General features: G+C 40.6%; 4 protein-coding genes across 7 annotated transcripts; 1 reads left to right on the top strand and 3 right to left on the bottom strand.

Annotated features, from left to right (window-relative positions):
* Positions 1-11732: 11732 nt before the first annotated feature.
* Positions 11733-20695, bottom strand: pane1 (proliferation associated nuclear element). Of its 4 annotated transcripts, none has more exons than XM_050045310.1 (6): positions 20523-20695; positions 18998-19074; positions 18335-18433; positions 17836-17915; positions 17494-17585; positions 11733-12595 (listed from the first exon to the last, which is right to left on the bottom strand). In XM_050045310.1, exons 1-6 carry the CDS (start codon positions 20577-20579, stop codon positions 12446-12448), a joined length of 555 nt encoding a protein of 184 aa, XP_049901267.1. In that variant the 5' UTR covers positions 20580-20695; the 3' UTR covers positions 11733-12445. The 4 variants fall into 4 exon arrangements, with proteins under 4 accessions (XP_049901267.1, XP_049901268.1, XP_049901269.1 ...); XM_050045311.1 differs by having other exon boundaries at positions 17494-17570; XM_050045312.1 differs by having other exon boundaries at positions 18335-18501; positions 20523-20586.
* A 1060-nt stretch (positions 20696-21755) lies between these two features.
* zgc:158803 (LUC7 domain-containing protein) lies at positions 21756-31410 on the bottom strand. Its single transcript, XM_050044960.1, has 10 exons — positions 30835-31410; positions 30250-30344; positions 29386-29484; positions 26453-26563; positions 26104-26247; positions 25571-25747; positions 25228-25406; positions 25104-25136; positions 23687-23842; positions 21756-22878 (listed from the first exon to the last, which is right to left on the bottom strand). The coding sequence occupies exons 1-10, from the start codon at positions 30893-30895 to the stop codon at positions 22653-22655; spliced, it is 1281 nt and encodes a 426-aa protein (XP_049900917.1). The 5' UTR covers positions 30896-31410; the 3' UTR covers positions 21756-22652.
* Positions 31411-34538: 3128 nt separating this feature from the next.
* On the top strand, positions 34539-37047 carry smdt1b (single-pass membrane protein with aspartate-rich tail 1b). Its single transcript, XM_050045337.1, has 3 exons — positions 34539-34726; positions 36443-36601; positions 36800-37047. The coding sequence occupies exons 1-2, from the start codon at positions 34565-34567 to the stop codon at positions 36578-36580; spliced, it is 300 nt and encodes a 99-aa protein (XP_049901294.1). The 5' UTR covers positions 34539-34564; the 3' UTR covers positions 36581-36601; positions 36800-37047.
* Positions 37048-37175: 128 nt separating this feature from the next.
* On the bottom strand, positions 37176-53608 carry LOC126390919 (myosin phosphatase Rho-interacting protein-like). The gene is made up of 18 exons (XM_050045431.1): positions 53447-53608; positions 50436-50587; positions 48665-48822; positions 47366-48507; positions 45771-45910; positions 45275-45428; positions 45107-45184; positions 44202-44234; positions 43973-44041; positions 43650-43739; positions 43344-43438; positions 40680-41316; positions 40286-40520; positions 39895-40006; positions 39580-39739; positions 38686-38799; positions 37548-37634; positions 37176-37394 (listed from the first exon to the last, which is right to left on the bottom strand). The coding sequence occupies exons 1-18, from the start codon at positions 53606-53608 to the stop codon at positions 37248-37250; spliced, it is 3765 nt and encodes a 1254-aa protein (XP_049901388.1). The 3' UTR covers positions 37176-37247.
* Positions 53609-57075: the final 3467 nt, after the last annotated feature.

Genomic DNA, 57075 nt, shown 5'->3' with positions numbered 1-57075 from the left:
CAACTTCAGCTTTCCTGGAAGTTCTGATTTATCTATTCTATCCAATCCTTCAGCCACATCTTTTCTAAATTTCACCACCTGTTCCTTATCATTCAACTCTACATTGTACCACCTACCTAAGCTCTTTACTGACTTTTCCCTAATTGTTGGGATTGTCCTCATCTCTATGACAAACTTCCTATCACTTAACTTCCCTCTACATATCGAGATGCTTCTAGATTTACTAGGCTTGATCTTCATGCTTGCCCACTTGAGGTTCTTATTTACCTTCTCTAGTAGCCTCTTTGTACATGGCATTGTTGTGGTCACCAGTGGCATGTCATCCATGTAAGCCCTAACTGGTGGAAGATGCAACCCGTTCTGCCATCTCTCTGCACCTACCACCCACTTAGAAGCCCTGATGATTACTTCCATCGCCATAGTAAATGCTAATGGAGAAATTGTACACCCTGCCATGATGCCTATTTCTAGCCTCTGCCAACCTGTTGTGAAGCCTGCCGTACTTAGACACAACCTAATATCCTGAAAGTATGCTTTCATTAAGTTGACAACTACCTGTGGCACTCTGAGATAGTCAAACGCACTCCAAATGAGGCTATGCGGTACTGAACCAAACGCATTTGCAAGATTTAAAAATATTACATGTAAGTCCCTTTTGTTAATCTTCGCTGCCTGAATCTGGTGCCAGATCATGCTAGTATGCTCTAAATACCCTGAAAAACCTGGTATTCCTGCCTTCTGCACCATGGTATCTATTAAGCTATTCCTTTCTAAGTAGCTAGCTAATCTCTGCGCAACTACACTAAAGAAAATCTTCCCCTCCACATTCAAGAGAGAAATCATCCGGAACTGGCTAAGGTCCACAGACTCCTCCTCCTTAGGAATGAGGACACCCCCTGCCCTACACCATGCTCTTGAACAATCCTGTTTGGCTTTCTCAGTCCAAACAGCACCGCCACCTTCAACCAAACCCAGGCTCCGTACATGCGAGCTCCAGGTAGAAGCAATGCTGATACTACCTTTCCTAGAACATTCACCATACTCTATTTCACACGCTACATAACATAACTCCAGTATAAGCTAAAGTTAAAGGAGATAAATAAACTTACAGGATCAGCAAACACACTCACCTTGCAGCATGGTCTCAAACAAAAGGGATTCAAATAGGCCACTCCCACACTTAAATAACCTTCCTCTTCCTGGATTTCCTCCTGAGAGGAAGTGGATCTCTCCACCTGATCTCAAGGAGTTATGTACCCTGCTTAGTAGTTCCCCCTGCTGGCCCCCAACTGACATTATTTCTTCTCTTATAGATAAACTGGCTGGCTCTGGCTGCTTCATCTGACATTTCCCTCACTGTCTTCCTCAAACTCTGTCCCCGCACTCCGAGTTCCCCCAGGAGCGAGACTGCATTTTTATTTATTAACATGTGCACATAAGAATGCAAAATGTGAAAAGTCTTTGGTGGTTAGACCCCGTAGATTTAAGGAGGGTGATGAAACCATAGTCGAATAGGGACCTCCCCGCCCAAGTCGACATGCTGGTGGTGGTAGTGCTGGTAAAGATACGATGAGAGGAAGATGGAGAAGTGCTGATCATCTGGATGAGTAGAAGAGTGAGCCTTTGTTGAGCTTGACCTGGACTCTGGATACGATGGCTGGAGGTGAACGGGGTGGAGGAGGGTGCAAAGATTCTGCCTAAAATGATGGCTGACAGCAGCAGAAGAGAGAACAGATTTAAACATTTGCAGTGGCATCCTGATTGGCTGAGAGAGATCGTGGCAAAGTTTGATTGGATAACTAGAAGAGTGAACACCCATAGTCAGCTGATTAGAGGAAGCAGTGGTAGTGGGATGGAGAGAGTTATGAATGAATGAGCACAAAGAAAGTCTTCCTGATTGAACTTACGCTGAGCTTCATTTGTATTACACTGGAGAGAAGGGAGACATCTGTACGGCTGATAGCTCCAACACTTTGCAACTGACACCAAAACAATGTAGATTGATAAATAACACAAGTAAAATGTTGGATGAGCTTTGTTGACAAAGAACATCTGAGACTGTGTGTGATCAATGTATGGTTTTGATACTAAATAAAATTAGTAGAAAAACACACACGTACACACACACACACACACACACACACACACACACACACACACACACACACTTTTTTGTCATTCACCTCCAGCCAATCCAGGATCTGACAGTCCAGATAGGAATCAGGCCAAGTCTAAAACTAACATCAAGTGTCTGCACACACACGTACATGCATGAACTTTCACAAACAGATATGCACACACTCATAAAAAACCCCACTTGAACACACCAACATCACTAATGACCCTCCCACAGAGAATTATCTGTCATTTCTCAGTCACCTGATCCAATGTGCTCGTGGCCCCTGCTGCTGCATGTGTCCTTTAGTCAAACCTCTCATCTTTTTGGTGATGCTAAAATCATTTCAATGTGAGGTTTATCTATACTTTTAACCCCTGAAAACAAAACAGCATCCTCTTACAGACCCTCATCACAAATGGCATGAGTCTATTACTGTAACTTTGTTTGGTTGAGTCTGTTAGTTTTGTGCAGGTCTGAGAGATCATTGTTCTGCAGAGCTGCTGTGCAGCATCATGTTCTTAATAGCCCTGATATGCAGCAAGCAGACCAATATTTGTTGATACCAGAGCACAGTATAGAGCAGAATTATTTGTCATACATTCAGGAGGCAGAGAAATTCTTGAACTTCTTGTAGAGATTTTTTTTGTACATTACGTTCAAAGAAATATAGCAGTTTTTAAGTGACAAGATCACCAAATGAAAACTGTCCTCAAAGAAATATAGAAGAATATTGAAGAAACATAAGTCTTGATTACACGCTCTATGACAGCTTTATGAGCATCAAAACCAAAAGTGTGTCTGATTTCACTGAACATGCTACACAGCGGTTACATGACAGGCTTCGTGAGAACAACTGAGTTCATGTATCCACTTATTTCTTGTTTTGACTTGCCCCTAAATTCAGTGGTGCATCACTGTTTGATCAAATCAAACAAAACAAAGTAGGTGTGAAAAATAGGTATGAACTTGTTGTGATCCAGTAATTACATTATTCTCTGATTGTTCTCTTATTTCCTGAGTAGAATCGTTTATTATGTCTCTTCATCTCCTCAGATCATAACTGATGATGACATGTTGCTTAACTACTGGGGTCAAGTGGAGGCGGACTACAATTCCCACACGAGCCTGTTTGTGACCCTGTGAGGGCCTCCAACAGGATATCATTCTTTCCTGTAGGTCGGGTGTTAAACTGTTGTAAACTGAAAGGTGTACAGATGTACTGGTGTACCCCATAAACATCCAAAAGACATGAGGCGTGTGAGTCAGTGTTATCAGTTGACAGCAGATTCATTTGTGAGTGAGTTATTAATTATGGGTATTGTGTTGTGCATGAATGAAGGAAGAGAGATGACTGCCAACAGCCAGGTTCCCACGGGAGACTGGCTAGGTGCTCCAAGTTTCACTAATTAACTCATCACACCAGGGATCCAGAAGTCAACACCGAGACAGACAGATAAAGAAAAAACATATGCATGACAGCTGTGACAGCTGGTGTCATCCGAGGGGATGTGGCTGGTGACTCAGCTGTTTCTGCCCTGGGTGCCACTGTGCTGAAGTGTGTGCTGAACTTCTTCTTGAACAAACACTCAGTTGGACTCAACGATGAACTGAGTGGATTTTGGTGGTCAAAGGTCAAGGTAAATGTGACCTTGCATCTGTCTCATTCTTGTGAATGCAATATCTCAAGGAGGCCTTGAGGGAATTTCCTTAAATTTGGCACAAACCTCCACTTGGGCTCAAGTATGATCTAATTAGAACTTGGTGGTCAAAGGTCAAAGGTCAAGGCCACTGTGACCTCACAAAACATATTTTTGACCACAACTCAAGAATTCATATGTTAATTATGACAACATTTCACACAAATGTCTAAAAAGGGTAAATGATGAGGTGATGACATTTTTTTTATCCATAAGGTCAAAGGTCAGCTTCACTGTGACATCATAATGTTCTGCATAAACTCTTTTCTGGCCATTACTCAACACCATATCTCAGAAAGAGAAGGAGACACATTTGGTTAGATACTGAATTGGTATCTTGGGTGCCCACCTTGAAACCGTGCTGATTGCTGAAGATGTGTAGGAACCATCTATGTTTTAGAATTTGTATTGTCTATTGTCATGGTTACATAATGAATCTAAACAGACATCGTTGCAAACTGTACCTGCAACTTGACTGATTTACGGAGGCATACAACCCCAAACCTGATTTCAAAGCACCTTGTGTGTATTTTTTCTGTGTTGTCTCTTCAGCTGACGACAGAGATCGTTGGTAAAGTCATGGAGGACGCAGGACTTGAAGCCACCAGGCAGCAAGCCCCGAGGAACATTATGGGCGCTGTCAAGGCTGATATTGAGGCCACTAACAATGAGCTGGGCTTCAGGGGATGAAGATTAGGTTAGGTCAAAGTGATGCCAGGGGCAGATGATAGAAAATGCTGCATGCAAGAGCTTTCTTAGAAAAATAAATGGTTTGATCATTGGTAAAAAACTAATCTGCAATGAAAGGAAATTCATTACAGCACCACTGTAAATTACAGCCTTAAATATTACTATGAAGATCATAAAGAACACAATGTATCTTTTATTGTAGCATTATTGTGTTGAATTCTGTATAATGGTGTAGGTTTTTCTGTCTTTAACTGCTCTTTACAGTAATACGTTTTTAGTACAGTTAAATGAGGTTGATCTTCTCTGGGATTCTTGACTAATAAACAAACTGAAAACCTTTGCAATATATTAACAATAAAATTCTGTCACTCTGCTCTGCTCGATATTTCTCAATTACATTTCCATGTTTTATTCCTTTCTTGAATATCAAAAACATACTATTGACAATTATTGGGATCGTCCAAAACGGCAGGAATATTGGGTGAATATTAAACATGAGATAGCAGTAATTTTAGATGTTGATTTGTGTTTGAATTCACTGTATTTATGTTGGGATATACAGTTTAGCAAGCTATACCCTATGGGAATAACCTGTATACATTCAGGGTATTATTGTTAATTGCAGGGAAAATAAGTATTATTGAGTTGCAACGAGACTGAGACAGGTGTAGGCCTACATAATGGAAGAAATGACTGCAGAATTTTAAATGAAAACGGGTATTTCTGAGCAGGGATGGACACTTGTAATTCTGTATCTGGCTGAGTAGAGGAATATTTAATATCTAAAAACATAGAAAATTCATATCCCCTTTTTCTTTTTTCTTAACTTGTCTAATTTCTGTCCATTTTCTTTATTTTCTTTAGATAATGTTTTCCTCTTAGAAACCTTGATTGGAAATTAAAAATGTTAGATGCACTTTGTTGTTAAGGAAGATCTGAGAACTAACCCCACTGTTGTAGTATTCACCACCATCGATGCTAAGGGTAATAGTTATAAATCAGTTCGGTTGAACTAATCAATACTATAAATAATAAAGTATTAGAGAAAAGATTCCTTGGTGAGAACTCACCCTGAAAGCCAGGCCAGCTTCTGACAGTCCAGATAGGAATCAGGCCAAGTTTAAAACTCTTATCATCAAGTGTCTGGCAGTATCACAAAAGACACTTACGCTAAGTATTATCTTTCAGTTCTTAGTCATGTGGTTCGGTGTGGATGTGACCCCTGCTGCTGCACGTGTCCTGGCTTTAAGAAGCAGATTAGGTGAAACTTCTCCCATGTGCCAAGTGTGAACTCCCAGTGAGACTTCCTTCAGTTTTCATTGTTCAGGAGGGTTTTTAACGGGACTAAAATTATCCCAAGAGGTCTCCTTCTGTCTATAACAAACAGACCAGGTGGTTTAAACCAGTAAAACACTGAATGAAGTAGTTTTATGTTACAAATCAGTGTTTTTACAATGCTGTTTGGCACGCCACAGATGGGCTGCTAGCCCAGCTCCTGCTGATGTGTGTTCACTTATTTTCTCTGACAACTTAAATGTAAACACATCCTAAATAAGAATTCCAACATGTTATTTCCATGGCCGAGGAAAGTTCAATCATTATTGTCAACATGAGTTACTCTCTGCCAAAGCCAGACAACAGAGAAGCAAGTCTCAAACTTGTGATGTCAAAGGGTATAAAGTCGGGATGCACGATAACATCGGCATGTCATCAGTATCGGGCAATATCGGCTTTAAAATGAGCAGAATCAGCCAACATGCTTTTTCTTATTCTGCACAATGAATGAATATTACATATATTGAAAAGTAATGTATTTCATGTCTCCATCTGAGGGTGGGCCATCACGATAAGAGTATGCATACATAAGATGTTAATTCCACAACAGAAGAAACATGACAATTGCTAAAATTAGTTGGGGAAAAAAGTGGATTCATTGGTGTTGGTATCTGTCCAATGAGTTAAATATCTGCATATCAGACATCGGTAAAAAATCCAACATCGTACATCCCTAGTATAAAGTCTGGAGCTGCTTCATAGACAGAGAGAGAGTCTGATTTTGTGAACCCACAGAATGTTTGTTTTCTTTTTAATACCAGAATGACATTTATTCTATTGTTATGTTCTCAGTTCTAAATCAGACAATGTACCCGTATACCCAGAACATTCCCCTGGGTGCTCTCAGTATCATCTAGAACATCTTTCCCAATTTATTGTCTATGGAGAGGCTCCAAACTTTATACTTGATGACATCGTAAATTTGAGTTCTAGCACTCTTGTTTTTGGACTTAACTGTGCGTTCACACCAAACGCGATGGACGCGATGTCATCGCCCGTACCGCGAGTATCGCGTTGCTTGATCACAAATGTCACCTTTTTGATCATCGCTTCATCGCTTCAATCACGATGACGCAACCCTCCTCCCGCAATTTTCTTCACCTCCCGCTATTTTCTCGTCAACCATGGCTGAGTTAACTACCGTAGCTGCTCTTTATCTGTTGTGGACATCTGATTTGGATTGGAGACCCAAACGCCGCCGTGTCTGGGTTCACAATATCCTCCAGAAACGCACACAGCTGGGTGAATATCATCACCTCCTGCAAGAGCTGTGTCTGGATGACGGTCGTTTCCAGCGGTACTTCAGGCTGACGCTGGCCCAGTTTGAGGACTTGTTGGCCCGTATCGGTGCGAGGATCTCCCGCCTGGACACCAACTACAGGCGCTCCATCCCAGTTGCGGAGCGCCTACAAACTCAATGTAACAGGTGCTAAGATATCAACGCTAATTGGATGTCGCGGCACAGCGTCACGCGATGTCGCTTGAAAAGTTCAAATTTTTCAACTTCAAGCGACACACGCGATGAAGCGATGAGGCGATGGACGCGTCATTGCTTCATCGCGTCGCTCTTATCGCCTGAAACGCGTCGCCCGAAGCGACATCGCGTGTCATCGCGTCATTTACATTGATTTTGAATGGAAACTTGTGGCGTTCATCGCGTCCATCGCGTTTGGTGTGAACGCACAGTAAGAGAGAGTTGTTCTCCCTAGACCATGAAATCAGTATGTATGCATTTTGAAACTGGGCTTAGTTCCCCTTTAATTTGTGCTCTCTTTTTTTTTTCTTTTGCCAAATTATCCACAGAGGTCTCCTTCTCTCCAAAACAAATAGACCAGGTGATCTTAACCAGTAAAAATACTGTATAAAGCAATTTAAAACACATTTAAAATATTTAACATTTAAAAAATGAGGACCCGCTCCCTATGTCAATATAAACAGCTCTGTTCTAAGGTGATGGAAACTTAACGATTCTGTTTTTCAGGTGATTATACACTAAAGAAAACATAATTATTTTATTCCATTTCTACCAATGTATCCCCCCCAAATCCTACACACTGGACCATTAATTAAACCTCTCATTATTTTGTTGATATTACAGTCCATTCACTGTGAGGTTAATCTATACTTGTAAACCCTGAAAACAAAGCAGTGCCTACTTGCAACCTCTTGTCACAGAATACTTGGGGGCACACATCTCCAATCCTGGGAGTGGTTCTCCCCCAGTGCTGGCTACAGCCTTGCATCTCATCACCACTCAGGTTTATGTGGAAACCCTTTGACTATTGAAGGCGAGATAATGAGCCTGAATTGGACAGAACCAGGCTACAAAGGCTAAAGTTACACATGATTTGGGCTACAACAACAAAAGATAATTTGACAATTAAACAATTGAATGTGGGGGCGAGAAGGCCAAGAAATGTTAGACAGTTATTAAGCAAATCATGTTTGCATAGTTTGAACAACCTTGGATGGGGCAATGTGATAAAGGCAAAGTTATCTATAGTAAACATTGTGTGATATTGGGCAGAGCGAGCTGTGGCAGAACGCCAAGTATTAAGGTAAAACAACGCAAGTGCTGGAAACGGCAGGAAATCACACACACCATACACACACACGGAAAGTTAGGTATTATGTTTGTCTGAGGAGTATAAAAATGTTTGGTGAACTGCTGCCTAATTGTTGTGGTGTGTGAAGTTGTAAGCTGTGTTTACAATAAATACCCGCTGAAGGCTGCGAACTGACCTCATGTCATCGAGTCATTTTTCAACATGAACGTTTGGTCTATAAAATGTCAGACAATGGCAAAAATTACCCATCACAATTTACAGATATATAGAGAGATATTCCATTATGATGACACTTAAGAGAGGAAAGCTAGCAGCATGGCCTGTATGGATGGAAATGTTGGACTGTCAGTCCACCACTTTGTACCAGACTGAAGTATCTGTTGGATGAATTGCCATGACAAACCCCAGAGGATGAATACTTTGGTGATGTCCAAACTTCTTCTTTAGCACCATGAGGTTGGCATTTTTGTTTTGTATTGAATTACCCTGACAACTCATCAATTAGTTTGGACATGCATGCCTTGTTCGGGCACCCTCATATTTGTGCAATTTTTTAGTTTATGAACAAATTCCTGCAGAATGACAACTTTTCTTTTGGTCGTCTGATCGAGTATTGCTACACTGAGCAAAACTTAAATGCAGCGCCTTTGTTTTTGCTCCCATTTTTTACAGGTGAAAGTTAAAGATTTAAGACTTTTCATGCACACAACAGATATATTCCTCTCAAATCCGGGAAGCAACTTTTTTATATTCAGAGTCAGTGAGCACCTCTCCTTTTCCAAGATAATCCATCCACCTCATAGGATAAAGATGCTGATTAAACAGGTGTTACTAAACAGGTGTGCCTTGTGCTGGTCACAATAAAAGGCCACTCTAATATGTGCAGGATCACACATCACAATGCCACAGATGTTGCAAGTTTTGAGGGAGTGTGCCATTGGCATGCTGACTGCAGGAATGTCCACCAGAGCTGTTTCCTGTGAACTGAATGTTAATTTCACTACCATAAAATGCCCCCATGTCATTTCTGGCAGTACATCAAACCATCCTCACAGCTGGAGACCATATGTAACCACCCCAGCTCAAGACGTCCATGTCCAGTGTCTTCACCTGCAAGATCATCTGAGGGCAGCCATCCAAACAGCTGATGCAATAATAGGTTTGCAGCAGTTTGTTGTCATAATGGACTTGAGTGCGCAACTGCTCACCTTTTAATGGCGTCTGGCACTTTGGATAAGTGTTCTCTTTACAGATGAATCCCAGTTTACACTGTACCGGGTAGATGGTGTGTATGGCCTTGTGTGTGTGAGTGGTTTACTATTACCAATGTTGCTAACAGGGTGCTGAATGGTGGTGGTGGGGTTATGGACTGGCAAACGCAGGTGCATTTCATTGATGGCACTTTGAATGCACAGAGAAACTGTGACGTGATCCTGAGACCTGCTGAGACCTGTGCCATTCATCTGCCGCCATCACCTCATGTTGCAGCACGATAAGCTACTCCATGTTGCAAGGATCTGTGCACAATTCTTGAAAGCTGAAAACATCCCACTTGTTGCGTGGTCTGCATTATCACCAGACATGTCACCCATTGAGCATGTTTGGATCAGCTTGTAAGACAGTGTGTTTCAGTACCTGCCAATATCCAGAAACTTCACACAGATAATCTTGGAAAAGGAGAGGTGCTCACTGACTTGGATTTTTAACAAATCTGAGACCAAAATTTGAGGGAAAAAAGTATTTTGAGTACATAGAAAGTCTTAAAAGTCAATAAATCTATCTCAAACCTGTGAAAAATGCGACAAAAACAAAAGTGTTGTGTTTAAACTTCTGTTCAGTGCATTTATGATGACTTACTGTGTATGTGTAGTGAAAGTGTTGGTATTTGAGTTATCATTGACCTTTACATCCCATGGACTCCTTCCAGTTTCTGACTTGATACCATAACAATGTTTGGCTGTATGATGCATAATTGCCTTGATAACCCAACTATTAATAGCATTTGTGTTTGTGTGCGAATGCATTGGTGCATGCATGCAGACGTGACACCAGGCACATTGCTTCTGATCACACTCCGAGATCAGACCAACTGTTGACAGAACAGAGGTCAAAACATTCGCGGATGTTCAACAGGACAGATGACCGAGGTCTAATCTGTGAAAAACAGGACATTATGTTTCTTTTAAATGGGTCGGTCTAAGGGATGGTATGGGATCATCATCATCATTACTATTTTAACAAGATATTCTTGTACATTACAATATGGTAAATGCATGAAAAATTCCACATAAACAACCCTCACTACCGTTGATGTGAAGTCTCATTACATGGGACCAAATTATTTATATTAAACAAAATTTAGTGTTTTCATTGGACACTAGTTATCCAGCACACAGCCCTTCCTCTTTATCTTCCCTCACGGAAGCATCTGCAGAGCATCAGAGCTCGGCCCTCCTGCCTCAGACATACTTCTACCCCCATGTGGTCAGACTACTGGATAGGAGCACCTAAAGACTGCGGATGCTGTGGATTATTTCTTAATTATGTTTATTATATGCTGCTATTATATGTTGCTATTGTTTCATTCTCAGAGTATGTATTTTATTTATTGTATTAGTTATAGGTTTTAAATGCTGAGAGAGAGCCAAGGCATAAAATATTTAATTACACTGAATGTACACAGTACTTTTTAATGTACATGACAATAAACTACAGCTGGATCAGAAGCAGCCTGTAGAATGTTTTCTCACATCCATGAATTCACCCAAGAGTACATTATATATTTAAAAATCCATAAATAAAATTTTCTTCAATTCAGGATTCCAGTATAACCAAGACAGATGATCAGTCTTGCTTTTATTAATTGTAGACATCTTGAATTGCCAGTACTGACACTCCCAGTTTTACTGTAAAAGCATCCAATAGATAATTCAAATGTCAGTGAACCATGAAAACATGTAAGTACACACATGCTACACAGTATAAAAACAGAAAGCATACTGTTCTGTATAATTACAAACACTGTACAATACAGAAATAATTTGCAGCTTTGAATGAAGCTGTGCAGCAGCATGTTTTTATTGGCCCTGATATACAGCCAGCAGACTGATACTTATGATGCCATAGCATGGTGTAGTTTCAGGGCCCTGCACACCCACACAGGTATTTTCAATCTGACCTGTTTTTGGTGAAGATAATTAGAGCCATACTGTAAATTCCATCATGTCAGTGAAGGATTTGTAAATACAGTACAGCCTGTAAACACTCGCATTCAAGAGAAGAGATCTTATTAGCTAAAATACAAAAAACTCACCTGTGCTGGTGTATTGTGTACGTGCAGAGTCTTTAATTGATGAATTGCACACAAAAAATGAACATTCAGTAAAACTACCAGCCTGTCCATTAGATGACTGTTAAAAGTTAATATTGAAAAAGATGACTGCGTTGATAAAAATACTCTGCTTCATGTCAAACTGTCAAAAAGTGAACAGAGTTTAGTGTGCACATTTGCTGCTGACAGAACTTTTGACTTGACATAATAGAAGAAAAGCAGAGGTGTTACTAATAACATAAACAATTTCTACTTTATTCAGCTGTCCCCTAAAGCATGAACAATACTAAGACCTGTTGTCCTCCTGTAACATGTCAAAACGTCCTCTGTAAAAAGACCTGCTGTGTTCTTTACAGATCAGGCGAAAGAACTGTTCATGAAACGTGTTTATAAGTTACAATATATTTGTATGGCATCCAGTTCTAGCACAAGTAATAGTATTTGAAATCCTCAGTCCACAGATGGTTAGAGCCCCTCACTAACCGCTTCTGCTGATCTGCACTTTAGGGAAAATAAAAACCATTACTGCAGAGAGAAGACACAAACTACAGCAGCTCAAAACCAAAGCAGAAAAATGTAATGTCAAATGAATGGAGGAAATAACATGCTAATGTGTTATCAGTTTTAAGAGTCCAGTCACAATGGACGACTACAAATATATATATGCATGAAAAAGTTAGACTGGATGAGAAAAGGTCCACAGGAACTAATCGAAGCTTGGCTGGTCGATGTCTGGGGGCACGGTGCAGCGAGTCAGGTTGGACAGGTAGAGAGCGGTAGCCATGGGAACAAGGCCGGCTGCCACCTTCAGGATGGTCAGCAGCCTGTCTGCAGCATTGGTCACACCGTCTAGTGTCTGGGGGGAAAGAACATCACAAGACTGCTTTTAAAGAAACAGAAAGACACGCTATAGAGACACCTGGTGGTTTATTGTCAACAGCAGCACAGAGACACATTCGGCTGCAAATCTACATGCACAAATATTTTCCTCAGGGTTTCTGCAGGGTTCACCAAGTTCAATTAATGACCTTTCCAATGTCACATAATTTTAATACCCTTTAACCAGTTCCATGATCATACATATCATTTCATGATAAATTAATCAACAACTATTTTGATAATCCTATAATAGTTTCAGTAATTTTTGTAGCAAATTTGAATTACTGCCTTGTAGTTATATGACTCCACAACCAGTTAAATTGATTAATCTGTAGATTTTTTTTCCTCAATTAATCATTTTTTCAAGATTCAAGACCTTTGGTTTTTGAGTCACACAGGGTGGAGTTGATTCAGAGTTTCCTGTCTTTGTTTTGTGATACGTCAAGTGGCACCCATTTAACTGAGCACGATATTGACGTTGGTGATGCCAGGCCAATTAAACAGAGATTTTATTGTGTAAATGTAGAGAAACTAAAGTTTTTGGATGCAGAGGTAGAATATATGCTGGAAAATGGGACTGCGGGGCCCTGTTCTTCCAGCTGGTCGTCTCCATGCTTGCTTGTTTCAAAGTCAGATAACACACCACACTTTTGTTCTGACTTTCGGAAAGTCAATAATGTCATGAAGCCTGATTCCTTTCCTCTCCTCAGAATGATGACTGTATCGACCAGGTGGGCGCGGCGAAGTTTGTCAGTATATTGGACCTCCTAAAAGGATATTAGCAGGTCCCCTTATCCCAGCGAGTGCGTGAAATAGCCGCCTTTATAACACCGACTGGTCTCTATTCCAATACTGTGATGCCATTTGGGCTTTGGAGTGCGCCGGCCACATTCCAGCGTCTTATTAACCGCGTCCTCGTGGACATGCAGGGGTGCACATTATACTTAGATGACGTGGTTGTGTATTCTGACACTTGGGAGTCTCACCTGGAACGTGTCCAGGAGCTGTTCATTTCAGTTTGCAAGGGCGACCGTGACCTACCTCGGCTGGGTGGTGGGGCAGGGCCAGGTGCGTCTCATAGGTGCCAAAGTGCAGGCTGTCCAGCACTATCCAGTACCAACAACAAAGAAAGAGTTGATGCGTTTTCTTGGCCTTGTCAGTTATTATAGGAGTTTTTGTTGGAACTTTTCAACAGTTGTGGCACCGCTCACTGATTTATTGAGAGGGAAGACAGCATTTGTCTGGTCCCCAGTCTGCCAAAAGTCATTTGAGCAAGTCAAAACACTCCTTTGTTCCGCCTCTGTCTTAGCTGCCCCGTGTTTTGATAGATCATTCAAGCTGTATGTGGATGCCAGCCATGTAGGTGAAGGTGCCATCCTCATGCAAGTGGATGAGCTTGGCATTGACAAACCAGTCAGCTTCTTTTCAAAAAAGTTGAATCCCCATCAACTTAATTATTCAGTTATTGAGAAGGAAGCATTGGCTTTAATCTTGGCATTGAAACACTTTGATGTTTATGTTGGTGGCAGCAGTACCCCTCTTGTCGTTTTCACTGACCACAACCCTCTCACTTTTCTTAATTCACTGCAATGTCCAAATCAAAGACTAATCAGGTGGTCGCTGTTTTTACAGTCATACTGCCTTGACATCCGCTATGTGAAGGGGTCTGACAACGTGGTAGGGGACGCGTTATCCAGGACTCCCCAAGTTTAATAACTGAAATGTATTAGCTGACCTGTGTGACCTTTTGTGCCTCTCCTTGGTTCTCCTCTTGCCTTCTCACACCTCTTAAATTGCTTCCCAGGTGCACCGGTTGCGGGGGTGGGAGCTTGGGGCAGGGGATGTTGGACCGTCGGAGCAGGCCAGTTCCACATCTGATGGTCGGTGTTCGTGAGAATATGGTCGGTGGTGTATATAGTTTTTTTTCGGGGGTTGTTAGCCCAGTGATTTTTTAGAGGTAAATGATAAATTGTTGTGGGGTTATTTTTCCATTTGGGTTAGGTATTATGGTATTTTGTTACCCTTCAGGACCCCGTTCTTATGGAGGGGGGTGTGACGGCCCCTGGTCTGTCTTATGTTGTTTTGCTTCTGTTTATCTTTTTCCCTCTCTGTCAGTTGCAGGTATGTGGGCGGGGTCATCATGGTAGTTGGAATCACCTGGGCCCGGTGCTTCCACATTCTATATTGCTGCCTGGCCTGGCTGGCAGTCTCTCTCTTGCCATCATCCTTTGTTGCTGATTCATTGGTTTTCTTTTCAGGCATCCAACACTCTCAACTCACTACACCTTCCACCCATGCATGCACACACCTTCACTACTGATTTCACTGACATCCACACCCCATTGCTTCAACTTATGTTAAATGATTTAACTTTTGTTTAAATAAATTAATTATTATTGGCATTTATCCTGCGTTCCCTTGCCTTTTTGTCTCGGCTTTAGAGCCAGGTCGTGACACACAGTAGCAATAAAACACAGCAAGGGCTAGACACACAAGATAAAAACCACAAGTACACAAACACAAATAATAAAACTAGAATTACTGCCTCGCAGCTGAATGCCTCCACCAAGGTGAGTGTCACCAAGTAAGTACCTGACTAAACGTCCCTTCTTCTCTTCCTGAGATTTGATACTAAATAATGACCAGAAAAAGTGTTTTTGCAGAACATTATGATATCACAGTGAAGTTGACCTTTGGGATAAAATAGGTCATCACTTCATTGTTTTATCCTGTTAGACATTTGTGTGAAATTTGTGATAATTATCGCATCAATTCTTGAGTTATGTCCAAAAACATGTTTTGTGAAATCACAGTGACCTTTAACCACAAAAATTCTAATCAGTTCAGTGTCAAGTGTCAAGTCTGAGTGGACGTTTGTGCCAAATTTGAAGAAATTCCCTCAAAGCCTTCTTGAAATATCCTGTTCAAAAGAATGGGATGTACGTATGGACAACCCAAAAACATAATGCCTCCGGCTGCAGCTGTTGCCAGCGTGGAGGCATAAAAATGCCAAAAAATGTGCTGAGTCAGCTTCTCTAATGTTTATCTTTCGTGTATAGGATATATCAAAGGGTTTTAGACTGCTGCTTTGACAAAAGAAGATATTTGACAAATTCTTACTATTTTCTACATGATGCCAGAGCATGGTGTAGTCTCAGGGCCCTGCACACCCACACAGGTATTTTCAATCTAACTGATCAGACCTGTTTTTGGTGAAGATAATTAGAGCCATACTGTAAATTCCATCATGTCAGTGAAGGATTTGTAAATACAGTACAGCCTGTAAACACTCGCATTCAAGAGAAGAGATCTTATTAGCTAAAATACAAAAAACTCACCTGTGCGGGTGTATTGTGTACGTGCAGAGTCTTTAATTGATGAATTGCACACAAAAAATGAACATTCAGTAAAACTACCAGCCTGTCCATTAGATGACTGTTAAAAGTTAATATTGAAAAAGATGACTGCGTTGATAAAAATACTCTGCTTCATGTCAAACTGTCAAAAAGTGAACAGAGTTTAGTGTGCACATTTGCTGCTGACAGAACTTTTGACTTGACATAATAGAAGAAAAGCAGAGGTGTTACTAATAACATAAACAATTTCTACTTTATTCAGCTGTCCCCTAAAGCATGAACAATACTAAGACCTGTTGTCCTCCTGTAACATGTCAAAACGTCCTCTGTAAAAAGACCTGCTGTGTTCTTTACAGATCAGGCGAAAGAACTGTTCATGAAACATGCTTATAAGTTACAATATATTTGTATGGTATCCAATTCTAGCACAAGTAATACTATTTGAAATCCTCAGTCCACAGATGGTTAGAGCCCCTCACTAACCGCTTCTGCTGATCTGCACTTTAGGGAAAATATTGCCGGCGACAGTTGTGACCAGAGGCATGATGTTTTTCGAGTTACCTGTCTGTCCGTCCACCCATCCCATTCTCATGAACACGATACCTCAGGAAGGCCTTGAGGGAATTTCTTCAAATTTAGCACAACTGTCGACTTGGACTCAATGACAAACTATCTACATTTTGGTATTCAAAGGTCAAGGTCGCTGGGACCTCACAAAACATGTTTTTTTCCCCCCATAACTAATTATGACGAAATTTCACACAAATGTCTACTAGAACAAAATGATGACGTAATGACATTTTATATCCAAAAGGTCAAAGGTCAGCTTCACTGTGACATCTGGTCATTATTCAACACCATATCTCAGGAACAGAAGGGGAGACCTTTTGTCAGATACTTAATTGGTGACACTAATCTTGGGTGTCCCTCTTGAAACTGTGCTGATTGTACAGATCTTCTGTGGTGTCGAGTTGAGGATGTGTGAAGCATCCATGTTTTAGAATATGTAGCTCCTTTGCAGACACATCCATAATTGAAGCACTATCAACTGTCATGGCTACAACTGCGAGGCAGTAATTCTAATTTATTATTTGTGGTTGTGTACGTGTGGTTTTCATCTTGTGTGTCTAGCCCTTGCTGTTTTTTATTGCAGCTGCGGGACAAATAAAAGTCTTGAATCTTGAAAAAATGATTAATTGAGAAAATAATCTACAGATGAATCTATAATGAAAATAATCCTTAGTTGCAGCTGTAATACATAATATTACTGCCCATGGCAAACAAGAGAAAATATTAAAGATATTTGTAAATCAAATTTACCACTTCTTGATACTTTTTAAGGCCTTTTTGTTGAGGAAACCAAAGCCAACATTTTTTACGACTTTTCAAGACCTGCCGATGCCGTGTTTCCACTTTAGCCATCAATAGCAACACTCTATGTCTTGCCCTAATGTTACACATACATATGTCTCTGAACTTTAAGTCATCTACAATGTTTGTGACAAAAGTTGATACAAACCTGATCCTCTGCAAACAGCAAGGGGCAGTGCAAGGATGCAGCCAGTTTTCTGACAGCGTCCATGTGCTCTGTGGGGACTGAAGCATTACGAGCTAAAAGAGACAGATTCACAAGAGGGCAGCAGGTGACACACACACACACACACACACACACACACACACACAAAGGCTCAGCTAAAAATTGGTCAATTTCCAACAGTATAGGGAGAGATGAGGTACAATATATAAATAGTGAAAAAATATCCATCTTAGGGAACTGATGCTCCATTTCATCCCCTCTGCTCCTTCACGTGATTCAAGACGCTGCAGGCAGCAAACAAATAATTTAAGAACTTAAGCATACCATTAGTGACCATGAAGCAGACTTTTCCAAGGAAATATCCAGGGTCTAAATATTTCAGGGAAGCTTCTGCTGACTGGAAACTGTGACAAAACAAAATAATACATGTCACAGTTACAATTAATTAATATTAATTTCTGTAATTAATTTTGTAATTAACATTTGGAGAACACACTACTTACACTATGTAAAATACAAAAATAGACACAGCTGGATGGTCCTATTTAACAGAACAGTGATGTCATGCTACTGAGTTCCAATTTTCTCTATTAATCAAATAAAAGATGGGCTTCAGTTTGACACTGATATGTGTAGTTTAAGAGAAAAACATAGGTTTTGGTGTAAAAAATACATCTCTTACTGAGAAACTTGTTTAAGGACAACATGCAAATGGGATTAATTGAGTTTCGTTCAGGCAAACTAAATCTACAAGGGTAGATATTTTACCTGTGTGTTCAGGTGAGGAGATTAAAATAAAAATATGTGAGGATTTGAAAGTTACCTGAGCTCTGAGGCCAGGTTGATGATAAACACCACCAGGTCTATCCTTGGACGGCTCTCATCATTCTTCATGGGCAGAGGCAGACTCTTTGCTAGTCTCCTGATGGGTACCAATAGGCTGATTATGGTCACTGTCACTGATATGTAGCAAACAGGGGTGGTCATTCTCTGTTCATGTCACACAGGATGGGTGGTACAAATGGAAAAGATTCCCATGTTTACAACTTGCATGTGTTCATGTCATCAGACAACTTAAATACCGTCGTATGAGGGTTAAAAATACTATGTATTCATTGGCAATATGACACTATGTATTATCAAGCCCTATTATTTAGTGCCACGTTGGATATCGGAGCTTTCAGAAAAATCTGAATGCTCCAGTTGTAATAATGATCTGATGACAACATTATTTTCCTATCCATAACTGGTAATTACAATATCTCTCATATACAATGAACACAGCTTAACAGTTTGAAGCTCAACCCTCAAGTATTAGTAAATAAACTGGTTCAGTTGCAGTGTTTTAACATATACCAAATAAATACCATACAAGTCCAGTTCCAATACCAGAATAGCAGATGGTGTTTCCAGTTGTGTGTTTAACGACCATTTCTTGTAACAGAAAGCTGACCTCAGCAGTTACTAAGGACGAAGCAGTACTCACACATTCACAGTGACAGCAGTCTCCTCCACTAGAGCGTCTGCTAAACTCTGCTGAAACTGCTCCTCGCTCTCCACCAGCTGGAGGAAAAACACTCTGAGTCAGCACAAAATTGGATGGTAACACTCAGCACTACAACACACTAACATTTAAAAAGAAAACAAAAAGAAGCACAAATGAATACTCTTAACTTCAAGATGCATTTAAACATATGGCTTAATGTCAGGGGTGGGCATCACCAGGCGCCCCACAATACAATATTGTCACAATATTACTGTGATTTTAAACGTGTTGCGATATGCTGAGAATTGTGATAACATAAGTTGTGATGTATTCCAATTCAAAACTCTTTCAGCATCTGTTTCATCTTATTAGATACAATTTTCAGCCTTTTCGTCTCACAGCAAATCATTTTTATTGCAGCAGATTGTTTCTAGTGGACTGAAAAATACATTGATTTTATCAGTCTTGTAGACTAACAACAATTTAATTTGCGTTTGTAATATAAATATTCTATAATAAAAAAAAAATCTATACTTGGTGCAGTGTATCGAGACCGTGCTGTCAAACAAAAATATTGTGACATAATGTTGTAGACTTAGACTTCTTTAATGTCCATCAAACTTTACATAAAATGGAAATTTGTCTTTGACAGAGGCATAAAAACACACAACACAGACGACACTATCCACAATAAATACATATAAATAAGAATAAATATAAGTAAAATAGACTATGAAATCAGTATCAATTTTTCTAATGTTTACTTGAACATGTGGTGAAAAGTAACACAGCAGCCTGAATGTACTCAGGTAGATGCTGGTCCTTTATTACACTGTGTGCAACATTCTTCTACGTCACTATATTTCAGTGAGAAATTATTTTTGACTTATCTGACAGCATACACATTCAATAAATACAGGTGTATTAAAACAGGAAAGTTGCTAAATGTCACTCAGATCAGGTACAACATTAAAATGTTGCACATACATTAACAAATCAGTAATTTAATGCTCTGGAGTACACAACTCTTAAAAATGTATTATTTAGTTTTTAAGTGCAATTAGTGTAATACTTCCATACCTTTAATTGAGCACAAGTTTGAATGGTTTTGTTTTGATGTGTTTATTACATTTGAGGTGCTATGTCACGGCGAGCTTCATGTGAAATAAAGTGTTTTAAACTTGAGTGTATACCTAAGTCAGATAGGATTACAAGTATTAGATATGTGCTTTGTTTAGATGAAAGAGGGTCTGGGGAGCAAAGTGTCTATCCAGAACAGACAACCAGCAACAGTAAATGACCATTACAATAGGGACAAGTCCTCTCTGACAACTGAGCTAGCTTACCTCTCTTTAAAACACTTTAATTCTCCTGTTAGCTCATCCTGAGAGCAGCTAAAACAGTCTCACCTTCCTATCCCCTGCTTTGTTTTCAAGGAGTCGACGCGACAGACCCTAAAACACGGCGGTTTGTCTCTGTAGCTGTCAACAGTTAACATTACAGCTTGAACGAAACTCAGACTCACCAAGATGTTCGCTGTCTTCAAACCAGGCAGCTTACTAAACGGCTTCAACACCGACATATTGATATATTAACCCTTTAAACAGTCCAAAAGTCCATAAATTTCCTAAATAAATCCGGCTTCAGGTCATTTCAGGGGTCTGCTGTTCACTCGCGCTTCTTTTTCGAACGTGCGTCTGACGTCATGATACTTTCGCCAGTTGACGTCATGACGTTTCCCATAGGTAGATGGTTGTTTTCTGCCACCTACAGGCCGCTGGGTGTTCTGCAGCTCACTCCTAATGATGGATCACAGGTAGACTGTACTCCTGATGATATATATAAATGATGTCAAATTACCTCAGGATTTGAATGCAGCTGGTTTTTCTCTCGACAGGGAATATTCAGCTACAAAGCAGTCACAGCAGCAACTGTACTTATGTACAGTTTTTAGGTACTTTGAACTGTACATTTTTAATTTAATGTAATTTTATACTTACACTCCACTACATTTTGGAGGCAAGTATTGCACTTTCAATTCACTGCATTTTTTGGACAGCTTTAGTTATTAGCTACTTTGCAGATTCATTATTATTATTGCAAAATCTAATATTATTAATGCAAAATATAATCAACTATGCATTATGGTGTATGTTTATGAATTAAGCCATACATCAGTACATAAAGGAATTAAACTTATCTCCTCCTTTAGCATCAATAATTTTAATCCAATAGTGTAATAAAAAAATATTAAACAGGTCATTCTGCATGAGTACTAATATGTTAGTATTTTAAAGTCTTGAACGCAGGACTTTTGCTCATAAAGTATTTATACTCCGTGGTATTGCTACTTTGACTTAAATAAAAGATCTGAATCTTTCTTCCACCAGTACCCTGGTAGGTGAACAAATCGTCCCGAACTTTGATCCTACAGTGAGCTCAATTGAGTCTTATCTGGATTATTTTTCACACAAACCATTTCAGTATATATTTAAGTATATTTTTGTACCCGTGTTAAATAATGGGATCAAAAAGGTTTTAAAGAACGCACAAACTGAACCTTTAAAAAATGTTTTTTTTTGTGTTGGACCCTTTATGGACCTGAGTAAAGATAAAATAAGGGGAGAACTGGTTCTCTGGCTACAGCATATGCTCTCCAACCACATCCCTTTGGTTGTGTCACAAATAATACACAATAAACAATTTCTCCAAATTATAAACAGGAGCTTAAATTAGGAGAGAAATCTCTATGAACACATTGTATTTGAATAGAAGCAGAAAATTTTATTCACTTTATGGTGGCACAGCAAAGTACATTCCCCCAGTACATCCAGGTCATATCACAGCAAACAGGACACAAGTCCCTGGGCCTTTACGTGTCAGTATGTAAAGATGCACATCATCTGTATGCATCTGCATGTCAGGAACTGAGTGAAAATATTTGGATGACTTCTTTCAGGGGGACAAGTGAGTTTATTTTCAAAGTATGAGCTTCATCACTGCATCCTGAATCAAAGGCAGGCTCCGGGATGTGTATCGGATTTCCCTAATCAGATTGTTATGGCTTGAAGGCAGCAAATAAAACACAAACATCAGAAGTGCCTTCAGTCATTCACAGCTCATTTCAAACATTACTGCGAGGGATGCCACATTAATGAGCCCAACCCATGTAAATGAATCTGTAACTGCTGAAACTGATGGATTCCTAATGGAACAGGAAGAACAGTATCAACACAGAAGGTCCAACTAATAATAAAAAAATAAAAGCACTTCATGTGAGTAAAATACAAACAGACTCAAAGTAGGGCTGCTGTCTCTTCACTCACTCATCACTGTCAAAATAACTGTACATAAGATCGACAAGATGACATAAAAAATGACTGTACTGCTTCCAGGTCAGACTAGCATCACAATTCAGAGTCTTATAAAAGTTGGTTTTGCATGTTTTGCTTGACCGCCACCACAGAAGTTGTTCCCTCATCCCCACCTTAAGTTTCCAGCATCCATCCCCTGCTAATGTACATCTCCCACTTCTAACATGGACAAACATACAAAGCCGACACACACACATTCGCACCAGCACACTCATCTCTCCATGCTCCTTTCTCTAATTAATATATCCAAATCAAAGACTTTGGGAGGTGTCCACTCCTGTTCATATCTCCCCAGACTCTCGTTCCTCAGAGCTGGAGCGTCTGTCCCGCTCATACGACAGGGATCTCTCTCGTTCCCTTCCCTTGGCTGTGTTTGAAGAGGGAGACCTCTCCTTGTCCTCCCAGTCTCCGCACTCCGCCTTGTCCTCGCGCCATCCCTCTCCACACCTCTCCTGGGATGGCGAGGGCTCTTTGTCACGGGTGTGAGATGATCTGTCTCTAGAGGACCTGAGGAAAAACAATCAGATTGATCATCGTCATGACAACTACGTTTCAAGCACAAAGCTGAGGACTTGATGTGCTTGATTTGAGTTTGACACTTGTTATTGTCCACATGCAGGGATGTAACCAGTGAAACTTCAATTTCATAGTATCAAAACTGGATAGATTATTAGTGCAACAAAATAAGGAGTTTGTGACCATGTCCATAATCAACTACATTGTAAAACATTCTAAAATTATATTTCTAATTCTTGGATGGTAGTTGTGGCTGCTGGGTTAAAGCTACAGTAGTATTCAGCTCTAGATTAATTTATAAATTAATCTAGAGCTGAACATGATTATTTTGATTATTACTGAATAATCTGTCAATTATGTCTTTGTTTATTTTACTAATAAATGACCAAAAATCGAATTTTCTAACAGGACACCGCTGAGCGCACATATAATAATGCTACTACTACTACTACTACTACTACTACTACTACTACTACTAATCAACTTTATTTATGGAGCACTTTTCATACCAGAGATGTAGCTTAAAATGCTTCACAGTAAAAATGCAAAACATTAAAACAAGCGAGACCGATGATGTTGTTACCAAATTCATCAGTTTATTGACTTTGGCTAGATTTCACTTGGTTCATATTTTGTGAACATAGCAGCTGATGCGTACTGGTTGCTGTACTGGTCACTGTTACATAATGTGAGTTGTATGTAGCTGAGTTTAATGATTGTTCAGGGGGCCCACTCTCAGACCACTCATCCTATCCTGATGATACTTTGTGTACATTTCAGTGATGGATAAAAGCCACACCTCTTTCTTTTGCGCCTGTGAGAGTGGGAGCGTGAGCGATGCCTGTCTTTGTGTCGATGTTTCCTCTCTCTCTCCCGATCCCGATCTCCGCCTTCTTCTCTGGAACGAGAGGAGCGGTGGCGTCTTGAACGATGGGAGGATGAAGTGCCTCCATCCCTAGAAAAGTAATTTTATGGACAGAAACATACATTTAGGTTTAAGGGAAATTACTGCACTGCTATAAGCTATAAAGGTTTTATACTGAAGCACCCTAAAGCATCTTGTGTCATAATCAATTTAGTTGGTAGACAACAGCCCAACTAAAGGTCGCATATTATACTCATTTTCAGGTTCATACTTTGAAATTCTACTAAAACATATTTACATACTTTAATGTTCAAAAAACACATTATTTTTCTCATACTGTCTGCCTGAATATGCCTGTATTCATGCTCTGTTTGAAACGCTCTGTTTTAACGGCTGTCTCTGAAGCCCCCCTCTAAAAAAAAAAAAGCCCCCTTTTGCTCTGGTTGGTCAGTGTTTCCAGGTATTCTACATCTGCGCTCTCTGCACATGACATCACAACTTCATGGAAGTCCTGATGGCTTATTTAAAGAAAAAGGTTTCTAAAATATGGACATTTCTTTGTGGATTGAGCATTTTGATACTTTCACATTTATATAGCGCCTAGACCTGCTTCTTATTAACAATTTTATTTAATATAACATTCTTATGATGCTAGAACTGGGGGTGGTCTTACTTTCCAAAAAGGTAATCCAGAAGTTTATTTCTCTGAGGTTCTTCACTGTTACCATTTTTGTAATTGAAACCCCAGTAACACTCCTGCCACAGACAATACTTAGTTAAGACTGACTAGATGAGTACGTTATTTTAAGATAATCATATGATAAGATACTCGTATGGCTCTTACCAACAGCCTCATAACATTTCTAAATCCATGTTTGCAGTTTTTACTTCAACAGCTTCTTCTCAAACATCTTAATGTGAGCAGTAACAACTCAAGAATCTGATCTGTATCAACCTCTGAACTTCTTATTCCTGTTTACTTTATCACCATTCTGAGAGTGGGTATTCAAACAACATAACTTTCCCAATGTCAATGCTGCATCACAGCTGGCTTTGTATACCACCCTTTTTATGCTAAAATGATAAAAGTTCTTCATATAAGACTGTATTCTTAATAAAACCACAACAAGCCTAACAATGGACGCTCGCTACAAAACCCTTACATGTCAGTCTTGTGTGGAATTTACGTAAATGTTTCATGCCTGAATAGAAGTTTTAGAGCAGAGCAACAGTTTAAAGCAGTATTTTGTACTGTAAGTCTTTCTATGTTGTGAAATTCTAAGTCCATCATATGTCTGATAAAAATAAATAAATAAATTAATTAATTAAGTGACTATGGTAAAGGCAATACCTTGTATATCGATCTCCACTTCTGGATCTCGACCTATGACAGAAACATAAAATCAGACAGTTTGCAGATGACACTGAACTTTTTCTTTGAGTGCAGTAACTATGTAATTAAGACTGTTTCTTACCTTCTGCGCTCCCTTTCCCTTTCTCTTTCTCTCTCCCATTCTCGCTCTCTTTCCCGTTCTCGTTCCCGCTCTCTTTCCCGTTCCCGCTCCAACTCCCACTGCCGCTCCCTTTCGTCTTCTCTTTCCCGTTCCTCTCGTCTTCTCATTCGCATTCTTTCTTGTTTCTCTATAACCGCTTTCTGGATAAAACAAAGATGACACCCAACTGAAAAATAGTAGCATCTGATTCTGTTCTATGTTCAGTAAGATACAGATAAGGAAAACATGGCATTACGTCTTACTGAACAATAAACATGCAAATTAAAAGTCATTTTGTACAAGCTAGTTAGAGTACACCACTTACCCTAAGCTTTTCAAGCTTCTCGCGGATTTCAATGAAGCCGAGGTGCAGTTTGCCCCCAAAGTGGTCAGCTAGACGACGATCGTTGTCATGAAGACCCAAGTAGGCAGAGCACACCTCGCACACCCTTAGTTTTTGTTGTTGAAAGCTGGATGCTGGCATCGAGTTTCTGTACACATCCTGCAACGACAAAAAATTACGAGACTGTGAGACAAATTAAAGGCACGACATAAAAAAAAGAAAATCAAAGATATTAATTAGCATTTCATCATGCCTACATGATAAAGACTAGACTTGGGTGTCAGATTTATTAATAAATACAACACCTATTAAAAACCAAGGCAATCTTTATCAAATCAAAATACTGATTTCTGTCATCGTCCATTTTGAGGAAAGAAAATGAAAATGAAATAAACCATACAACTTCACAGTCTCAAACTAATATTTCAGGTGTAGTTGGTGACCTGTAAGTAAAACTAAGTAACTATACTAACAAAATAAACAAGTAACAACCAAGCCATTATTCACTCTCTGACCTCTGCTTCTTTCTTTAAGCCCCGAGTCTTCTCCACCATTTCCAGCAGTTGCTGGGCTTCATCTACGTTCCCCTCACTCCCAAGCTGCTCCGCCCGGGCCAACATCTTCCCGATCTCTTCGTTCAGCTCGTGGACACGTTCAGCCTTTTATTAATGGGAAGGCAAAGAGAGACAAAAAATGAGCTCTAAACTGTAAAAAATGTCACTTTGTACAGATCGTACAGATTCATGTTAACCAGATGGCGTGGATGTGAATTTTCCCAAGAGATTAATTATACCCTGGAAGAGCACAGCCTTCATAAAAACCTGATGATAATCTCACTAACAATGTCCACAGTGAGTTTCTCACCTTTGCAGCCACTTCGGCGCTGATCTCATCCTGCGTCTCGGCTAGTCTCTTCTTGGCCAGCTCAGTCCTGCGGTCGCAGTCAGCGATGAAAGACTGAAGGTGCTCAGCAGCCTGTGAGAGAACACTGAAGGTGTTAACATAAATGGGTTTTTGTGTGCTTAGAATGTACACTGGGGTGGAACAAGGATGATTAACATATTAAGTTCATCCTAAAACCTCTTTTCAAGAAAAAAAAAAGTAATAAAAATCTGATATGAATGCAGCTTTTAACAAACTTTCTCAAACAAATGCTGTGGAAATTTCATTAGTACTTTGTAGAATTCTTAATGTGTCATTTACTGCTAGTACTAAATATGTATGCTCAGTCGTTGCCAGCTATTAATGTGTGCCAACACGGTTCATCTGCTGGGAGCTTAAAAATCATCCTCAGACACACCCATGTCTTCTTATTCTTTAATCCTGTCCTCCATCATCCTTAAAATTAGACCTCCAACTTCTTATGGAGTCATTCACAATTCAACAGCAGCACTTAAGACAAAACTCTGACACAAGTATGTATCACTTACAAGTTAGACCCCAAGTCTGGTCTAGTCAAATTTAATTAATAAGCCAAATACAACTAATTTGCCACAGAGAGCTCTACAATCTGTAAAACATATGACACCAGTGATCTTCAGACTCCTGTTTGGGGCGAAGATAAACTCTGTAAGAGAAACTAGTCTGATGTGACGTGCTTCATAACATTAAGTCCCTTCTCACAGTCAGCTATTCAGGCAAGAACCACAGGGAAGTCAGGGGAGGTGTTTGCATGGATATCCACCCACCACAGGGGTTTCCATCACTGGAAGACAGCTTTGCTTTAAGTGTGATCTGCTGTTCTGTTAAACAGTCCTGTGAATGACTGCACTGGGTGGAAGTGACTCAAAACTGGGTCACCGCATCAGCCCATCTTCTGCAATCACTAGCTCATCAGTTGAACAGTGTAGGAGAAGGCAACCATCCTACGTTCTCCTGGATGGTCATCATCTTATTGACACTTCTACACAGTCTGAATTAATTCACTCTCTTCCAACCAGTTATCCTTAGTTTCCCAGGAAAGAAGCCTTGTCAGTCTGGATAACTATACACTACAGAAAAGCCATTTGTAAGATTTAGGGATGCTGAAGGAAGGAGGACGCACAACTCCAATATTTCCAATCGTGATAGGTGCAGTTACAGAGGGATTCCAAAGAAACTAGTAGGCAACAGCACTCACAAAAGACTAGAGTCAAAATCTGTGTTTTAATAGGGCAACACACGGCCAATCAATGACAGACGCGTTTCGGCCTAAGCCTTCTTCAGTGTATAAAAAAAATAAAAAAAATAAATTATACTGAAGAAGGCTTAGGCCGAAACGTGTCTTGTCATTTTGTTTGGCCGTGTGTTGCCCTATTAAAACATAGATTTTGACTCTAGTCTTTTGTGAGTGCTGTTGCCTACAAGATTTAGGGATGGAAATGTTTGATTAATAATAAGCTGGATCAAAACATTAACAGGCAATAAACTGCCGTTTTTAAATAGGAATTGTGCAAATTTGCAGGAAAGCCCAATCAGTCTTTTTTCAGCATTGGCAGTATAAAAACAAAATCGGGGAGTGCAGCGAAATGCCGCCTGTCTACTTTTGTTCATACAGAATGCGCCTTTTTCGGGGCAATGGGGGTGTGAGCAAGTAACAAAACGTGCAGCTCAGCGTGTGACATAAACAGTGACGTGGGAGGGAAGCCGCGGCTGGTCAGTCCTTCAGTGACTCTCTCATAAGTTGGCCCGTCCTTCACGGTTCCCGTCACCTGATGGTTAATGGCCTCTTCCTTTGCGAGGGCAAGGAGGGCGCGCAATTTCTTGTCTCCCCAGTTGCTCATCTTTACAGTGTCTGTCAGGTTTGCGTTTCCCTCTTGCTACTAGCTGCTCGCTAATTCCTGCTATCAGCTGTTTCCTGTTAGTCCGCCAGCAGTGGGTCGCACGTGTGGCGTCATCAACAGCTCCGCCCACAAGTCGTCAACAGCCCCTCCCATGGCGGAAGGGCGCCTCGTTCTTTTTAAACCAAAAAGGTTCTGGCAAAATATGTTTACCCCTTTGCGGCGGAAAATTGGGCACCTCCGATCAACTCGCCAATCCGGCTCTGTGTGTCTAAAAGCTCGCAGCTTGCCTGCAAAACGGCCCAACACTCGCCGCAAATCTGGCAGTGTAAAAGGGGCTAAGATAAAGATGTGCAGTTTCAGTCAAGACATGTACTGTTGGGATTAGCAGGTACTGAGACTGAAAATAGAACTGTGAGCTCAAGACAAAACAACCAAAAAAAGGTGCTGCGTTGGTGTTGCTACAAGTTTGGGTGAGAAGAATAAAAAATATAACCCAGGTGATAAATCTGACTTCTTAAAACGCAGCACAGTGGTTTACAATACCACCAAACAGGATTTACCAACCTATGTTATCACAGCCACAACCGTTTTACCCTGCACTGTGATGATAATGAGGGAAACCGCAAAATCACAGTTTATTTTATAAACTAGTTTAACATGAATCTGCACTTGCACATGTTTGACTGTCCCCCGAACTGTGATGTTGCTGAACACAACTTTACAAGTGGTGCTTGTCATCGATCTGTTCACATCCTGATGTCAGTATCTTTTATCAGATATGACAGACAGCAAGAGTCGTATCATTACAGTACGGGCTTCACAGTGGCCAACTGGCTAGCGACCCTAGTTAAGTTTTTATCAGAGCTCATTTTATGTGGGTATTGGTACTTGGCATGTGCTCACTTTGGACTCAGTTTATAATATTAAGATTTTTATTACTCAGTGCAATCACAGATCACAACAGCTACTTTCTTGAGAGCTATAAATGATGGGGAGCTGGGATTTTAGGAAGTGTGTGTGTACTGTGCTACTTACATCAAGTTCGAAGAAGTACTCCTGCTCTTTAGAGGCAATCTCGTAGTCTGCTCTGAGGGCCAAGTCATGGACTTTCATACACTCTCCCAGATCCATTCTCTGCAGAAATCATAAAGACATCCATGCACTGTTCATATGCTTCATCATTTCCCTCATCGTAAGATTTGTCATTACAGTAATTCCAAAATTTAAAATGTCATCCTGATTTGGAGCATTTTTAAATGGCATCACATTTGCAACTGTAAATGTAATATCCTTTGAGTCACAGCACTGCAGGCCCAGGTCTTTGACACTGCCTGTAGGCTTCTTCTTTACAGTATCCATACTATATGGTTTTATNCACACACACACACACACACACACACACTGCAGTCACGACGCACTGAGACAGAAGCACCTTTTTGTGTTCAGTTGTACTCCAGCGTAATTTAAATTGAACAGTGATTTTGTGGTTTAAGTGCTGACTGCTTTAATAAAGTGTTGGAACGATGGCCCTTTTTATGTATACAGCCTCCCAGTTTTAGGGGGCAGTAAGTAATTGGAAAAGTTAAAAGTTACTGGCAAATTCTGACTGTTGCTTGTGACCTAAACCATAGCTGACACTATTCTTATTGTCAGTCCTGGACTGCAGTTATCTTCCCTTTTCACTTATGGGGGCATACAAACAATGGGGGTCAGATGTGTTCAACACTGCTCACACAATATGAATGTGCACAGCCCAGAAAAATAAAGGCATTGTGTCAGTTTTAGTTCAGTGTGCTGGAGTAGACCCAATACCAATGACAACAGCTGTCCTAATACTTTCTGGCATGACATAGCAATGCTCTGTGTGTGTTTGAGAGTGTGCATAAACATAATACTCACGGTGCCAGACAAAATATCATGAGGACATGAATCTAGGAGGTGACTTTTGCAGACTCGTTCATCTGTGAATTTGATTCTCTGCCGCATGGTATCTCCTTAAAAAAGAAAAACACAAGAGCATAAAGACATGATGACTTGTCAGGCAGTCCCACCGACTAACACATAACACGATACCTACCAAGTCACTGAGGTGCAGACTTGCAACCAATGAGTCACACATCTGTTACCTTACCAGTAAATCCAAAAAGTTAGCTGCTCGGAGAGTCTGACACAACGAGAAATTATGGTGGCAATAAATAGAGCCACGAACACAACAGCACACTGATCATGACCTAGTACAGTGCTAAAATGTTATTATTTTTTTGTGGCAGATGTTAGCAGCAACTTAACTTGCTATGTACACTCGAACACAACAGGTAGCTAGCCGGCTGGCTATGCTCATGTTAGCTAGCTTGGTTTGCAAAGCATGCCTCACAGTCACTGTCTAGCATTTCGGTTAGCATTCCGGCTAATGCTAGCAACAACACAAACTCCTGTCCTTATCCGACGAGACACCGATCTCAACACAGCCAGCGGTCCTCTCACCGTCTCTCCCCGTCCCCATGAGCTGGTCCAGCATCGCTCGCATCTGTGCCTGGGCCGACATGTTTCTGAGTGTTTAGCTAGCGCTGTGTGAGTCACTCCTCGCCAGCAACAGTCTTCACACATGCAGCCACCTCGACTGCAGGCCTCGTCGGCTCCTCCACCACCAACAACCACGGACAACTTTTCCCACAAGGAGAAAAAGCAAGCGAGTTGGTTTTGTGTCACGTTGGGACAATTGAGTGGTTATCCCAACACTTTAACAACAGCTAAATGTAACTTTGTGACGCTGGTTGGCTTCGGGTCGGCTCAGCAAGTGCAACGTCTGTTTGAAAACTGCTGGAGTCCCGTGGTCGTGTCGTGTGGCGAGTAGAGAGAGCGGTGACTGAATGTAGACAGGGCGGTGGGTTAGCTATCTAAGTCTGTATGGAAATAAGTAACCAGTTCGTCTGTAACATCGTATCTAACTGTATTTCTAGCCAGTCAGCTAGAAGTTGGCAAGTTTATTCAACGTCCTTTCTTCCGCCTTTCCACTTCCCCTCCGTGCGCGTCACCGCAGAGCGCGCTCTAGTCAACCCGCCTCGAGGAAGTGCTGCAGTCAGCCTCGCGCGCTGGACGGTTTGGTGACGTTACTATCACTATCAAAATATAAGGAAATAAACTTTTTTCAATCAAATTGTGTGATGTATAAAATACCATAAGTATTTGGAATATTTATGTTTCTTCCATAAACTTTGTTAATTTAATTTTACATTGTTTTTATTCTTTAATTGTAGATTTTTTTTGTTGAAGAATTCCTGATCGATTTCACAAGCAAGCAAACAAGCAAGCGTGGACCTAACAACATCCCCGTCCACAACGACATTTAATTTGAAGTAACAAGGACATATAATACAAAATATTATTAATAATGTTATACACGTTGTTATTTGTTGCTTTGAATTTTATAGGTAGGTCATATGGTGAGTGTTATTATTTCAGAATTCACACATTCATGTCAATAGTCCCCACTATCCTATTATTATTTTATTATCTACTATTATTATTATTAGTAGTAGTTTATTTATGTATTTAGATTAGAATAACAGTTACATATGTAGCCTATTTTCTGTAAACTGTGTTTCCCAAGATGAAACTATATATGCTGCTTCAAAAACATTTAGAGTTGGGAAAACTCCAGTTGTTATACAGCTATCCGTGCAAATGTTTGCCAGTGTGTGTGTGTGTGTGTGTGTGTGTTTGTGTGTGCATTTCTGGCTTCTAACCTCTCCTGCACAATGTTTTAACTTATAATTTATTTTTTCCTTTTCCTACTTTTTCTTTTCCTGTCATGTATGTGCAAATAACTAAACTAAACTAACTTCCTACCCCCTACTTCCGGCCCCTTTGCTTGGACCACACCCATCTTCAAACTCAACCTTCATTTTAATCTCAACAACACACCTGCAAAGTTTGGTGACTACATCTTCCACAGTTGTGACATTATGGTGTTGACAAAATCTGTCCACAAACTGACAGGCATGTAAACACCTGCCAAAATACTCAAAAATTGGGCAGTGTTAATTCATGCAGGGCACATGTCAAGCTCACATCCCAGCTACATCAGCTGATCTCAAACAGTCCAATCAAGTGATGGAGCAGCTGACTGGTGGAAGGGAGTCAGCTGATAGATCACATGATTTCTGCATAACCTTTCTTATTATGTAACCAATTTGCAAATCTCATTCAGGGCGCACTATTTAAACTGCTCTGGCCTGCCTACTGTTGCTGCTTTCTCTGCAAGCAGCTTTGCAACCCACCTCCCCCTCCGCTCTTCCTTTTCATGTTGTGTCTGACTTATCAATGTCATTTCTGTTTGTTATTCCTGGGGGGTCTTTGCTGCCGCTCTTCCTGCCTTATTCCAGCCTGATTTATGGTCCTGCGGCGTACCTACGATGTACCTACATCGTTGCCGTGACACCGTCGTGAACCCTTCGAACTTCTCCGTCACCATTTCGTCGCGGTACAATTCACCGCCAGAGCGGTAGGAGGCTGCGTTCCTTTCCTGAATGGTTATCGTCGTCTCTAGTTGATTCTTTGTTTAGCTTCCGGCTTTTCCGGTTCGATCCCCAGCTGGGTCATACCAAAGACTATAAAAATGGGACCCATTTCCTCCCTGCTTGGCACAGCATCAGGGGTTGGAATTGGGGGGTTAGATCACCACGTGATTCCCGAGCGCGGCACCGCTACTGCTCACCGCTCCCTCAGAGGATGGGTCAAATGCAGAAAACAAATTTCGCACACTCAGGTGTGTGACAATCAGTGGAACTTTACTTTACCTTTAATACTGCAACATCTACATTGCAACAGAAGATGTTTAAAGATGGTGGGGATGGCGCAATCTGGAAATACAGAACCGGAAATGCGTTGCTACCAAGCAAACCAATCACAGCCCTCTCGGTCTGCGCTGGGTCTGCGTCGCCTTGACGTGTAGTTACATTTTTGGGGAGGTGCACATCAGGCTACGCCGGGGGCTACGGCGAGCCTTCTGCGTAGCCACGCACCCTACGACGTAGCGACGTCGTTGATTTAACGCAGGACCATAAATCAGGCTTTAGGCTTTCCATGTAGGCACATGGAAGGGCATGCCTCAGGCTTTCCTTGTTGTTTCCTCACACACTGTCCTCTGTCGCTAACATCTCCACAATACTGGTATAGAAATACTAAATTGTTTGTTCATGTTTTTTGCTGGATAGCCACATTTAAATATCACTCTAAACCAACATACTTGAATTGGTATATAGAGAATGTAGGCTACCTTGTGTCAGTTTTCAGTTGTAGAATGTAAACTTTTGTTTGTGATTAAATGTAATCAAACAGAGATGAAAAATGCTAGCAATAGAGGCATTTTTATTTGAGATATTGATCTATAAACTGCAGCACATCAGAAATGCTTTAAACTGCTACATTTCCTGCAGTAAAATTATTTTGGTCTTCACTTGGTGATACAATGAGGAGAGGCTTGTTGTTTTTAAAATATAAACTGTACTCGTAAAGTTAAAGAAATAGTGTATCCTTTAAGCAATTACATCAAATCTAAAGAAAGTTCTGGATTTATATGGGTTTTTTAGACTGATTTTTGTCTCTGTGCTTGCACTCATTTAATTTGAGTATATGTAGAGTTTTATCAGTCAGTCAGTAGGAAAATGGTTATTAATGTGCAGATTAACATGCCTACTTGATGTGATGTTATCTAAGGGTTAGTGGGGTGGATGTGAAGATTTCTAACATGGGCCATGTTGCTGATCATCCTGTGAAAATGTAACATAAATAAATAAATGAAGAATACACCTCAGAAGATTTAATTTCAAATAATGGATTTAAATTGATCCCCCAGTTTTTCACTGTTTATTTCAATAGATATATTTGTCTTGCTGTACTTTTTTGTTGTTGTAAAATTGTAAGCTATTTTTATGTATTCATTTGCTTATTGTTAATTTATTTTAAATACATAAATTATATAGCAGCTCTGTGTATAGCTACTTGTTTGTGAATGAGGTTATCATAATGACCACAAATGTCTTTGTTACACGACACAGATAGATTTTATTCGCAACAAATAACTGCATCAAAATAATTTATGAATTTTTTTTTTTTTTTTTACTGTTGTTGGTGTTTTTTTCTGTCAAACGTCTTAAGACACGCCCATATATAAATTATCCCAGTCCCACCCTCCCTGACATTTCAGGAAAAAATGGCGACCAGTATGCTGCGGCTCCCGTTGCGACATCTCGCCAAAAATGCGGCGATAATGAGCCGTAACACCGGCTCGAAAACATCGAACATATCCAGGGCGACTCAAAGTAGGACCGTAGTATCAACGCCGTCGGGGGCAATCTTACCGAAACCGGATAAAGTGAGTTTTATTCTGCCTTTTTACCGAGTGAAAACCGACGGGAAATATGACTGGTAGTGTAGGCGGGACTTAACTCTGATTGACAGCAGCTGTGGCGAATAGAAAGGCAGGAGACGCGCCCGGTTGGTCAAGTCAGCCAATGAACGCATGTTTACACGTATATAGAGCTACTTTCAGGAAGTAATTACCCCTTATTGTTAATTCAAGTCATTATTGATTTAGTTGGAGGTTTTATTTTAACAATTGAAATTATCTATACTTATTACATTAGTCTCTGATAAATTGTTTTGTTTGAGCCAACGTTAACTAAACACTACAGATCTTGGTGTGCGTTGTTGTCATGGTAAAAGAGGTCGAGGGACAGGAGATAGGTAGGTAGGTATTTACAGCTGCACGTCTTATTTACCAAGTGTAATGATTTCCAGTGCGAATAAAACGTCTCTTACATGCACTATAATCTCACAGTTGAACAGCACATACGGCTGCAAAGCTCTCAAAGGTCAAGTTGACTATGTCATGGTAAGACTAAACGGAAGTCCTCAGTGGCCTTTTATTTACATTCTCTTCCCCAGATAATTCAGTATAAATGGAACAAAACTGAAAACCCCGTGTCAAGGGCCACACTGAGAGAGACAACATTGTCCTAAATGTGTTAAGAGATTGCTCCACCCATGGCTGGATAAACCTGCTGTGGGGCCTCAGGGTAAAAATAAGCAGATGGGCCCCCATTAACCCCATTTTCCCCATCTCCTCTGCAAGTTTTTATATCTTCTCTGCTACAGTATCACCTTGTTCAAGTTTTTTCGTGGGTAATTTAATTACATCATTACCAACTTGTGTAGTTGTGACGCTGGTTGGATGTACCGCCAAATTCACACAAATGACATCAGAAATGTTTTATGGTAATGAAATGAACATTGCGTTCATGGGCAACAGCTCTGGTGGACATTCCTCCAATCAGCACGCTAATGACACTCCCTCAACCTTGTAACTCGTGGCATTGTGTTTTGTGATAAAACTGCACATTTTACAGTGCCTTTCATTTTGACCATCCCAAGGCACACCTCAGTAGCAATAATGCTGTTTATTCAGCATCTTGATACGCCACACCTGTCAGGTGGATGGATTATCTTTGAAAAATAAAAGTGTTTACTAACACGGATTTTAATACATTTGAAACCAACATTTAAGGGAAATGTATCCATTGAGTGCATAAAAAAGTCTCAGGTCTTTAACTTAAACTTGTAAAAAATGTGAGCAAAAACAAAAGTGTCTACATGGAAGATTTTCTGAGTAGCCTACTGCCGACAAATTTTGCTTCGTTACACCCAATGTCTACTCAAGTCAGTTTTATTTATATATAGCTCAGTATCACAAATTTGCCTCAAGGGGCTTTTCAGAACGTACAGCCTAAGCACTGTCTCCTTCTGCCGTGGATTCCAATGAGTGAAACTCCCCCCAAAGAAAACCTTTTCATGGCAATAGTTTTAAGAGATATCCACCAAACCTGTGAGCAGTGCATGTTTTCTCTGCTATTGTAACTCTGGAGATTACATTTTGGTATTTGGCTTCTGGAGAAACAGTTGTTCATCATCACAAATCTTGACCAAAATATCCTAGATTAAACTGAGGTGGGGATTCATATTGTATGTATTCTGAGTAGCTCATTGTCCCATCCTACGTGAACTCTGAATTAATCCTCCTTGTGTTTTCCAGACACCGTTTGGTCTTATCCGCATGACAGCAGTGGTGGTGCCTTTCCTGTATGTGGGAACACTGATCAGCAAGAACTTTGCCGCTCTCTTGGAGGAGCATGACATCTTTGTCCCTGAGGACGATGACGACGATGACTGAGCTAATGTCAGGAAATAAACGGTAAAGTCAAAGTTTACATTGGCCGCACCTTATTTAACCTTTCAACTCTTTTGCTTAGACCTTTTCATGCACAATCTTAACCATGTACAAAGGATGTGTAAGCTACATGTTAAAGGGTGTAGTGTGTGGCATGCTTGCAACATTGATAGTTGGTAACAGTCGAAATGATAGTTACATTTTTTTAATTTACATCCACAGGGTGCTAAGCAATATCGAGTGAGAGCACACCAGCGGGCACAAGGAAGATGGGGAAGATGGGGCACTTTGGCATCCAAACATATCCCTCCACCTATCTCCTCTCTCTCCTCTGCTATTTATGATGTTTTCACAATACTCATTTGAAATCTCATATCCTGTGAGGCTACCAAAACTACTAGTCATGCCCTCACTCTTGTTTGCATGTTTGTCTTTTAACTCAATAAAGGGAGTTGATTACACATGGATAAGCACTTGTTTTTTATTCTTTGCTCTGTCATACACAATAGTTGCCTTAATTCTTATTCTGACTCTTCTAAGTCATATCCAGTCATAACAGCACATGTTGTTATTGTAATGTAATTATTTTATTGTTATATTTTGTTAATATTTTATATTGGCTTTCTGTCTTTGTTCTTCTATTTAAGTTTTAAACAGTTGTCCTTGTTGGTCATGTTTGTCTCGCTCCCTCCTGAAGTGCAGCATTGGCCAGTCTCAAGTGTTCGTTGAGGGAACCCGTCTCCAACTGGCTACGTCCCCTCAGGTCACTCAGCTCTACATAGGCCTGCTTATAACGCTCATAAGCTGCTTCTTTCTCCTAGAGTAAGGAAACAATATGGATGTACACATCAAAGTCAAGCAGGGAGGAAAGTTTATGTCGACGTTGCAAATGTTTAGCATATAGGAGTTTATTATTTTGGATCATTTGTATAGTGGTAATGTTGGCATGAAGTCAGATCGTGAAACATACCTTGGTAAGAGACCGCACTTCATTCTGTAGACAGGTGATTTCTTTTTTAAGATACTGCACCTCATTGTCTTTTGCTCTTAGTAATGTCTGTAACACAAAATGTGAAATCATACAGTTACCAGGTAAAAACATTCTAAAAATAATTTTGAAATATATATGGAAAGTCGCAATGTATGTGAGACAGGGGTGGAGAGTAACTAAATACATTTACCCAAGCACTGCACAATTTTGAGGTACATGTAATCGAGTACTTCCTATTTACTTCATACTTTACTCCACTGCATTTCCGAGGGAACATTAGTACTTGTTTACTTTACTACCTTATTTGACAGCTACTGTATAGTCACTTTGCTTATTCAAATTTTACATACAAGACACGATAAGCTAATTAAATATGATGCATTGCTATAGATAAAACTACTCAACAGCAAACAGTGAAGTTAAAATTTGCTCCATAGTGACCAACTACAAGAGTAAAATGCTACTTGTACATTAATGCATCAGTAACAATGATCCAATAATAACACAATAACAATTACAGGGACCATTTGTCTGCATAACAAAAATGATCATTTTTTTATACTTGTAAGTACATTTTGCAGATAATACTTTAAATTTTACTTGTAATGGAGTATTTTTACCCCTTCTGTATTGCTTCTTTTACCTAGGTAAAAGTCCTGAATACATCTTCCACCATCAGAAGTCTAGCTATAAAACCTTTCACTGCAGTACAAATGATGTGCTGGCTTGTATTCAAGCAGTAGATGGCAGTATGTGCTGCACTATCATGTGGCCAACCACAGATGCTCAACACAAATGAGGTCACCAGAAAGGGTGATAATACTGCTACAGGGAGCCATTACTGGGTACACGAGACAAAATAGTAAAATGCATTGATTTATTTGTTTTTAGTTTAAGTGGGTTCAAAATCCCACAGCAAATTCATCAAATATTGTTTTCTGCTTCCCCATGATGACAGACTGCAATGTCAACATTTGTCCTTCAAGCCCAAATTAATATCATAGGTGCAATAAATGAAAGTGGGTTGGCATGAGGATGTTTTAGCATCACCTACTTTCACATGAGCTGAGATTACATCTAATTAAGCCACAGCTATTAAATGTATTACTATCAATACCTCTACTTCTGATGCAGCGTGCTCAGTGTTGCCAAGAGATACAGTGTCCGACTTCTGCCCTGTGATGAAGTAGCGCATGCGGCTGATCTCCTCTGCCAGTTTGGCCTTAAGCTCCTGAAAAGAGATTTTTGGTTCAAATTATGCCATGGATAAATATTCTTATGACTGTTGTACGCTCTTAGAAATAAAGGTTCCAAAGGGGTTCTTTGTAAAGGGCTGAGGTTCTACCCAGAAACATTGGTTTCTAAAGAACCCTTTAGCGAAGAAAGAGTGATTTGTAAGATTAAGAGTACCATTCAAAACTCTTATAATCCACGTCAGCCCCGGCCCTTTTGGAGCCACATGAAGCCCAAGGCTGCTGGACATGGTTCCCATGGCCCCAGGCTAACCTTTTAAAATAAAACTATGATTGGCTGAAGAGAGATTTATGGGTAATGTAGTCAATTACTATTTTTAGAGCCCCATAGGTGGGTTCTAGATAAAATCCTTGGAATATAAAGGGGTTCTTGTTAGCACCCTTAGAAGGTGGAAAGGTTCTGGATAGAGCCCCCAGAAAGGGTTTTGGGTAGGACCATTCCACCATAGAAGAGTTTTCTGGAGATCATTTCAGAGAAGGGTTCTGGGTGGAATATTTCACAGATGGTTCTGGGTATAACCCTTTAGGATAGGTTTTAGTTAGAACTAACAAAAAGCTTCCAGGTGGAACCTTTATAAAAGGGTTCTCCTACTGAGACAACCCAAAGAACCATATATGATTCTAGTTAGTACCTTTCTTTCTATGAGTGTAGCTTCCCTATTACAAGTAGTTTATTCCTATAAGAGCAAAATTACTGTAATGATCTAGACAGTATGGTATTGTGTTCAAACAGTATCAAATCATGCATGTATGTAAACCTGGTTCTCTCTTCTGAGCTGCTCCAGCTCTCTCTCCTTACGACCGAGCTCAGTCTCTCGGCCCTGGCTGCTCTGCTCAGTGCGGCTCAGCTCCAGGCACTTCTGGGAGTAGCGCTCTGACAGCACATCTAACTCACTGTGCAAGATGTCCGCCTGCGGCCTGAGACGCACAAACACACGAGTTATGGAGTGAATTATAATGCACTATCATGCAAGGGGTCACGGTCGAGTGTAGAACGTCTTAAGCCTGCAGCGAGATCCCTTGAGATGGTGAATACGTTCAGAATGATAACAGAGTGACTGTAATGAACTTACATGTGGCCTCTGTGTGAAGCATCCACGTGTGCAGCTCCTCCAGACAACCTCCTGGCCTTCTCCACCTCTCTCTGCAATTCCTCTCTGTGAACTGCTCTCAGTGCCTCCACAGCTTTGATGAACAGTCAGTTAATGTGTTACTTACACTGTATTTGGCTTTAACACACAGGATTGAAAACAACACAAGACAGCTAATTGAAAGCAGACATCAAGAACTCGGCATATACATACAACGTTATTTTAAAAGACATAATGCAGTAATAAAAGAAATCACTAAAAATACAGATAGAGACTGGCTGGAGGATATATTTAACCAAAGAGGCATAAGAAAGACATGCTAACTTCCCCCAGAAGCCACTGTTGCGTCATACATCTATACTTCCTGCCTCACCTTTAACAGCTGCCTGGCTCTCCTCCTGCAGCATCCTGTCTCTCTGCTCCTCCAGTTCCCTGATCTCCCTCGCGTGTTTCTCCTGCAGCTCCTGCAGTGTTTTCCGATGGGCTGCTTCCATGGCTTCTAGTCTGGCCCTACAGGGGGCCCCGGGGCCACATGGGCTGTCCACCTCTATCCCCATGGCTGCACGCTCCCTCTTGATGCTCTCCACCTGCTTTCGAAGAGAGAGGGCCTGGGAGATGGGTGGAGGAGGGAAAATTTGAGATGTATATCACTTCTGAATATTAATGTAATTTCCTTGCATTGTAAACACATTACAGGAACATCTATTAGTGTTTCTACTCATCACTTTTTAACGTTTTTAAGACAGTGGCTGTAAATACGGTCTTACCTCCTTCTGAAGTGCTTCTGCTTTATTTGTTTGAATAGTTTGGGCTCCATTTATGGATGGAAGAGCCCCCTTTGAGCTTGATATATTAGATTTTGAATCGGTGAGAGACTGTTCAGCCTCTTCAGGGCTCGACTGATACGCCTGGGAGCTAACGAGAGACTGTGATGCCTGTGGGGTGCTTGACTGATAAGCCTGGGCTCCAATGAGAGTCTGCGCGCTCATGTCCCTAAATGACATTGTCTCAAATTCTACCCACTTCCTGTTGACCTCTGAGTCCAAGGTTTCAATAACAGGCACAGGTACACTCCCCTTTTTCAGCTCCATGGAGTCCCACCTGCTGCCCATCTCACTGAAGGAGACCTCCTCCTCAAACCACTTGTTCCTCTCCTCCAATCGCTTGGCTTGCTCACGGTCCCAGCCCTCCCCTTCTTCTCTCTGACTGGCTGGAGATAAGTCGCCGTCCAGATCTACAGTTTGGTCATGGTGGTCGGCCTGATGGGAGTTTGCAGCTGTGGTGGTGGATGTGGAAGTGGTTAGTTCATAGCCGGAGTCCTTGCAGGTGAACCGAGCAGGGGGTTGGCATGACGACGGCCTCCGGGACAGGGGGTTCTCTTTCTCGCTGCCAGTGTCTGATTGGCTGAGGTCAGAGTGAGGGAAAGACAGGAGGGTAGTGTTACACATCAGAAGAAAGATGATAGAGAGGGTTTGCTACAGATGGACCACCCAATCACACTGTCTGCATTTCCTCACTGTGTTCAGGAATTTACAGGCCAGCAGAATGCCTGTTTTTCTTTTCTTTTCTTTATTTGAGTTAGTTTGAAGATTTTAACACATTTTACTGGAATAACATGATGAACATTACATTTTCACCATGAAGAATGTCCTGTTTGTACATTACTAATTGTCATTAATTAGTCATATATTGTGACAGATTAAATGACGACAGATTTTATGAGCACTGTCAGTGGAAGCAGAAGTTTTATTTAGTATTTTGCTTGCGATCAAAAGCTCCAGAATAACTGCTAAAAGGACCATATAGTGAGATAATTTAATGGTTGTTTCTTAGATTAAGAATAAACTGAGCTTTGTCTGTCTGAACTGAATTTATTTTAAAATATGATTTATTTGGCTTCATTCCTTCTTTAATACACATATATTACTTTGATTTTATTCAAGAAGCCTAAAACGTGAACGGCCAAAGTAAAATAGTCTGAGTTTACTCTGTGGACAGACTGATAAATAGCATTTAGTTTTACCAACCTTAAATTGCCCCTGAGGAACAGTATTTTTTTTTTTTTTTTATTTAATTGAAATTAAAGTAAATATATTACAGTATTGAAATGTTAAGTTAATTTTATGGGCTTGGCTTCTTTGAAATATGTTTCATTGTGAAATATGTACTTGTAGTACACAGTAGTCTCTCAGCAAGAAAATAATGTGTCACAGTACATTTTCTCAATTAGTAAAGTACTGAAGTACACATTGTAGGCACTTCTCCTTTTACTTAAAGCTACATTTGGTAATATTTTAATGAAAAAATAACTTTCTTCATATTTGCTTAAACTGTTACTATATCCACACAGCACAAAATGAGACAGATAATGGGTAAAAAGAAATAATCATATTTCTCTCCCTACTCTGTTGCCTCATAGCACTTCTAATGGCGTTGCTGCACAGGAACGAAAACAACCAATCAGAGCCGAGGAGTCAGCTGTCAATCATGTCAATCACTGTTCATGAACTGCGATCAATCTGTCAAACTAGGCACTGCTGATCAAATATGATTCCACATTCTGTTCCTACATTGCCTATTCCTCGTCACAAATATTTCCAGAAACATATTTTAGTGTACTGTTTAGCTGTAAAATGAGACATTTTGTTCTGGTTGGTGGGTGGTGGTTGGTACTTTAGTTGACTATTTCCAACATGGCGGCTGGGTCACACACTTTCTCATTTCACAGCTAAACAGTACACTAAAATATAGCCCTGCCTAGTTTAACCGCAGTTCATGAGCAGTGTTTGGTTTACAGCTGCATATGGACGCCTTGGCTCTGATTGGTTGTTGCCCGTAATCAGTTTTATTGAATGCCATTAGAGGCAGTAGGAAGAGGAGGAGGGACAAGATTTCTTTTCACAGACTATCTGTCTCATGTAAACTGTAGTGACAGTTTCAGCAAATATGACACAAAAGTTATTTTCATAAAAGTTACCAAATGTAACTTTAAGTATTTAAAACTCACGCCAATTTTCTATACTACAATATAGAGGGATATTATACTTTTACTGCTCCATATCTATGTGATTGCTTTAATTACTGGTTACACCACAGTTTAAGATTTTACATACAAAACATATGATGATCTTATAAATAATAGTAATGTAGTAGTAATGTTATCAAACTACCCAACAGTACATGAAAATCATATCTCTAACTCGAGCAACTACAACATTAAGGTGGTTAAGGTATCAGCACTAATAATCTAATTATTTATTCAATAATATAACACTCGCAATAGCAGTTTGTCTGCATTGAGTAGTTTTAATTTAAATACTTTTGGTATAGTACTTATTTTTACATTGTGGTATTGATACTTACTTATGTACTTATGTAACAGATCTGAACACTTCCTCCACCACTGTATCCCAGTTTAAAGTCAGACTCACTGTGAGTTGTTCTGGATCGCCTGCTTTAGTAACTTCACCCAGTTACGTCGTATTCTGGAGGTCATAACAGAGAGAGTGAACACTGCTCTCTTTGTCTGGAGGAGATCAAAAGACACACACACACACACACACACACACACACACACACACACACACACACACACACACACACTGTTAAACAGGAAGCAGCCAAAAATGTAATTGATGTGAAAATGGGGGGAGGTGTGTGGGGTGTCTGACTGTCCATCTGTCTGATGCTCTACTGTACAGCACAATGAGCAAAACGCAAGTACAGTAAAGACATACTTGTATTTGGAGTCCATAGTTCCTCTCTACATCACAGTCTGACACATTCAAACAGGATGTCAGGTTGATCTCTCCGTCCAGATCATCTGACTGCAGCACAACAAGGAGAGTTTAAATTTAGTCAAGTCAAATAAGTAAGTAAGTAACAAATGCCAAAGAAGACTGAACCCAATCAATTTAGACAAACTGAGGATACTGGTCATGTAATGGGGGCAAAACCTGCGTAAAACCCTGTCAAATGACTGCATGTAGATTAAAATGAATTGCTACAGGTTTTACATCTCAGAAACGTTCTACCAGAAATGCTATACATCAGGCCCTACCTCCTCAGCCTCTGAGTCTCTGTAGTATTTTAGCGAAGTATCACCCAGAACAAACCAGAGTTTCTTCCACTGAGCAAAACACAGTAAACATTGACAACATTAAATTAGTTACATTTTCATTCCTATAGTACATGGACTTCTTTATAGTTGGATTGAGTACTGTCTGTCTGGTGAATGAGATTGTGGTTACAACAGGAGTTAAATGATTATTTTAAAAACTTCAATTTACCTTGCCATGTTCATCCAGTCTGGACATCCACCCCTTCCAGTAACAACACCTGTAATTAAAGCATTACGATTAAGCTCTTTGAAAGCATTCTGCTGTGGTTTCTGTCTCACACTTTACTGTGAAACTAGAGGAAACGGAAACTGTCAGCAGCAGATGAACGTGTCATTGTGAGATAACCACATCATTCTGAAGCATGCGTATGAAGGCAGGCAAAACTTTAAAGCTTGAACAACGGGAAACATACTGCAGAATGGGAACTTAAAAAAGGAAGGTAGTTTTAAAGAGAAAGAGGAATTAATGAAATATTATTAGACAGACTTGAAAACAAGCAGGTGCTATTAAAGCGTGTGAGCACAAAGTAACATACTTACCATGCATCATTGTGAGGAGAGGACAGGCAGAGACATTGAGAGGGAAAGAAATGCATGATGTGAAGAAAAACAAGGAAGTCACAAATGTGAGATCACACGTAGCTCTTATTAAGAGAAATGTCATGTCAGGGTTTGTGAACTACTATGAATGTTTGCAAGGTTGCATGTGATTCAAAGCACTGAAGTAACATTTTGAATGTTTCATTTTGTGATCATCCATCTCTCTGTGTTTGTTGGCTCAGCCGTTTTAGGCATGACACTGCAGCGCTGACACTGCAAGATACACTGGCTTGAACCATCCTAGAATCTAATAATAAAAAAAATGATAAATCATATGAACATGCTGCCCTAAAACATAGAGTGCTAACTAATGGCTTTTTGTCCTGCAAGGTGCTCCTGTGAGAAGGGCACCCGAGGGAAATGAGCTGAAATAAATATCACAGGTCTACTTTAGAATGAATGTATGAATGACCCATTTTCCTCCAAACACTCGTGATTTATACAGATGCAGAAGAGTCATGGGACCATGCTCACCTGTGTCTGTGGGCGTTCAGGAGAAGCTCTTTCCTTCACCTTTGAAGATCTGTGTTTTCCACTTTGATCATCTGAACTCTTTGATAGAATAAACAGACATGGGATTCCAAGCTCTGCTGTTTCAACATGGATTTTATTGTGAACACCTGTGCAGTTAATGCATCCTACCTGTGTATGAAGAGATGTGGCTGACTGTCTTCGAGATGATCGCCCGTTCTCAGAGTCCCGACATTTCTCTCGTCTGTCTCTGCCTCTCTCTCTGCCTCTCCCCCTCTCATCTGACTCCAGCCTTGAACGGTAGATGTCTATTTCATCTTGGTGTCTTCAGAGCCAAATAAAAGTGCAGAGAAATGTTTGACAAACACACTACGACGTTTTCTTACCAATCTATCACATTCCTCTGCAAAGGCCTCTAGAGCACTCCTCTTTTCTTTGGCCATAACTAAGGCAATTACTTATGGTCAGATCAAAAGATTTCTTCAAAGTGTTTTACTAATTGCTACACAAATATTTTTACGAATCTTTCAGCCGCCAAAGGAATGGTTTAAAGAAATATATATACTAGGAATGCAGAATAGATGCATGGTCATGGGTCTGCTGTTATGGCTATCCATGATGCTCTACCATGATATTGTATGATACAGGGCCATAAGGTATCACCAACCTGTAAGTCCTAATCCTCTGGTCCCTGCAGGGGCTGGGACTCTGGTTCCTCCTTCTCATCCCTGGAAACTCTTCCTCTGACTCCAGCTGGATCGTTGGAATATCAGCCAGGACAATGTAGTCGTCCATAGTCATCGCCACCTCAGGTTCATAAAAATGTATCAACATTTTACATGATATGCAGTATAAAGCGTTGTCTCTGACATGAAACATGACAAGATTAAGAGTCTACGGTAATGCTAGCAGCTCTGTGAGGCTATACTTAGGCATAGTTGGGCTTTGTGCTAAATTCCAATGTTAGTGTGCTAATATGTTCACAGCATAGACTGTATGGGTCACAATGTGACAATGGTAACATGCTGATGTTTATCAGGCAGAACATTCAGTATTTTCACCAACTTATTTTAGCATGTTTGCATGTTAACATTTGCTAAATAGCACCAAACACAAAGTACAGCTGAGGCTGATGGGAATGCCATTCATTTTGCAGGTTATTAATAATTAACAACAGTACTGGAAAAAAAAATTGCCGTGATGATGGTGCCAGGTGACAGGTCAGAAAGAGAGAAGAGGATCACTAAAGTTATTACAGTTTATCCTGGGGAGGAGCATGCAATTCAGCCAATAGCTGTGGAAACATTTCACTGTAGGCTTCAACCTCTGGGGACCATGAATGTCTGTACAAAATTTCATGACAATCCATCCAGTAGTGGTTTAAATATTTCAGTCTGGTTGATCAAGTGGTAGACAGACTGACATTGTGAAGAGAGAGGAGGAGCACACACCAGGGTTGGAGAGGTGCTGACCACTGACAAAAAAATACAAATTTGAAAAAAGATGTCAGGCGCACACTCTAAGACTCGATGCAAAAATATTTTCTTTTATTCAAGTATTACAATATTTTTGCATCGAGTCTTAGTGTGCGCCTGACATCTTTTTTCAAAGACAGACTGACATTACCATCCTTAGGGCCCCGCTAAGGGAATGTCCTTGCTTCCGACTGTCCATTATTCTGAAACCCAAACAGTCTGAAAAATGCCCCATTTGTCTGACAGCCCATTATCCCAAAAAACAAACAGCCAATACTCTGAAGGCCCATTGCTCTGAGGATACACACTCTCCAAAACAGAAGCAAATAGCAAATTACTGCACAGAATGATTCATCAGACCTTCCCAGGTGCAAAGGTATGACCCACCCCACTTCGCCTTTGATTGACTAGTACTTGTTGCCCTCATTGGTTGGGTTGGTTATATTTAAGCATGAGGAGTAAGATTGGTTAGGATAGGATAAGAATATCAGGGATAACCAATCAAAGGCAGAGTAAAGCAGAGTAGGATGGAACATGCTTTCGCCATATTAGGGAAAAAATATTGCAGATTGCTGATTGCAGGCCATTAATCTTTCTAATTGCAGGCATAGAGTGTATTTTTGGAGCAATAGGCCTTTTGAGTAATGGGTGCTTGTTTTCTGGGCACTGGGCCATTGGACAAATGGATTTTTGGTCCAATAGGAGATTTTACTGTCAGAACAATGGCATGACACCCCACGCTGCTAGCTTGGCTGAAAACAAATACTACCTGACATACAGTACATACCTCCTCCACTTCTACTGCAGCCTTCTTGGGTTCAGAGAGCAGTAAGGCCTCCATGCCTCGCCTCACACTGCTCCTGCTTCTGTCACTGCCGACCTTATTATTCCCCTCATGGCCTTTGTCAGTTTCTGTGATTCCAACAGGTGACAATAAACTGCCAACCATCTGAGAGTCCAGGCCTCGTCTTGATGTGGAGGAACCGCGAGAGGGCGGGAGGCTGAGTACAGAATGAGATGACCCCTGCCAGGAGCCTTGGGAAGGACTCAGTCTGCTGTCTCTGGAGTGGGGCTCCCTGTGTGGGGTGTGGCTGTGTGTACTGTAGCCATTCCTGGATGGTGATACTTCACGGCTGTTGCGAGTGCGAGTGTGAGCCGAGCTGCTGATGGCTGTTCTGGTTCGCGGAGATGCTTGAGATCCCTCATATGAATTTTGCTGGATGGCAGAGGATCCACGGCGGGAGATCGATTCCAGGTTCCTGTACAGCTTCTCAGAGTCCAAACTGTGTTTGTTTGAAGTTTGTGATGGACTCCTTGACTCTCTGCTGCTTCTCTTTTGAGCATCATATTCACCATTCTGTAAATGGAAAGAGTCTGTATGCCTGTGAGAAGGGGTTGCCCTAGAGGGCGAGGCAGTCCGAGAGGCGATAGACCCCCTTCTGCGGGATGGACTTGACCTGCCGGATGTATGGCGAGAAAGACCATGTGATGGAAGCTGAGAGGAGCCAGGAGACGAGGCATGAGACCGAACCTGGCTCCTGGAGAGGGAACTTTTTCGCTGGGTTCCCACAGGAGATTCAGTCAACTTGTAGCGATCTGGGCTCACAGAGCTGTGACGTGTTGGTGAATTATTCTGTGAACTAGCTCCCCGTCTAAAGTTGGAGTGATATGTGTACCTCTCTGGGGACTCACTCCTCCATATCTCCAGCATATACGTCTCTGGGTTTCTCCTCTGGGAGGGAATGCCAAGGTTGACATTCCTGTAGGGGACGCAGGCTTTGGGCTCAGGGACGTAGTTGGTTGGAAGAGGATGTCCCCTCTCATAGTAACGATACAACCGTTTGTTGACTTCCTCCGTCTGCCGCTCACCATCACCTTTTCTGTCTGGAGAGAAGTAGCCACTCTCTTGTTCCTTGTGTCCTCTGGACTCTGAAAATCATACAAGCCTAAGGTCACTGTCTTGATATGCAGCCTTTGAGAGATCATGAGCACGTGTCAAGGTCTAGATTGTCTTTTGTGGATTTAAGGAAGCAAGTCATTTTCGAAATATCAAGTTTTATGATGCAGTGTATATCTCTTATTGTACCTGATGCCCGGCGGGACCTGTCTCTGCCCCTCCTCTCATCCATCCAGGAGCTATCAGCTTTGGACGGATCCAACCGGGTCATATCTCTTTGGGCCACACAGTGCCTCTCTGAGCTGAGGGATCTGCTCCTCTCTGGACAGTCCCACTGGTTTGGAGAACTGGGGAAGGGCAGCACAAGGTCATGAACACAGATATATAGATGAGGAAGGTGCTGCAAACATGGAGTTGTCACTTGTAAAATATGTTTGCCGGACAGTCATTTTGCTTGGTGACCAGTGAAAAGGCCTACAAATGTCATAAAGAATTTGAAAAATTATAGTGCTGTTAACTACTGAACTACCACAACAAATGTTTTGGTCGTATAGGTGAAAGTAAAATCACAGTCACAACTTCTAGAGTGCAACAAGGTACACTTTCATAAGTCTAAGGAGGTTTTCACATTAGGGACATAGGGCCTGGATCTGGGTACTCTTGATCACAAAGTCCAGTTCATTTGTTGGGGTGAACACAGTGTACTGTACCAGGTCATGTACATCGATCCATGCCCATGTCTACTAAAAAGGTGTGCATGAGTATGGTTAATGTGTACTAAGGTACAATTTGCATCAGTTGTAGAAAACCAGCTGTACCAAATGTGGAAGTGGACTGCTTTTTAATGTGAGTAACAGTCAGAGAGTAGACTTGCAAAGGTATTTCTCAATGCGTGGTCTGCATGTGCGTGTAGCATCCGCCGATCTCTTCTTGTGGACTGTACGGCCATAGGTGATTAAGTTGGTAGGCAGGTGAGAGGGTCGTTTTTGACATTGTCATTAAAGCAGCAGTAACTGATTTTTTTGTGCACTTGGGGGCAGCAGAACAAGCTGCAAACACAACACTGACACATTACCACTTTGTGAAGTTGTTAGGTGGCAAACAGTTTCTTATTTACACATCCAGCAGACACAGAGCAGCATAAGCATTCACTTGGAGTCATGCTTCTGGGCATCTAATGGATTTAAGTCCAATATTGTCTTTCCTTTTACCTCTGTGTTTTGGTCTCCTCCAACTCCTGAGGGAAATAAGTGGCTCTTAAGCTGATAAATACTCCACTATCTTCACCAGCTAGCTGGTAACTGTCTGGTGCTGGGCAAGTAACATGCAGTGGGTCTAACAGAGCTTTTTTTGTTGTTGCTAAAAACAGCTGCCTGCTCCCTCTGAAAACAAAGCTATGAGAGTGAAATCAAAACTGTAAAGTTGGGGGCCATGAAAAAAAAAACCTAGATACCCCTTTTACACCAAAATTAATGTCAATGGGAGCTGGGGCCGATAAATACTGGTGACTACTGCAGAGTTTTTTGTCCCAAGAGTGTATGCCGATTGTAACCTTTCCCATTAAAAACAAAAGCCACATTATAGAGGTTAGTGGGGTTTTTTTGTGCAGTGGTTAAGGGGCTAAAGAAAGATGCTCAAATGCTCTGTAGAGCTGTGGGAACTGCAGTTTAGGGTGATAATTTGTCACTTTGTGCTGCCTCTTTCAAATGACATATTTCATCATTCTTTTATCGTTTAAAAGAAAATGAGTTCTAAGTATAATTCTCATGTATAATCAAACTTTAGGTAGATCCTACAAAGTCAGTGTTAAACAGTTCATTCAGGGACAAACCCCACAGGTTCAGCTGTCATTCAGAGTGAGAGCATGTCATTTCACAGTATACATACATGTGCTCACTGCTCACAGAGAATGCTCTTGGTAAAAAGTGGTTTCTAAAATCAGGATACAGGATACAGTCACCTGGATTGTATGTCAGTGTCACAGATATTAAGTTCCCACTCAGGACTCAGACTGTGGACCGGACTCCACTGGTAGGTCCAACAACCGCTCACGTCATCACTACTGGCACTTGTGGTCACCTCAGACAGGGCACGAGTATCGTCACCTGCATCCTGGTTTGTGGACAGAATCACATTTTTTAGCATTTGGATAATTCAGCGAGAGTCAAACTGGTATTTTGACTCTTTTAAACAAAATAATAAAAATTACATCAAATTTTAGGGGACAGAAATGTCAATGTCATTAGAGGTGACTGCAGAATCTTTTAATTTGACCATTTCTTAAAAGTGAGTGTGTTTTGATAAGTCTTCCTGTTTTCAACGGAGCACATTTATCACATTTGATCATCACCAGCAGAGTCACTTACACCACTTGACCCTGACAAAAGCTGAGCACAACGACTACCTACTGGCTGGTGTCTTTTATCCCACACATTTTAAAAAACAAGCAACACAAACCAACATTAACTTACCCTGTAGACACTGATACACAGCCAACCAACGTCCCAAGTCTAAACATTAATATACTTACTGTGACTGCTCGCTGTCCTTGAGCTAAGTCTACTGCAAGGCTTTCAGCAGCTTTCTTCCTTCACTTCTTCCTTCTCTCCCTCTGTTCTAGCTAAGCCAATACATTTAGTCTGCACAGGACGTAACTCAAGCTAGTCTCTGGTCATGCTCATCATTATTTCATTGCTCTAGTGCTTTTGCATTACCAGAACCGCCCACTCAACTTCTTTCTCATCTTTATCTTGATCCCTCCTTAAGTTCTACCTCTCATTAACAGGCAAACGACTGAAGTTTTGCTCGTTGTAGTTCTTGATCTCTTGACTGGATGCAGGTTCAAAGGATGTAAAGTGTCATCTTTTGTTTTCAGATCAAAAGTGAGTCGACATTACAGTAACAACTTTGATTAAAAAAAAGAGAAAAAAAAAGAGAACTTTCTTGACTTTACTTCACTGTATACTTTAACTTCAGTGGGCTGGTGTGAGGGGGGCATGTTTGCATGTGTCATGGGTATATCAGATTACAACCCATTCCCGAAGGATTGTAATGAGCTTTCATTAATTAATGATACAGAATCAAATGCCACCTTGATGTATTATCCTTCTCCCACCTCCACAGTAGTTTCACTTGCTGATTGTGTTGTATATTGACATCATCGCCTCAGTGTGAAACTTGTAGGACAGTTTTAACATACCAGTCGTATTGAATGTCATTATAGAGCACCTTACCTGGTTATTTATAACCTATATAATCAGAGTTTGACCTCAGTATGTAAGGTGTTATACTGAAGCCCCTTTATTCATAAATGTTTAAACAATGGTCTCCGGTCACATAAACTTGGCTGTTGCTGATATTAAATATCAGGGCCTGAATTTCTCAGAGTGCAATTTTGGACAATGATAATAGGTGATGACAGCAACAATCATTCACTTTATTTCTTACTAGCAAATTTAAGATGAAAAGCTTAATCAGATAGCTCTTCCCTGCAATGATCGAACAATACTGTTTCTTTACTTTTACTCATCAGCTGGTGACGATGATAAAATTTTACCTGAGACTTGTTTTCCTTGGCCTCAGTTTGCCAGCATCTTATTATGTATGTAGCCAACAGTGGTGGAAAAAGTATTTAAATGATTTACTTTAGAAAAACACAATAACACAGGGCAAAAATACTCATACATTACAAGTTGAAGTCCTGCATTCACTTACATAAAAGTACAGAAGTATCAGCAGCAAACTTCGGTTATAGAAGGAATCATAATGCAGAGTGGCTACTGTGTCTTATAGTATAATTATTTCATAATTAGATATCATTGATGAATTAAAGTGACAGTCAGGAATCATGACCTTACTCAAGATTATCCCCAGACTAGTTGTGAGCAGTTTCATGGAGGAGCTATTTTCTTTCTACTGAATTACACCTACCAACTGTATCACTGTGCAGAAGGAAACGTGCATCTACTGCTAGCTCACCAGCATCACTGAGCTAGCCAGTGTTAAAGGTCAGCGGAGGAGGACGAACACAAGTAGGTTTCGTTCCTCCTCAGTCCACCAGGTGCAGGTTCCTTCTGCACAGTGATACAGTTGGCAGGTGTAGTCCAGTAGAAAGAAAATAGTTAATTCAGGTGAAGAAATAGCCACCAGAGCTCTGGATTATAATAAGTTAGTGGATGGATACATGTTCAGGGTCTGTTTAAAATCCTGCTGCCTGTTGATAGTTTTGGACACTCACCTTTCATCTTGTTACTACCTGTAGAGCTAACACTGTGTAGTCTGTATTAGCATTGACATATGGCAAATAATACTGGTTTACAGCAAGTGGATTTATTTTTATGTAATGAAAATGTCCAAATATCAGCTAGCATCACAATTTTTCTGTAGTTTTCTAACGTTACCCTCCTGCTGCCCTTGCATCCTTGAGAGCCTGTAAAAACCCATAATGACCGTAAGCAAGAGGAGCGTCTCAATAGTAAGACAACTTTATTAAGCTATTCCTTAATTTTTAAAGAACCAGTGTGTGGGATTTAGTGGCATCTAGCAGTGAGTTTGCAGATTGCAACCATCTGAATACCCCTTCCCTCACCTCTTCCTGTGGCCTTCAGGTAATATAAAATGTGAAAGCCCTCTCTAGCACCAGTGTTTGATTTGTCTGTTCTGGGCCACTGTAGAAACATGGCAATACAACATGGTGGGCTCTGTTGAAAAGGACCTTAGTTTCAGCTGATGATACACAAATAAAACCATAATTCTGAATATTATATTTCATTTCTGCTGCCAACAGAGCCCCTAAATCCTACACACTAGTACTTAAACGTTTATCTGCATTTGCTGTAAGGTGAGCCACTTAATAATTATTCTTCACTGTTTTACTCCTAAATTGTTTTTAGAGTATTCTTATGTCATTCTATTAAGTTTGTTAAATACACACCCATATTCACAAAAATATTGAAATATTCATGTACATACCCACTCCTGTGAGCCGTCCTGTTGAGCAGCAGCAGCAGCAGTAGTGGCAGTGTTGCTGCTGAGGTGCATATGATCTGGCCGCAGGCAGGAGCTGCAGCGGGAGGGGTCAAAGGTGTTGGGCTGGAACTGATGACAGTAGTAGTCCTCAGCAGGGGGCGCCATGTCGATCATGCTGAATCTGTCATTAAGGTGTTGAGCTGGGTATTCTCAGGCACCTTAGTGCTAAAATAACCTTTATTTTCAATAGAAGTTGTGTGGTTATTTCCCAGGTGGCTCTTGGTCATTAGCATAATATGAATAACACCTACCATCAAAGCAGCTGTGCTCTTATTAGTTATGATCAGGCAGGCTCTAAGAGATTAGAGGTTAATTCTTTAGATATCTACATTTGAATCGCATATAAGCAGAATAATACTCAAGTATTTTTACAAGTATATTTGTTATGTTTTAACTATAAATAGATCTCAACTAGGTCTTCATGTCACTAACAGTAATATCTCTTAAGAAGAGTTTGTGAGCACTCAAGTAACCTGTTGACTGAAACACACACCACTATTGATGGGATACCCTTACACCTCAGAGCAGAACATCTTGACAGTATAAAGTAACAATTACTTGGAGGGAATCCTCCTGCGTAAGGTATCTATGACAAGGTGCACATAGAAAAATCTAATACAGTAATATATGACAAGTAGTAGTAGTATATGACTCTACCTTTTAAATGGGGTCCCAAGTCTTCTCTTTCATTCAGAAAAGTGTGGTATTTTCTTTTTAAAAGAGAAGATCCTTTACTGAAAGCTTAGTTTCTTCACACCAGGTTGGGAATGGTCTGGTGTGATCCTGGAGGCTACAGAGGCTAGGGTCTTTTATCAGAAAACAGTCATTGGTTCTCACATTGGCCCAATGTGGTGACTGTGTCCTATCAAATATCATCATCTTTAGAAAGTGAAACATAGCACTGACAGATGTCTTATGGATGGTGGTTTTACTGCACAGATGGTATCTCTGACAGTGCAGCCACAAAGAGGAGAGATAGGGAAGCGGGGCAGGGATGGGTAAGGGTTACAGTGCCTGGGAATAATACAAAAGTTAAACGAAATCATCATTTCAATGCTGAAGGCTCTATGTGAAATTCAGAGTGTATGAGTCTGCACACGATTCTCATCATGGACTTTGCTGAGCCAGCAGCTAGCAGCTAATGGTGCTAACTCCATATACAGCGCTAGACAACAGCAACAGTGCTGACAAAGCTATGGGTGTAAACCAAGGGGGAACTGGAGGATGGGTGCTACGCCTCTGCAACGCTGTCTTGTTATCAGCACAGTGCAAAGTGGCGGCAGGGGGCTAGCCAGTGGGATATACACACACACACACACACACACACACACACACACACACACACACACACACACACACAACATGCACCTGACCAGTTTACCACAACAAACCTCAAAGAACCTCAGATTACAGCACACACAGAAGCTTGACCTCATTGTCTAATCAAGACACCATTACTCAATTTTGCCACTATTTTAATGCTCCAAATGGCGCATACAGAACCTTTAAACAAAGATATAACATGTTACTCTTATGGCGCCAAAATGCAGAGGGCAGGAAGTGAAAAATCCATACACTGCATAAACTGGCTATAGAGGAAAGTGACAACATTAAAAGGCTGGATGAATCTGCAGGCAGCAGGTATTGTCAGAAAATTGAAACTCGTTTTGGATGTAATCAATACAAAATGAAGAAAGGGATTTCTTTTTCAACATGACAGATTTGCACAATGTGGAGATGATCATCGTTACAAACTACATTGTACTGACAACCTACTGGTACTAACACGGTGAGCCAATAAAAGCATACAAGAGTCACTGCTGCAATGCACTGATGTCAGCCTAACAGTTACTGGGTGACTAGCTAACTTTAGCTGCTATTTCCTACCTATTAGGTCAACTGTCTCCAGAGGTCTTGTGGAACACCGTTGAAAATCTGAGTCAAGCCTAAAAACACAGGCATCATTAACGCAACACTATAACATTCACATCACTTTCATTGTGAAGATGGAGGGTTTTGATTTACACCTGCAGATATTTCACAGTGGTTTTTTTTTCTTTTTTTCTCCCTTTTACGTCCTACTATTTTAGGGACTTAAACTGGCCCTCGTTTTCTCCCAGTTGGATTGTTTGGAACAGCTGTAAAGAGACATTTGTGCAGTGTTGGTAGTCTTTGCCTTCAGTTGTGTGCCCTTCATCTGGATGGCACACCAATGTCTGATGTCGTGTGCAAAGAAGCTGTTTATGAGTTTTAGACGTGCTTGGTTGGTGGATTTTCTTACCTTTGGAGTCAAACTTATGGTTTGACCAGTTTCTTGGCGTCATGCTTCAACAGTCACATTGATCTTCCAATTAATACTTGACAAAGAAAATTTGTATATTACTTTTTTTTCCCTCTCAGAGTTCTTTAAGTCTTAACAGTAGACTTGCACTTAACGTTACAGCTCAGTAGCCTAATAACAAACTAATAAAGGGATAATATCAAGGCAACAACTAGGTAATACTGGGGTCGTAACAGTACAGAGACAATAACCTGTAAAAGTATCTACATTTCTGTAAAAGTGCAATGGTAGGGCCAGAACATAAGGGGTTAATGGGTAAAAAAAAAAGCAAAATATTGCATCTAGGATATAGATCATTTATACATATATATTTAATCAACATGGAGTCTTTGTTTGAGTATTTCTGTCAGTGTCAACATCATATATTGTAATATGAAAAGCTGGAACAAACTGATACTACAGACAGAGAGGTAATAGAGGGTAATATCAGGGTAATGTAAGGTGTGACCTAAATTCAATAGCTTGACTTTAGTTTCTGTACCAAACTCCTCTGAGCAAATAGAGTGTGTCTCTGAAAACTGTTGGCATCATTAGTTGAGTTAATTCCCAGCGGGGAACAATGTGCTGAGGCTGTTTTTCAGTGTTTGAATGAGCCACAAGAGGGGGCCTTTTGTCACCTTTGTGCGTGTGCGTGTGCGTGTGTGTGTGTGTGTGTGTGTGTGCACCGAAGATACAGTACAGGAATATTCACAAACTGAGGACAAACATGCACATTTGAATGCTCACATTCAACTCCTCTCCGTAGCTCTCTCTTTCTTCACTTCATCTGCGTACACACACACAGGTGCACACACGTGAACATCCACTTCACAAAAACAAGCCCACCCTGCTCATCGAACATCCACAGAGATGGTGTGTATTTATAAGTGACTTTACTCTGTGGCTTGTTTCAAAATGATTAGTGAGTTTACTGTGTGTGTGTGTGTGTGTGTGTGTGTGTGTGCGTGTGTGCCTGTGTAACGTTAAACATATCCTACTTTGTGATGATTAATTACCGTTTCATAAGCCTACATTTTGTCATGTAACACTATCAAACAAACCTCCAAGACGCGGGAGTATAATTAAACATTTTTGGCAAGTAAAGTGACAATTAAGGCAAGATATTTTTATCATCTGCTGTGTGTCACATGCTCACTGTTGCTACATTCAGCCTCTCAGGCAGCCGTTGCTATAATGAGAGAGTGGGGCCAGTATCCATGGAAATGCAGTCGGAAAAGTTCAGCTGACAAAA

This window comes from Epinephelus moara, chromosome 5, assembly GCF_006386435.1.
Source record: "Epinephelus moara isolate mb chromosome 5, YSFRI_EMoa_1.0, whole genome shotgun sequence".
In the NCBI taxonomy this organism is placed as follows: Eukaryota; Metazoa; Chordata; class Actinopteri; order Perciformes; family Serranidae; genus Epinephelus; species Epinephelus moara.
The sequence above is the reverse complement of the archived record's forward strand: the minus strand, read 5'-3'. Positions and strand labels throughout refer to the sequence as shown.

Bases quoted from the DNA above. Each gene is read 5' to 3' on its own strand.
- pane1 (XM_050045310.1), bottom strand. From the start codon at position 20,579: ATGTCGGTGTTGAAGCCGTTTAGTAAGCTGCCTGGTTTGAAGACAGCG. The intron at 17,586-17,835 runs GTATGCTTAAGT...TGTCTCTTTTAG, and splicing joins CTGCTTCATGGTCACTAATG to CTCGTAATGCTTCAGTCCCC. The intron at 12,596-17,493 runs GTTTGTATCAAC...CTTTCCCCCCAG, and splicing joins TGCTGTTTGCAGAGGATCAG to ACACTAGACGGTGTGACCAA.
- zgc:158803 (XM_050044960.1), bottom strand. From the start codon at position 30,895: ATGTCGGCCCAGGCACAGATGCGAGCGATGCTGGACCAGCTCATGGGG. The intron at 26,564-29,385 runs GTAAGTAGCACA...GTTCTCTCACAG, and splicing joins AGTACTTCTTCGAACTTGAT to GCTGCTGAGCACCTTCAGTC. The intron at 22,879-23,686 runs GTGTGGCTTTTA...GTTTTTCCTCAG, and splicing joins CACAGGCGCAAAAGAAAGAG to GTCCTCTAGAGACAGATCAT.
- smdt1b (XM_050045337.1), top strand. From the start codon at position 34,565: ATGGCGACCAGTATGCTGCGGCTCCCGTTGCGACATCTCGCCAAAAAT. The intron at 34,727-36,442 runs GTGAGTTTTATT...TGTGTTTTCCAG, and splicing joins TCTTACCGAAACCGGATAAA to ACACCGTTTGGTCTTATCCG.
- LOC126390919 (XM_050045431.1), bottom strand. From the start codon at position 53,608: ATGGCGCCCCCTGCTGAGGACTACTACTGTCATCAGTTCCAGCCCAAC. The intron at 45,429-45,770 runs GTTGGTGATACC...TTGGCTCTGAAG, and splicing joins CAGAGGATTAGGACTTACAG to ACACCAAGATGAAATAGACA. The intron at 41,317-43,343 runs GTGAGTCTGACT...CTCTGACCTCAG, and splicing joins GCGATCCAGAACAACTCACA to CCAATCAGACACTGGCAGCG.